The sequence below is a fragment of the Heloderma suspectum genome, chromosome 2 (genome assembly GCF_057233095.1).
Source record: "Heloderma suspectum isolate Gila_16-S chromosome 2, 16-S_ref, whole genome shotgun sequence".
Taxonomy (NCBI): domain Eukaryota; kingdom Metazoa; phylum Chordata; class Lepidosauria; order Squamata; family Helodermatidae; genus Heloderma; species Heloderma suspectum.
Window position 1 is genome coordinate 255,691,821 of NC_139459.1, and position 61,506 is coordinate 255,753,326.

The 61,506-nt window shown below is 44.7% G+C and overlaps 1 protein-coding gene across 2 annotated transcripts; it reads right to left on the reverse strand.

Moving 5' to 3' along the window:
* Positions 1 to 9,745: 9,745 nt before the first annotated feature.
* LOC146354427 (organic cation/carnitine transporter 2-like) lies at positions 9,746 to 59,378 on the reverse strand. Of its 2 annotated transcripts, XM_084838835.1 has the most exons (11): positions 58,784 to 59,375; positions 47,239 to 47,304; positions 27,804 to 27,907; positions 25,222 to 25,376; positions 22,264 to 22,435; positions 20,599 to 20,725; positions 16,765 to 16,865; positions 15,155 to 15,369; positions 14,181 to 14,363; positions 12,836 to 12,971; positions 9,746 to 11,551 (listed from the first exon to the last, which is right to left on the reverse strand). In XM_084838835.1, exons 1-11 carry the CDS (start codon positions 59,174 to 59,176, stop codon positions 11,464 to 11,466), a joined length of 1,740 nt encoding a protein of 579 aa, XP_084694961.1. In that variant the 5' UTR covers positions 59,177 to 59,375; the 3' UTR covers positions 9,746 to 11,463. The 2 variants fall into 2 exon arrangements, with proteins under 2 accessions (XP_084694961.1, XP_084694962.1); XM_084838836.1 differs by lacking the exon at positions 47,239 to 47,304 and having other exon boundaries at positions 58,784 to 59,378.
* Between the last annotated feature and the right edge of the window lie 2,128 nt (positions 59,379 to 61,506).

The following is a 61,506-nucleotide window of genomic DNA, read 5'->3' on the forward strand; positions in this document are numbered from 1 at the left end:
CCTAGATTTTAATAGGCAAACATTAACAGGATTTAAATCTTGCCTTTTATTTCAGATGTGCAGTTCAGGGAAGTTTTATTTCAGCTTTATGGTTAGCCTCTATGGGTTGTATCAATGGTAGTCTAACTTAAGTCCCATTCATTTCAATTGGTCTACTCTACATAGGACTAACATTGGATACAACCCACATTAAAAACAATAGTTTCTTCCGGCTCAGTTCTGAACAACTGTATAATTTCTTGTGGAATTAGTAGTTTAACACCCCAAATCTGACATAAAGTGCCTGGCTAATTAGCCCTATCACACAGATTAGTGTGCCAAAACCCGAGAGATGAGACAAACCAGGGTAGCTATGCCCTCGTATGTGTACTGTCACATCTGTATTTATTTATAATTTTATTTATTTTATTTGTGGCATTTATATACCGCTGTAGGTTTGGCATGCAATCATGGATTCTGTTGCCTAGAAAACAATTCAGCATCTTCTAATCCATCACTTTCTGTTTTAATTTTGGGGTGCAGTGTCACCAATATGCGGATGACATGCAACTCTACCTCTCATGTAAATCCTTGCCAAGGGTGGCTGTAGAAACCCTGTCCAAGTGTCTGGAGTCGGTGAGTGGCTGGATGGGGAGGAACAAGCTGAAACTGAACCCCAACAAAACCGAAGTACTTTAGGTGGGACACAAGTGGAGGTTGGGGGATGTTGACCTGGCAGGGGTGCAGCTGCCCCTGAAGGACCTGGTCCGCAGCCTGGGGGTCATTTTAGACTCCATGTGTCCCCAGCTGTCCCCGGAGGCTCAGGTGTCGGCCAACTCCATCTGATACGGCGGCTGTGCCCCTACCTCCCTAACCACCTGCTCCCATCTGTGGTTCATGCCCTGGTCTCCTCTTGCCTAGACTACTGTAATACACTCTATGTGGGGTTACCCTTGAAGACTGCTTGGAAGTTGCAGCTGGTGCAGAATGTGGCGGCCCGCCTGATTAAAGGCAGTTGTCAGTGAGATCACATCACTCCAGGGCTGAAGGAGTTGTACTGGTTACCAGTTATTTTCTGGGCCCAATTCAAGGCGTTGGTATTGACCTTTAAAGCCCTATATGGTTCTGGCCTAGTCTATCTTAAGGAGCACCTCCAGCAACACCAGGGATGCTGCTCAATGAGATTGGCCTTGGAAGGCCTTCTGTCTGTCCCATCAGCCAGGACAGCTAGGCTGGTGAGGACTAGGAAGAGGGCCTTTTCTGTGGTGGCCTCCACTCTATGGAATTCCCTCCCTAGTGATTTATGCAATGCCCCTCTTTGATGAGCTTCCGCTGGGCTTTAAAAACCTGGCTGTTCAGGTTTTTAGGGTTGTTGTTTTTTTTTAGAGCAATGTTGTTTTGTTCAGTTGATTATGTTGTATTCTGTGTTGTTATTCATATTGTATGCTGCCTACAGTGGCCGGGTAGGCAGTCAGATGGGTGGCAAATAAATAAATAAATAAATAGTGGGGGCAGGGGGAGAACAAGTTTCAAGCTATTATGAACTTTAGCAGGCTGGGAAAGGTGGCAATTGTAATCTAGCCCTCACATTAAGATCTGTTAAATCCATTGATATGAGATAGAAGGAAGAGCAACAGAAGGATTTCAAGTAAAGTTAAGTATAAATGTTTGAGGCACGAACAGAAATGAAATCTGCTCGGTACTTTGGTGGTCTTTATACCTTCTCTTAGGAAGGAGTTGTTCAGTAACAACAACATCTAGTAATACCTCAGATTCCCTCCACCCTTGGGGTGGGGGTGGCATTGTTTCAGAGCATCTTTTATTCACTTCGCCACCGACACCCCCAGTTGCCCACCACCTTGGTCAGGTTTCTCCTCAGACCCACACTGGTCTATGTTTCATGGGCTGCGAGGTATTGCGTGTGGCTCCTTATCTGCAGGAAGGACTAACTTTGGCCACCCAGTTAAGCACTTTTTCTTGTCCACTAAGTGTTATACAATTCCTTTCTGGTTCTCCTGCAAATTTGCTGGCCATTTTTGAAAAAACTGATATTTTAAAAATGTGGTATTAAATTATGATGATACAGTTACTTTGCAAAGTATAATTTCCCGACACAGATATCACTTCCTCATAGGAAAACTGCTCACATGTGTCTCTTCTTTAGCCACAACTGCATGCTGCACCAACCATAGCCTCCTACTGCACCTAGACACATCAGAAAAAAATATAAGATGTGCCTTCACAACATATAGATTTACTGTGAAATGGAGGGGCTATTTGTGTTGCATGCAGCAGCATTTAGTCTCACCATGCTGTGGACTCTCCGAACATTAGAACACTGGCAGTGTTTACTTTCTCCCTCCTTCCTGTTTACTTTAGCTTGCATGAAGCAAGGACTATTGTTAAGCATTTGGAAAACAGCAACTTGCCCCAGTTGGACAATTCAGCTAAACTATATTTTTAGGTGGGGGGAAAAAAACCTCTCCATATTCAACATATCACAGAATCATAGACTTGGAAGGGGTCACTTAGGCCATCGAGCCCAACCCCTTGCCCAGTGCAGGAATTCAGTTTAAAAAAGCATCCTGTACAGATGGCTGTCCAGTCTTTGCTTGAATAGCTCCAGCGACAGAGATCCCACCACCTTCCTAGGCAGTTGATTCCACTGTCTGACTGCTCTGACCATTAGGAAAGTGTCCATAAAGTCCTGGTTAAGGCTGGGGCTTTTCGCACCTGGCACAAAAAATCTCACACGCATTTTCCTCCTTCCTGGTAGTAAAATACAATAAAGTTAAATTAACTAGGTAACAATTTGCTGTTCTTTCATGACACTTAAAATAAGCTGGCTGAGGTGGCTGCCTCACTCTGCCTAATAGTAGGGCTGGGCCTGTGGTTCTTGGTGTGAAGTATGCATATACTATACTCCTGTATGCAGAAGAACTGAGGTCTACCCCTCTACCCATAAAAAGAGGGCAGTGCACAATTCTCAAATGTGTAATACCTTCTTGCCTAGCAGAAATGGTGGGTGACTGAAGCATTTCAGGGGTGATGTCCTGAGCACAAAGATGCTGTTAGGTATTGATAATCATATCCTTCATGAATGTAGTTGTTCCCGCTTTTTAAACCCAGCTATAATACTGACTCTCAGAAGTGATATGACTGTCCACAGATCATTTGTGCACCCAATAAACTAAGGATTTAAAGGACAGCAGAAAAAAAGGGAAGAACAATTATTTGCTATCTCCACTATGCCTATGACAAGAAACAGTGGCTCAGTTTAGACATTGCAGACCATGGTTAGGAAAGCACAACTGTGGTTTGGAATAATGTCTGAATTGACAAACCATGGTTTGCAATCATCCAGAAAAGCAGAATCAGAAATCATGGTTTGCAGTGGGTTTCCAACTATGGGTTGCGCTAACTATAGCCTTTCATAAGGAAGCCTCCATTCATAGACTAAATGTATGGAGTGGGGAACAGTACCATACCTGCAGGACTGCTCCTGATGTCATACACATGGTGCCCCTATGTCTTCAGTGTGACAACTGACAAGGGGAACCTCCACTTCTACAGCTTTCCCCATCCATCTGCTATGCCTTTAGTCTACATGTGGAGGAGATTGTTTGGAAAGGGTTGTAGTCTGGCTTGATTTCTGAATGGGCAAACCACGATCTACTATCGGTTGGCAAGTCAGAATTTGAAACCATAGTTTGATGTGGGTTTTCAACTATGATTTGTGCTAAATACGGTATTGCGTGATATCTGAATTGACAGATATCTCAATCATCCCAGAGTGCAGGACACGGAATGATGGGCTCAAGTTACAGGAAGCCAGACTCCGGCTGAACATCAGGAAAAAACTTCCTGACTGTTAGAACAATACGACAATGGAACCAATGACCCAGGGAGGTGGTGGACTCTCCCACACTGGAGGCGTTCAAGACGAGGCTGGACAGCCATCTGTCAGGGATGCTCTGACTTGGATTCCTGCATTGAGCAGGGGGTTGGACTCGATGGCCTTGTAGGCCCCTTCCAACCCTACTATTCTATGATTCTAAGATCATAGTTATAATTATAGCCCTGCCACTGGAATTAGATGCATGACAGAGATGGGAGTAAACCTGTGAACACTACAAACTCCAGCAAACAGAGCTACACTTATTATAAGCAAACATCTGGTGGATGCCAGGTTGGGGGAGGCTGGCAGAAAACGTTGTTAACTGTCCCCCCAGAAAAGCTCTTCCTCCACAGCCAGTACAGAAGCTGAGTGATGGCCTCATCACCATCCCACTCAATCATCTGGAGGGAATTCCTTGTTATTAACTGCAACTAGGTAAGTGGTTAAATATAAGACTGGCTTAAAGCATTGGTGACAACATAGCAAAATAAATAAATAAATTAGCACACAGTGTTAAATACATGACACCCCACCCCACCCATCACATTCAGGCCTAGTGAAACAAAGCCCTGGCAGTTTTTGCAAACAAAAGCGGGGGGGGGGGGGGTTGGTTGGTTAATATTTATAGAAAGAAGCGGGGTGAGGTGTTGGTTAACCCTTTCCAAACCTGCCAGTTAATTATAATTTTTTTTTGCACAACTAGGCAATTTTCCTCTGCCAAGCTCCCACACCTCCACTCCCCAAATGGCTTCTTCCAGTGAAGGTCTCACTCTTTCAAACACATGTCTGCAACCCACAGGAGAGATTCATTCTGAAACAGTAGGCACTTCTGCAGAAATCCAGAGCAAGCAACAAATTCCAGTTATAAACCACAGAGAGAAAGAAGCAGGATGAGTCATGACCCAATAATTTCATGCGTGCGTGCGTGTGTTTTACAAAAAAAATAAAAATAAAACACCAATGTTGCTTTATTAGACAAGCTACACAAATCACTTTACAAAGGCTACAAATAACTCCCCCCTTCCCCAAGTTACACATGATAAAAGCCTGACTAAAGAATAACTGGACCATTCCTCTAAACACACTCTCACACACACACACACACACACGCACGCACAACAATCACACAAAAGCACTTCAGGGACAAGGGCAAACAAACTCATCCTGAACAAGTATCTGAACTGCTTAGGCCCTGGAGAACAGAAGGTGGCCATAAAGTCAGAAAACTGATAGTTGACAATCACAATGATTCCCAGAAAAACAGAATGATAGGGGCAAATAGCTTTCTGGCTACTCTATGCTTTCTTCCTTTGTACACCTTATAATTTGTGTTTTAATTATAAGAAAGAATACAATGAGGGAAAGTATCATAATACTGTGACTAGGACCAACAAAAAAACCCAGAAAGCAATAAGCTAGCTTTTGGATTTCACAGAACTCTTCATCAGGGTCAAACAAAATGGTGGTGGTGGTGGTGGTGGTGGTGGTGGGGAGCATGAAAAGAAGCCCACCCCTCTCCTTCCTCAAGGCTAGGGCTCTAACTCAACTAAGCAGGACCAGGCCCTTAGGCTCCCCCCACCCTGCTTTTTCTGAATCTATCAGCTACTTATCTTTCCAGAGCTCCTTCTGTTCTGATAGGCTTTTAAAGATGGTCTCCAACTCCAGAATAATCCTCATATACTTTTGCCTTCTTAGTGCCATATGAAACCATCACATCACCGGCTAATGCATTATTTCTTCTCTTCAGTGGTCCTCAGAGATCCTTTAGCTGGTCAGGCAGAGGAGAAAGGAGCTGCTAGCAAACCTAATCCAGGCAGAACTATCAGGTCTGGCTATTTCTAGATGTTTAAAGGAGCCCATTTTCCATTACGCTCCGATCTTCCATATCAAATGCAGTCGACTGAAAACCTCACATTACCAGGTGAAAACAGAAAGCATATTACTATCACTTTCACTTTTCTTTCTGCACTGCTTTGTGCCATTCTTCAGAGCAAGGGGGGAAAGGTTGTGCTAATGGAGGAAGAAAGGAGTTGTCTGAGAAAGCCAAAGTGCAATGTGTCTTAATTTAGGGCAGGAACCAGGATTTATTTTTTAACATTAAGGCAGAGCCATTGCCAGCAAGGGCACCACATTCACAGAACTAACTCATGGTGGGGGCAAGGCTACCGATTGTAACTACGCGTGGTCTATAGTCTGACTCTTTGCAGCCTACACCATTGAAATCCTGGCCCCTGCACCATTACATGGCACTAAAGAAAAGCAAAGAGGGCCACAGGGGACGGCACTCCGCAGTATTATACGTTTCAGAACTAACCTGAAACAAAGAGCTTTAATTTGTCCATTTCATAATCATACCCCGAAACTCTCTAGGCAGGTAAGTCATCCGAAAGCCAGTTTGACTTCTTTATTAACGTCTGTCTCTCAGTCTACATAGCTTAAAAGGGAAACGTAGCACATTGTGGATCATTCTTTGTCCAAGAACTGGATACTGTGAGGATCTACACCCCCTTTCTAGACTTCCTGCTAGTGGGAGGTGCTAGAGCCCCATAGTTTGACTAGGTGCTGTGTGAAGAAATACTTCCTTTTCTCTGTCCTGAATCTCCCACCAAACAGCTTCATGGGATGACCCTGGGTTCTAGTATTGAGAGGCCCTATCCACTTTCTTCACACAATGTGTAATTTTATACACCTGTATTATGACTGTATTTTATTGTTAGATGCCTTGTGCACCCTTTTTTGGGCAGAGTTTGGAGATAGGCTTTTGGAATTCTTTGCTGGCTCTTTTTGTTTTAGCCACCCTAAATAATTTAGGCTGCAATTCTATGTACACTTACCTGAGAGTAAATCCCATTTAACTGAGTGGGGTTTATTTCTGAGTAGACTTGTATAGGAATGCAGTGTTAGTGTCATCATTAAACTTAGTCACCTCACTGCTCATCCATAATTCCAAGTCATTTATGAACAAGTTAAAAAGCACTATACAGATGACTGCGGGACCCCACTGTTTACATCCCTCTATTGTGAGAATTTACCATTTATTCCTACTCTCTGTTTTCTGTATTTTAACCAGTTACTGATCCATAAGAGGACCTCTCTTATGCCATGACTGCTAAACTTGTCTGGGAGTCTTTGGTGAGGGACTTTATCAAAAGCTTTCAAGTAAACAGGGTCTACTGGATTACCTCTGACCATGTTTATTGACACTCAAAAGAACTCTTAAAAGGTTAGTGAGACAGGACTTAACTTTGCAGACTACATGCTGATTCTTTTAAAGCATGACTTTTCTTTCTATATGTTTGAGAATTTTATCTTTAATAACACTTTCTACCAATTTACCAGGAACAGACATTAAGCTAACCAGCCTGTAATTTCCTTGATCCCTTCTTATAATTTGGTGTTACATTGGCCACTCTCCAGTACAGAGGCTAATCTTAGAGATATGCTGCATATTTTTGTTAGAAGATCAGCAATTTCACATCTGAGTTTTTGGATCTATACCATCCAGACCCGGTGATTTGTTGTTACTGTGTGAACCTAGCTGTGCTAACAAACCATGGTTTGTTAACTACAAACATCATAGATCTCATAGAATCATAGGGTTGGAAGGGGCCTACAAGATCATCGAGTCCAACTCCTGGTCAATGCAGGAAACCTGTGGTCTCCCATCCAAGTACTAACCAGGGCTGACCCTCCTTAGCTTACGAGATCAGACAAGATCAGGAGCATCCAGCCCTTTGCTCACACAAAGAGAACTTATGGTTTGTTTTTGGGTTGTGGACTGTAGGTTGTTCGTGGTTAACAAACCATGGTTTATTCATGCAGCTGGATTTACAGAACACAACCATGCACGGTCCAACAACCCAACTCAACCCTTACTCGGCCTTAAGTATGGTTCGTTGGGTTGTGTGAACCCAGTCATTAGCTTCCTTTACATTAAAGAAAACCCCTGCAGTCCTCCCATTGTGGAGCCTTTCTGCGTTTACAGCAGCGACCATGAGATTGCTGAGAAGAGAAGCATTTAATTTTCAAAGTTCCATAGAACTCAACGAAACTATGCCATCTAGTGGCTGTTTTGATAGCACAACATCCCAACTTAAATAGCTAGTTCATTATTTCTGGATCTTTTTGAGGTGGAATAACCAGGAAATACCTCTGGATGTGCCCTGGAGGTTCATGACGTCATCTAAAGGACCCTCAAACTTCTGTGAGTGAGCAATCTCAATTGCAGGATAAAAGCTCCATATGACGAAGCCCATTGTCTCCTTGCATTTCTTTTGTTGCCTTTATTTGAGCACTTCCATTTTCTGAAGGAAGCCTCCGTTGTCCAATAGCTCCTTTGACACTACTTGCTAACAATATCCAATGACGGATATGTGCTTTGTAACCTAGCTCCAAATATACCATATATCAAATTATGCTTCCTTCTTATGGCTCTCCTGTCCTTTTGCCAAGAACTTGAAAAAAAACCCTGTCGTAATATGTGTAACTAGCTAATACGCTGAATAAATCAACTGAAACTATTGTTGTGGTTTTATGGTGACTTCGGTTTGAAAATAGTATATTCTGAAGATGTGCAGATGGCATCTCCTAATTTGAAATGTGTTTCTATGCTCTTCCTATTTGTAGCAGCTAGAATCCATCTGGTGTTCCACTGAGAGAAGCCACCTCTTTGTAATATCTCTGGGCCGTTAAAAGACCAGATAATCCATAGAGGACAAGTAAGTGAAAGGGAATAACAAGAGGGATTAGATACAAAAATATAGTGATTATAGTGCAAAAAGGACTGAAACAATGAGCCAGAAGAGGGACCTATGGGATTTTTTAAAAAGGTAAAACCTGATGCAAGTGAAATAAGAAGCCTGGGATTTTTAAAAGCACCCTAGGTAGTCTAAGATTCATTTAAGAAGAATTTTGATTTGTTTTATTTGGAATGAAGATTGTATCCCATCAATATGGAAATATTTCATGAACAAACTATTTCAAAATCAACCCTGAATATTTGAACAGAAATCTTTGGAGAAAATACGACTTTCATATAGAGAGGCCACAATCTCAAGAACACTTTTTAGGCACACAACCTCTGAGCCCATCTAGCTTCCTTACTTCTTGGTGGATGGGGACGGTGACAGATGCTCATGGATTGAGCGGATCCTCCCCTCCCCTCCCCTCCACGCCTAATCGCCCTCTCTCTTTTCTCCCTCCTTGACCCTCTTCGAGGTCACAACAGGAAACTCTGAAAAGGAGCTGCCACAGAGCTTTCTATGGCGGCTGCAAGAGGTTGGTGGGAAATCCCTGCTTGGATTATCCTCTCCAGAGGTCATAGCTGCGTACAATCTATGGGAGGAATCCACAATATCCTATGGCCCTTAGGATGCACTCACACAGACCATAGGATTGCTCTGTTAAACCTTCAAGATAGTGCAGGTAAGTGAAAGACTTCCCATATGCTATGCAGTGATGCCATGCACACCATCTAGGAGATGCTTTTAACACTAGTGCAAAGGCTATTACCACAGTAACCCATAGATAGATAAGTTACTCTGGCTGGGACAAGAGTATCAGTTTCTAAGAAACTGGATTTAGAAACTTGAGTGCCAGGAAATCTACAGTCCTGCCCACTCCCACCATTTATTTTAAATATGTAAACCCCAATTTTCTGAAGGTACCAACAAGTGTTTACTGGACTGATATCTTTTACTATCATTTGGACAACTCTACAGTAGGGATCAGTAAAAACCAGGAGGCAGCAGCAGTCAGCAGGGAAATAAGAAGGAGCACTAGGTTTATATGATGATGATTTTCATATAATATCATGATTTCTGGAATGTTTGCAAACAACTGTGTCAACAAAAGGGCCCTCTAGCAACTCTGGTTATAAAACAAAGGTATTTTATTTATTTTAAGATATTTATGTATCACCTGTAATTAAAACCTCCAAGGCAGCTAGCAAATTACTAAAACAAAAATACAATCTGATGTTACTTTACATTTTTTTAAGTATTGAAAATGCACCCCATTATGGATCACAAAAATATAATTTTTAACTCTGTCACAATGTAATTAAATGTGCAAATTAGAGTCTTGGTTTAAAGAAAAGAGTAACAAATGCGATCAAGATTGCTCCCAGCATCAGTGGACAATGTTTCTTCGTAGATTTGTTACAACTGCTAAGGCATGAGACTTGTTTTTATAATTCCATGATAACTCCTTTAAAATAATGAACTCTGTGCTTACTCAAAATGCAACAGGACTTTTGGCAAGTTGAAGGAACCACATTTAGGCCGCAATCCTATTGGCTGCGTAAGCCTCCGAACTCGGAGGCTTACACGCATCCAATGCAGAGTGGGAGGCGCGTTGCACCTCCCCCTCTGCAATTTAGCCAGATGGATGGTTTCACTTGCCTAGTGGAGGCTTCAGGGAGGGGGAAGAAAGGAGGCTGGGGACAGCACGGGATACCTCGTATCTCCATATCCCCAGTCTCCTCCCCTCCCCACCCCTGGGAACGCCCCCTTTCACCTCCTATGAACTCGCATTTATGAGGTCATAGCAGCAGCCAGCGTGGTTCTCTCTATGCTGGCTGTGAGGGAGGAGGCAGGGAGCGTGGTTTCCTGGGCTCCCAGGAACAATCCTGTGTTCCCCAGATGCTGTCTAGAGGGCCTAGGATTGCTCTCCCCATTAACAGAACAAGCTCTGCATTCTGAACTAGCTTTATTAGATACCTTAGTATGTAATTCAAAATATTTCAGGGCGAGTTTGGTAAAGACTACAGAATTTGGAAAAACAGCTGTGTATTAGCTTCCACTGCATTTCAGAGTTAGAGGCAACTTAGCGGAAACTTAACTTATGGAATATTGAAAGGAAAGAGAAGAGTTTCAGATGCAACCTAATCTTACTGTTTTTTTTTTAAATAAATATATGCCTAAATAAGGCAAAACATCATTCCCAGATGTAATGATGTACCTAGTGGTGACTATTTAAAACTACATCTGAAATAAGTAAAGTAGTTTTGCAAACAAAACTAGACTGCCAATGTTTTGCATATGAAAACTGTCTCTCCGTTTCTACATCAAATGTTGATTTAAAAAATTCAGCATCAATTTCTTCTGATTGTATTGCATAAAATCGTTTGTATAGTATTTATTTCATGTCTGCTAATCTTGATGTTATCCGCATCATTTCAAGCTTAAGGTTTTCTGAGCAAACAGAAGCAGCATCCCAAGTTGGGTGATGACACGTGACAGACAATACTTGAACTTCAGAACATTTTCACCTTTTGCCAGTATGCACTGCGTAGTGATTTGCATCTTCAAGCATCTTTAAAACAATTTGATTGTACAAGAGGGATATTTGTCAACAGTCCTAAAGACAAGCACCCCCCCCGACATTGTTCCATGTAACTTACACAGTTGCTCGCAGAGATCCCACAGTGGGATAGACAGTATCTACATTCACAAAATGGAATGTATTTTTAATAAATAAGTTCATCATTATAGGAAAAAGTGTTTCCATCAGTCCTTTATGGAAGTAAATTAAAGGATCCATTTGGGTACTTTTCAGTTCATACTATAGTATGCAATATAGTTTCATCAGAAAGATGTGGTTTTTAGAATCACTGAATTTTCTTCTTCATCTGTTGCGCTTGTTCGGCTTTTAGATGTATTTCTGTACTTAATTCTGTAAATATATGAATAGAAAAAAGGAAATTGTAAAAGGAAAATACTTCAAAATGCTGTGGCATATTTCAGTTCCACATTCAAGAAAATGGCTCATCATCAATTCAAGAGGCAGATTTGGCAACTAAATTTCAAATGTAAAACCAACGTCTGACTTTTTTTGTTAGACCTAAGGCCCCAAAACATAAGTTATGTTAAAAACACAATTTTTTTAACATAAATGTGGCCTGGCCACTCTTATTTTCAAGGAAAGGCAGCTGCATGGAGTACTGGTCTGGATTGTGCTCCCAATCTGGATCAACCCCTGTGGTAGTTTCCTGGCAAAAACCATCCCCTCAGCTGCTATTTACCCTTAAAGCCGCTGTTTACTGCAAATAGCCCTTTTGTGGTCAAATAGCAGCCAGGGAGATTTTCACTGGGAAATTGGTGCAGAGTGCCAATTCGGATTGGGAGTATGATCCAGTCTCGAGCCTCACATGTTTGTTTTGCCTTCAAAATAAAGTGGCCAGCTTGAACATGCTTTTTAAAAAGAGTATTTAGCAAACAGCCACAACAGAAACAAGCAATCTAGTTTGTATACCATCAGTCTGTTCCTTGGGACTTAAGCCTTTTATAGTTTCTCTCTTTTTATTATTTTTCATGCAATTCACTTCAGTTTGCCACAATATTTTTTCTAGGAATATTGTTTGTTTCTTTATTAATTGAATTTATTTATCGCCCATCTGGCTCGTCACCCAGCCACTCTGGGCGATGTACAATAATAAAAACAGTTTAAAATAATAAAATTCTACATTAAAAACATCATATTTCTAAAATTACCCTAACCCACCCCAAATGCCTGCCTGAACAACCACATTTTTAATGCGTGGCAGAAGCTCATTAAAGAGGGGGCATGGTAGAGTTCCCTAGGGAGGGAGTTCCACAGAGTGGAGGCCACCACAGAGAAGACCCTCTCCCTCGTCCTCACCAGTCTAGCTGTCCTGGCTGATGGGACAGAGAGAAGGCCATCCAAGGCTGATCTTGTTAAGTGGCCTGTCTGGTGTTGCTGGAGGCGCTCCTTAAGATAGGCTGGGCCGGCACTATATAGGGTTTTAAAGGTCAAAACCAACACCTTCAATTTGGCCGGAAAACAATTGGTAACCAGTGCAAAATATACTATTTTCTTCTAATTTCTTCTATAATCTTAGTTCCCAATTGGTTCCCAATGTTTTTACAACAAGACCCACACCAATACAGCCTGGACTCTGTGTTTACTTTGATCGTGCAATTACATATTCAGTCTTACCCTTTAACCCTTAGCATCTGCTCAATGGTGTCTGGGAGAGGTGTGCCATACGTTTCTGGGAGAAATAGGGTCAGGATTCCTGTAAGCACTGTCAAGCTTCCCATTAAAATGTAGGGAAGAAATCTATCATAGGCACCTAACAGAAAGTACAAGAGGGCAACAAAATTGATTAACTGACTGATTCATTTTATTTGTACCCTGCCTTTCTACCAAGAAAATGGCACTAAAATGGTTTACAGTCACAGGAATTAAAAATAAAATAAAAAATTGATTAAAACAATAATAAAAACAAATACATTAAAAACACAACAATAATAGAATAAACAGCACTCAGCCCAACAGATTAGCTAAGGATGCAATCCTATCAATTGCATCCTTGCTGCTCGGAAGCCTCTGAACTTGGAGGCTTCCAGGATTCCCATGCCCAGCCAAGCTAAAGACAGCAGGATAGGAGGCATGGTGGAGGCAATTTTGTCTCCCTGTCCTCTGTCTTTGGCAATTTTTGCTAGATGGGCTTCTCAGCTCATCTAACGAGGGTGCTTTGAAGAGGGACAGAAGAAGATTGGAGAAGGCTCAGAATATCTCGTATCCTGGCCTCTCTGGTCTCCTCCCCATTCCACCCATGGGAACATCTCGTTTCCTCCTCCTCTGAGATCGCTTTTCCAACCTCGGAAGGCAGCTGGCAGAGTCTTTCCGCGATGGCTGCAAGGTGTCAGGGGTCTGGATCTCCAACTCCCATTTCTGAGGTTGGAGCACATCTCTGACCCCAGAAGGGTTTTCCACAGCAATCCTATGGTCCCTGGGACGCTCCCCCAGGGACCATAGGATTGCTCTCTTCTAAGTTAAAGGCCTGCTTGAATAAAAATGTCTTTGCCTGCTGGTGGCAGGACAACATTAAGGGAGCCAACCTAGTCTCCTTTGGCAGGGAGTTCCATAGCCTGGGAGCAGCCACCAAGAAGGCCTTCTCTCATGTTTCCACCAAACATGCCTCTGAAGGTGGCAGAACCGAAAGAAGGGCCTCTCCTGAAGATCCTAAAACCTGGGCAGACCCGTAATGAGTGGTTAACGGCAAGATGCTTTACATAGACCAATTGTTTTCAAACTGAGAACCCCTGGGATTCCTTGGAAGCTTATCAGGGGTTCTTCAACAGAAAGATCATTAATGGTAGATCAGCTTCCCCACCTCTGCTGAACTTCTCATGCAGTGGAAGAGATGGGACTTCTCAGGTGTGATGAAGAACTAAGTATCAGAAGGTGGCTTTATAAAGGGAAAAGTTCATTGTAACACTAGAAAGTAGGGCACTGGTACTTGACCTGGGAGGAAATAAGATGGTTGGTAACTTACCAAGATATACAAAATAAGGCGAGAGGATACTGCCCAATCTGGAGGCCATTGAACAAGCACCAACTCCCATGTTCCTTACAACTGTTGGGTAGAGCTCAGCAGTGTACACATAAACCATTGAGAAGGAGGATGTGATCCCAAACTTTCCAGTCATCACCAGGGTAATGGACATGACACTGAGGTCTACAAGTGAGAGAAAAGCTATGTGACATGAAACCTACTACCAAGTCAGTAACATTTATCTGTTTCCTGCCTCTACTGCTGTTGCTTTATTCTAGCCTTTATAAATTTTCAGTTGTAAATCCAGACATACTAGCCATGTTAGTTAATTTCAACAAAATACAACCAAGAGTCTTGTGACACCTTAAAGCCTATTCATTGTAAGATAAGCTTTATAGCACAACAGTTTACTTCATCAGATGCATCTTAAGAACTAGGCTCTTTTCTATTGTGAGCCAGTGTGGTGTAGTGGCAAGAGTGTTGGACTAGGAGCTGGGAGATCCGGGTTCTAGTCCCCACTCGGCCATGGAAGCTCACTGGGTGACTTTGGGCCAGTCACAGACTCTCAGCCCAACCCACCTCACAGGGTTGTTGTTGTGAGGATAAGATGGAGAGGAGGAGGAGAATGTAAGCCGCCTTGGGTTCCTTGCAAGAGGAAGAAAGGCGGGGTATAAATGCAATAAATAAATAAAATAATTCATTTTATGATGAAGTGGCAAACAAAACAAAACAATAGACCAACATATTCATGTTCAAATTGCTGGTATGCCAGGGACACCTTAATATCAAGAGAGCTGACAGCACATTCGCAGCACTGCGAGCTCCCTTTCTATTTTATTTCAGTCTTCAGACATAACTACAAAATGGAATAGGCCTACATTTTCCTTTATGTTTTAATTGGGCTATCACTAGCTCACTGTACTACTTATGATCACGACCCTTTTCCCCCCAGAGTTCAAGCTGGATGTTCTTACATGTAGGCACCAACTGAATGAAGAGAAGGACACAGCCTCCTAAGAACAAGACTCCTGCCATTGAATATCGCCGGGGCAGATGTTGGAGGAGCAGCCAAGACATGGTGTAAGCTGGGACTTCGATTACTGCCGAAAGGAAGCAATTGACATAGATGTTTCCATGCAAGTTAGGAGTGTCCAGAGAGAGGCCAAAGTAGCCTATGGAAATGACCATCCTGAAAGATAGATCTATATTGTAATAAATGTGTGGGGTTCTCAAAACAGTGCTGCATTGGACTAGAGGTGCATTTTATTTAAATGTGGCAAAACATGCGGCAGCAAGTATTCCCAAGCATCAAGAAAACCATCTGCCTTGGCTGTTGCTGCTTGTATGAGATACCTTTTCAGAGCATCATTTGGTTCACATGGAGGTGTAAGCATGCACCCTTCCCCTCCTCTCCACCACACTCCTAAAATAACATGAAAGGTGGGCATAGAACACAGAAGTCTGGACATGTGGTGGCCTGATCATGTAGTTTTTCCCTCCTTTTCTGAAGAGGAAGAACTACATGAATTCGGGCAACTGTGCGTACAGGCCCTCTGTGCAGAGCATTCACCTAAATTGTTACTTTAGGTCAGGCCTATGGGCTGCATGCGGCTCCCCAGCCTTAAGTACCCCCCCCCCCGATCATGCTGATATGGTGGAAGCAGTGACCTAACAACTGGCGGTTTGCTGCCAAATTTCAGTGGCCAACCATGATGGTGGCCTAAAAAGGCCATATTTAGTTTTAAAACAAGACATGCACCTTGTTTGCCACTGAAATTCGGTGGCAAATCACCTATTTTTCACTGCTGCTGCCGACACCAAAATGCTGGTGCCGCGGGCCCCAGGGGATTGAAATTTGATCCTAGAGCACTGAAGCTGCCCACCCCTGCTTTAGGTGCATGGTGGAGGGCAAGAGCGCATATCAGTTCTACCACTATGTGAACAGATCACCATTCTGGTAGGGAATTGGAACTAAGGTGGTTCCCAGAGCTCACACATGGTCAGCAGCCTCACATGTTAATAGACAACAACACTTCAGGATGCAGGTGGGGGGATAAATGTCTGAATGCTCCCTCAGGTACAAATCTTTCTGTACATTCAAAATTAGCAAATTAAGGAGCTGTATCCTAAAAATGTCTCCCTGCCATGGCAATTTTGTATGTGGAGTGAGATTCTTTTTTTATGTGGAGAAGAGTTTAAATTTGCTACTAGAAGCAATAGTCTGGCAATAGCCAAATCACATGAGGATACTGATCATGTTGCTTCACATTCCGAGAGACAGCAGGATGAATCTGTTATAGCAAACACACACACACACGCAGCCCTTTCCTCATGACATATCAAGGGTGAGTGAAACTTTGAAATGAATTCCCAAAGAAAATACTAGCTGGAATAATAAATGTTTGTGATTTAGACTGAGGCACTGATATTTGCGTATGCTACTCCACAAAGTGCCATGTACAATTATTTATGAGTAAGTAAAGAAAATGATTTTATGAAATTGGAGTTTCAGGCCTTCAGAAATGTGGTTCCTAGACCAGGGACATCTGGGTGTGTTCTAGGAGGCTGTTCATCAGTTGCTTACCATAAAATTATACACATGATAGTGACAGAACGTATATTTCGGGTCTTCACTATGTCCAAAATGCTGTATGTCTTCTGGTCCTGGGAATTCAAATCTTGTAGCTATGGATGGTAAAATAACACATTTATGTGAAAATCTGTTTCTTTCCCCCCAAACCACATATCATTAGAATACCGTTTTTTAAAAAGTAGTTGGGCATGCAGCAGGAAATATCAGTTGTATGTCTAATGGAAAGAATGTATTCTTACATATCAAGCAGTGTTGTTGTTGCTGTTGTTGTTTAAAATGGTTTATGATCAATGCGGGAAAAGGCCATGTTTAATTTAAATGATAATTCCTAGAAATGTTGGCATTTAATCAAAATGATCTGATGGACACATTTTCTGGATTACTGTGAATAGATGTTATCTTAACATTTCCATGGCTGCACTGAAAAGGCTTCCTAATGTTCTCATTAAATCCCATATTTCTTCCCACATCCAATGTTCTCTATATAACAATATCGCAAATTAGATCTCATTCACCTTCAGGTTAGGTAAAGTTACATACACCTCAACTGAGGGTTGCATTTGTGTCTTTGAGTCCAATCCTAAGCATGTCTACTCAGAAATAAGTCCCAGCGAGTTAAATGGAAAATGTGTATTGGATTACAATCTCAGATCCTCTGAATCGTATTGCTCAGCTGTTTAGTGGGAAGGGAACATGTGTGCTACTAAATCCAGCCATCTGTTTCCTATCTGTAACAGATTGCCATCGTGTGTGTGTGTGTGTGTGTGTGTGTGTGTGAGAGAGAGAGAGAGAGAGAATCAGACAGAGTGAGTTTATGGGGGTGGTGGTGATCCTGAAAAATAAGAGAAATGAATTATCAGGGTGAGTGGATAGACAGGTTTCTACCTGTAACTGTGGTTCTTCAAGTGGTCATCTATGCATTCACATGCATAGATTCGGGAAGCTCCTATACCTGAGATTTTTGGTAGAAACCCCTCCCCCGCTGTCCAGTGCGCACATCCCTAGCGGGTTCCTGCTTATTCCCTCAGTTCTCTTTCGACCGCCATTGCGTGCACCTCATAGGGAATGTTCTCTTGTTGCTTTGCTTTTCAAAGCATTTGTTTTGACAAAAAGTTGAGGTTTTTTCACCTTTCTTTCCTTCTTACTATAAAGTACTTCTTTCTGCCTCTTTATAACTTTAGTTTATTTAATTTTCGTGACTCTCGAGATGGCCCTCATGGGTGTATGGCCCTCAGGGTGCCTTTCCGAACGTGCACCTCCTTTATTTATTTATACGGGCAGAGCCCATATGTGTGATGCATAGAGACCGCGAAGAAGAATTTGTGTGCCTTGGGTGTGGGATGAGAGAGAGTGTTCGGGTGCGGTATGTGATCCATCTTTTATTGTGTTGGTCTGTGAAATGGTGGTTTCAGGAGCCATTCTATGGATGGCACCCCTGCAGGGCAGTCTTTTTGTGATGGCGCCCACTGAACTCAAAAGGTTGGAGAACTTATTCTACTCAATAGGGGATTATGTTGGGCATTGCACATGCGTATAAGTGCACATGGTTCTTCATCTAAGTAGGGATATATCAGGGAGCCTTTATTTTAGCTCTCATGTGCAAGCTTTGCCATGATTCAAGCTGTCTCCTGAGGATCAATACTTCTTTGTTGCAGTCAGGTAACTTTTCAAACAAGTAATTCAGTTTAACTGTATCCACTGTGTAGAAGTTGTCTGCAAGATTAATGCATAGAATTTGAACCAAAAAAATAAATAAATGGAGTGTGCAAGATTTTAAGCTGCCATATTCATGGCTGCTAAGAACATGTGGAACAGCAGGAAGTTCCATAAAAATGTGTAACATGTATAAGGCCAATTTATATCAGTTTACAGGACATTTATATCAATGTGCAGGACATCCCAATATACAGGACATTATATCAATACACAGGACAATATATAGGAGAACCACCTTGAGTGCCATTTTAGCCACCTTGAGTGCCATTTTTCTTGGTAGAAAGGCAGGGTACAAATAAAAGCAAATAAAAAATAAATCCTGGAGTGCTATGTAGTAGTTGTTTTGTAATTTAGAGTTCAATCACCGCTCCACGTCTGCCAGCCAACATGTAAAGGACTTGATTCGGGGTCAAAGCACACAAAGTTGGATCTCCCAACATTTCTATTTTTACTTGAAAGCCAATCTGAGGTGCTCTGGTTTGATTGGAGGGGCAGTGCTGGCTGGAGGGGATTGCTATCCTACCAAACTGCTCTTTGCCCTGCTGGGGAAGATATGCAAATTCATATGTATTTACTAGAAAGAAACATGTATGTACAAGTCCAGTGTATGCCGAGTAAAACCACAACTGGAAAAAGATAAACAGCGGTGGAAGTAAAATCATATCAAATGCTCAACTAAAAATGCCTGCCAGAACAAAATAGTCTTAAGAGCCCACTCGAAAGCAGACAATGAATCTCTCTTAGGAGGCTACTCCACAGTTTAGGTGCCACCAACTGAAAAGGCCCTCTTTTCCTGTCCTCACCAGCCACATTTCTGCTGGCAAAGGATCAATGATATAATAAGTCCACTGGGTGACTCCAAAGAAAATGTATAAGGTAAAAATATTTTCAACTTACACTTGTTTTAAGATGAAGCCATGGACATATATTTGTTTACACATTGTTGCCTTCTCTTGTATTGCTGCAATGAATCTTCAGATCTATGCTTCTGACATTTATTTTTTACTCAAAAATAAATCAGTTAGTTCTCATCTAAGCCAAGGATCCAAAGTATTCACAGGCAGGAGCCAGCTGAAGAGTAAGTGTGACTTCTCAGGTGCGTGCCTTATTAAATAGCAGCTGCCATGTTTGGCTTGGAAGGTTTACTGCCAATCATGAATTGCTTAGGGGTTGATCCTGAGGGTCAGTTTAAACCATGACCTCAACTGCAATTTTAGCCGTTGCAAAACAGTTTTGCAGTTCTGATTAAAAGCTGGAAGCACAATATCCTGTGGGAGGTGTAGCCTTGCTGCTCTGTGTGCTTGGGTATGTGGATAGCTCTACTGTGTCACCACCCCCCCCTTTTAACACCCCCGCTGGTTGTTGTATGTTCTGGCACAGGAGGAGAGGACTTGGCCTGCAAAAAAGGCACACATAAGGGGCCTGAAACTGTCTAGTCACAAGGTAAAATATGGAGTTTCACCTCAGCACTGAGTCTGAAGAAGCATCGAGTCAGTATGGCATGGACATTGTGGAACTGTGTTGTTATTTATTAGTGATGTCAAGAGCACTATCCAGTTTATTCCTGAGACACTTGCACAGCCTCATTTTAGTCAGCACACCAAACCATAACGGTCTCTTAGCTGGGAAAGATCTTCCCCATAATCAGGATTATTGTGGTCTATGTGTTGGGAAAATGAAATATTCCTGAAATATGGAATCATAGAATAGTAGGGTTGGAAGGGGCCTACAAGACCATTGAGATGTCTATAAACCTGAGCAACTGACAAGCAACACCTGCATGCCTGTTGCACTATAAACAGATCGTCCGGAAAGAGCCTAACATCATACACCACCTTAACACAAAGAATGTGGGAATGGTACTGCATTTTTCAGGAAGGTGGCTTTAGAAATCCAGGCTGTGGCCCGATCACAAGATACAGTACAGACTACCTTCTTTAAAGCTGCAACACAGGAAGGGATGGAAGTAACTGGTTATCCAGCAGTTTCATGTAAGGGGGTTGGAAGGTTTTCTCACATGGTGCAGAGTAGTTTGATAGGTATTACCATACCTAAACAGAGGAATCAGGAAAGAAATGGTCAACATGTGCAATACATGTGCAAGTTTACCTCAACTGGATCAAATATTACTGCTGGAGCTGTCACATGGTTCTTTGCTGCAGCCCTGCGAACAATGTCCTCTGCTTCCTGAATCCTTCCCTGGGAGAGCAGCCACCGAGGTGATTCTGGAATGAACCTGCAGTGTTTCAATGCAACTTCAATAGAACAGCCAAGGTTGTAAAGCCTCCATCCCATACACACAACCATCATAATAAAGACTTTAAGTGCAGTGCTACACCTTGCTCCCTTCCTATGCTTTCGAGCAAACTCTGCTGTGGAAAAAAGAGGTTCCTATCAAGGAAGCCGCTAATCAACAATGTGTGACTGGATCTCAAAAAGTATGAAAAGAGTTAAGACTACAATTCTAATCTGTTCTGTATAAAGTATAAAAGGGAATGTTCCTTGAATTAAAACCAAAACCTCATGAATGAAAACCAAAGTGTCATGAAAGGGCACCAACAAAGAGTACCAGTATGGGTGGAAACTAAGTCATGGCTCCACAGGATATGACCCAAGGACAAAATGCAGCAGCATCTATCTGCATTGTGTGGATCTCAACAACAGGACATCATGCTTGCGAGTCTGAGTCTTTCTGCTCATTTCACTGAGAATTTTTTTCTCCATGCTTCAAACTTGCGAAGAACTGAAAATGCCCCCAGGTGACCTGAAAAAGCCACAAAAGTGCATGGTGGAAATAAGATACACAGTATTACCAGACTCAGATTAGAGACACTAAAGATGAGAAACAGGAGCCAGAAGAAGACTTTTATCTTGGGAATTTTGGAAAGGATGGGTGGACCTTTTGTATGGGAGATGGACATAAGATTCAGAGAGGGAAGGAAAACCTAGGAGGTCATCATTATATTGGTGATCATTCACACAGCTAGCTGGCAAACGAGAAATAAACGCAGTTTATTTGACAAGAAGTGTGACACAGAGCATATGACAAGAAGCGTGACACAGGTGATATACACCCAACTCCTGCAATTCTTTCCTTCCAAAAAACAGATAAAAGAATTGGACAAATGAGGCTGTGTGCACGGACATGCATGCATACCCACCGTATCATGTGTTATAAATGTACAAAGGTCCATGACCTTCCGTACATACGTTACTTCTAGCTTAATGGCTTTATTGTCATAATAAAGCCAGGAAAAAAAACCCGGTGAAATTTGGATGAGGGCTGGGCTACACCTTGATGTGAAGGTGCACATTTTTCAGTTCTACCGTTGGTTCTGTCTTGCTGGTCTTTTTCCTTTCCAAACCTTTGTGGTTTGGGTCAGAATTTCTCTTTTAATTTAATGTGTCTGCATTCACACTCTTCATAGTATGTTTGTGGTTAGTTTGCTTTGCACGCAAATCCTAGCACATATTTATGGCTATATATCCTTAAGAGAACTCCCCCCACCACCCCATCCTCATTCCCTTGAGAATCCAGTCCACTTCAGCCATTTTGGGGGAACAGAGTCATCTATGGTGGCAAGTGAATAATAAGTTAACCCGACGCAACCTTCTATTTAAATTAAAAACCCCTGATAAGGATTATTAAGGATTATGAGGTACAACTTTAATCCTCATTAAGTCAGCTAGGGCTTCCCTACTAAGGGCATTAGCTGATGTTAGTTTTGGTGGGGCTTTCAGAATGTAAACACAGTCTTTGTGAAGTACACTCACCACCACAGTGGAACGTAGAGCAGCCCAGGTACACTGAGAGCCGCTAGCAGCATCCGCCAGTCTCTGATGAAGTAAGCACACAGTGGCAGCAACATGTAGCCAAATGCATAAAATATGCAAACGCCTAACGTGCAGTATATAATACGGATGGATTTGCCGAGAATTTCTGTGCCTGTTCAAAATAAGTGAGCGGTGATGAGCACTGTAACTTAAAAAACAACAACACTATCTAGGAGTCCTTGAGACAACCCCTCCCAAGCTCTGGGTTGTTGCATCTTCCTTGGATTTAAGAGATTTGCCTTCACTTCTATACCTGATCCTGCATCAAGGGGAGTATTTAGGTTTACAGTGAATTAGGTTATTGTGACTGGGCCCTTAAATTCTTTGGCTACAGGGGTGTGTCTGTGAGATTTCTCTGTGTTAAATAAGCTGCTCCTTCCCTGATAAAATGCTTCCTGTAACAGTAAATAACATCTTGGGGTGGGAGACTGCAGTATATCTACGTACTGGTCACAGAGATGGTCTAATCTTCATATGTGATATTGGTGAACTTTGTAATGGCCATTGGCTGGCTACACAATGAAAAGACTGATTGAACGGCAATCAATTTGCAAAGAACTCACAGCCTAATAATTGCGGACACTTTACACCGCTATCTTTGTACAGTGTGAAACAAGCGAGACAAGATGCAGGAGACGTGTGAATGCATCCCTGACATCTTTTAGAGCAAAATTTAAAATAAAGAAGGTGTTGGGAGAAGCATTCACACATCTCCTACATTAAGTTTAGTCTGGTCGTTACGCTGTTTAAATCCCATTCAATTCAACTGAAGTCAAACAGCCTGTGTTGAAGACTGCAGCCACAGGGCACGATGAATGCACAAAGCTTATGGAGAGACTGTCATAGGGTTAATAAAGCTGAATAGCTTACAGAGAGGGCAGGGTGGGACTAAGAGGAAACATGTACAGCCTCTGGACTCCTGTGATGGCACAGCACACACCAGGGGAGGGGAGGGGGGCAGGGGCAGAACCAGGGCTCCATTGAGCCCTGCAAGACCTCTGGTAATCCTAGCATATGTGGCTGCTGTGTGCATGAGGGACTGGGTGGGACCTTAGCACAGCCTTTCCCACCCTGGTGCCCTCCAGATGTTTTGGACTACAACTCCCAGCATTCCTGACCATTGGCAATTCTGGCTGGGGCTAATGGGAGCTGAAGTCCAAAACGTCTGGAGGGCTGGGAAAGGCTGCCTTAGCATACAGTGGACAGCAATGACAGAACACACTAGAAACCCTAGAACAGTTTAAGAATATCTTATACAGTATGCTTATTTCAGTCTTATATACAAAGGGTGTGGTCCCATGACAAGGCAACCCATCATATGAGCCACGCTACGCACTGTGGGTTGTTTTGTGAACAACCCAGTGTGTGGTTTGTGTACTTGACAAGCAACTGGGGTTCCTGCAGCTTGTTTTCCCCCTCCTTCCATCTCGGTCCTCCACCCAGTATCCCAGGGTCCTGTCTGCCTGTCCTGATCCCCTCCCTGCTCCAATCGCTATGCCTTTTCAGTCACTGGCTGTTTTTTTTCTCTCTTCTTTTTTTGGTTGGTTTTTCGCAACAGCAGTATAGCACCATGAGGAAATTTTAAAAAGGTGGGAGGAAGCAGCCTATCAGAGTGGGAATGAAACTGACCAAGAAATTGACAGAATGGAGAAAGTAGTGAAAACATCAGGTAGGAGCAGTATAGTGTGGGGGGAATCAAAGAGGAACACAATGTCCCCACCAGCTGTTAGTCGCTCCATCGGAATAGCCCTATAGCACCTTTTTTTAATTGTTAAAAATTAAAAGAAATATTTAAAAAAGAAGGGGAAAGTACTTCACATTACTGACTTTGCAAGGGGATGGCCAGGATTTTAAGGTGGACCAGACACCAGGGTGTGTGTGTGTCTCCCTCCTTGTAGTCCACCCCTCGCTGAGTCAGCAGCCCCTCTTTTTCATAGAAAAGTGCGCCCCTCCCTTTTTTCTCCAAATAGGGGGCGGGGAAGTTGGATGATGCACACTTTTCTATAAAAAAGAGGTGATGCTGACTCAAGGAGGAGTGGTTTACAAGGACATCCTCCCCTGGGGTTGGGCCCACCTTTTAAATCCTGGGCATTCCCTTGTGAAGTCAGTAGAAAAAAATCTTCATGGTGCTATAGTGCTATTCCGATGGCGCGACTGATAGTTCCCAGGAACACTGTATTCCTCTTTGATTCCCCCCACACTGTACTGCCCCTACCTGATGTTTTCACTACTTTCCCCATTCTGTCAGCATCTTAGTCAGTTTTATCCCCGCTCTGGTTGGCTGCTTTTCTCCCTTTTAACAAATTTCTTCGTGGTCCTATAGTGCCATTCCACTATAGTTAAAGATCGACAAAAGAAAAAAAAACTAAAAAGTCAATTTGCGCAAATGTCTGGAACACAAAAAATTCCCGCAATTGGGAAGAGCAGCAGAGGTTTTTGGTGCTCTTGCTGAGTGACTCACTTGGTGCTCCCCTCAGCCCATGATGGACTGAGTGCGCCGGGTTTGGGTGACATGCCAACCCATCATGGGTAAAACAACCCCTAGAACAAACCTTTGGTTGTTGCCATGGCTTGTTTAAAAAAATTAACCCACCCCGTGGGAAGCTGTCTTGTGTTCAGACAACATGCTAACCCATCATGGTTTGAGCCACACAACAACCCATGATGAGTTGGCGTGTCATGCAAACCTAGTCAAAATCTGCATGTTAAATAAGGTTACTTTTACAACAACCCATCAGTTTTTACTTTTATTTGAGAAAATGTTTTAAAATTAAACCTATGTTCTGCTTAGCAAAGTTGGCAATGCTATTTGGAGGAGGGGACATAAAAAGAGAGCCATTCATTGAGAAATGAGTAACGACATTGAGAAGATCTGCTTCACTTAAGATGGCCACATACCAAGTACAAATGCTGCCACGTAGTTTGATATCTGCCCCAATCCAACGATGAGAAAGAGGATGGAAAACATCTCCCAGCTTGTTGAGAAGACCTGGAGGAAGCTAAAGCCAGTCTGGACCCCCATTGTTATAAATAGCACGTTCTTCCTACCAAACCTACCATGGGACAAAGACAAAAAAAATAAAATTTAAAAAAGTCAGAGCGACTTTATGAAGACATTAACATGGCAGGGACCAACTAATGAATGTACCCATTTTCTTCAGACTTTCAAACATGTTTCAAACAGTCTTTCAAACATCTGGAATAACATCCCCACTTTACATACACAAGGAATGGATAGCAATGGACCATCCTCTTTGGAAGTGAGAGGTTTGAGTGTGGGCTTTTGCTGAGCTGCAGGAACATAATGGCTGGTAGGCCACTTGCAACCTTTCAGCCTCTCAGAGTTCCACTCTGGCCAGCCAAGGGCTTGCACCTGCCCACTGGTCTATCCTGCCAGGTATTTTTACTGGTAGCAATAGCCAACAAAACATGCAGAGTCCTCAACCTACACCTATTTTTGTAGTCCTGTGGGGCAAAGAAAAGGGAGGTCTCAGTTTCCTGCCAACTACGCTCTTAGATACGGGCTATAAATAGAAGATATTTTTCTCCCAAGCAGCTACAACAGCTTGGTACTACACATAGAACCAGACACGGGCCAGGTTTTGATGAACATTGGCGAAAAAGAACCCACTGTCGCGTCTTCTCCCAGCCCCACGCAAGCTGCTCGCGCGCCCACCATTTTCATACTTACCTGTGCTGCGGCATGGGTTGTCGTGTCCTCTGAACCCGGCGAGGTGTGGGGTGGGAGAGGCTTCCAAACCACCCTGTAGCCCCTACAAGCCGTGGGTTGTGGGGTGGTTTGGAAACCACCCCCACTATGCACCTCACCAGGTTTGGTCAACATATCAACCTGTGCTGCAGTGTGGGTAATAAGGGAAATGACAGGCACACGAGCAGCACACACAGGGCAGGGAAAAGAAGCATGATGGCTTCTGCTAGTTGTCCGAACCCGGCCATGGTCATGGCCTATCGACTTAAAAGTCTACAGTAGACATGACAACATGTAAGGAAAGTAAGGGAGACTTAAGGTGTGGGGGAAAACACAGTTCAGTTACATGTGAGAGTCCCAGGTTTAAATCCCTGGTCACTCACAAAGCCCAGTGGATTGGCTTGGGCAGAGATGGGCAAGTCCCCATCTCTCAGCCTAACCTTACCTTACATGATCATTCTCTGGATACAAAGCTTTGTCCTCACTACTTTTACTTTGTTTGAACTAATACTTTTGAAAGTTTTTGTTGAAGAGAAGCAGTCAAAAACAGGTTTGAAAGTTGCTCTTCAGATTATCAGGTGGCTGCTGGGCACCACCGAAAAGATGTCTGCTATGCCAGATTGTACACTGTACAGCACACATCATTGCAGTAAACCCGGCCAAGGATCCCCACCCAAAAGTCAATTTCCCAGAAAGAAAGAAAAATATGCTTGGATTCAGACTTCTTCTGTTTGTAGGGAAGAACAATTTTTGCCAGTTGCTATTTGCCCCTGCAGCCCCCAGCGGCAGCCTCATGACCATCCAGAGTAGTTTTTCAGGAGCTCCAGGGGGAAGATGAAATCAGTGAAAATCACCTTGCGTCTTCCCCCATTGGGGGCATCTCACAAGTGGAGCTCCACTTATGGGTAGTATGAAGTAGATCTACCCCATTGAAAATACATTCAGATGACAAATCTTACTGAAAACTCTTCCTTATTATTGGGTAGCTCCTTATGCTGGGAAGAGGGGAAAATGTAGGATGCAGAGGTGGAAATAAAGTCCTATTGTGTATTAGGCCACATTAGGCAGACAGCAAGGCTTTTATCGACTAGTGCGATGATGAAAATACCAATTGAGAAATAGTCTGGCAGAAGAGTAAAAGCTCAAGAAGTGTGGTCCGCCCAATACATTTCAATGCTCAAAGATGAAATGTACAATTGTATCCTGAATATGTGCACCACATTTCATTCCAATCAATGAAGAAAATGCATTACATATGTACAGACTGCTAAGTAAGTTAAACTATATAGCCAACAACACATCACAATGGCCCTTTATTTTAATTTCTCCATAACAAAACGGCCTCATTCATATTTGCGATCAGCTCATCTGATATATAAAGAAAAATATCAAAATATATTGGTTTTTGTTTTGCAGGCAGCCTAATTCGGCAGCTAATTTGATTATTTGCTCAAAGGTGAAAAGATGGCATCATTCAAATGACTATTTCACATAATGTTGTGACACAATACTTATCAACAATTGGGCAGATCATATTTCCATAACTAAAAACAAAAACAAAAACAAAACACAATTCTAGAACCAGAGTAAAGCTCTGTTATGCTCTCATTGTCGTGATAGTTGGAATTATGGCAAGAAAAGTCACAGGAACATTGGTGTTGCCAAATTAGAGATCAATTCACTACTGTTTAAAAACAAACCCAGTGCAAGTGAGAAACTTTAACTCTGACTGAATGTTAACAGTTGTGTATAAAATGTATATACACTTTACTTGTCTGAGAGCTGTCCAGATATAAAGGATCCCATCAGCACACCCACAAAGAACAACGAGGTAGTTAGGGGTGATTTCCAGTCGTTGTCACAGACAAGATCCCACTGCAAGAGAAAGGAGAGTTTTAGCATTTTTATAACTTGTGTGTAATACAGGTGACTCATTTTCTCAAATGACCAAACAATAATTTATTAGAAAGCGCTCTTTGTGAGGAAAATGTTTAAAAAGATGTACAGTTATCTACAAATCAAAATTCAATGTTTTCATATAAAAACGCTTTCCCTAAATTCCTGTTTAGTCTATCTGTTGAGGCCTCACATTACCCCTTTACCAAACAGAGCTCTAAAGAGAATATAATTTGGAGAACTGAATACCAGAGTAAAATTCTTCAACATGATGATGATTCAGATAAAAATAGTCTGCAAATAACCAATTGCTTCGGCATCTGGGTGGCTGTACCACAAAGAGGTATTAACAAATCTAAGTAATTTAAAGAATAAGTCATTTGTTTTATGTTGGTTTCAACTGACAGATTCAAAATCCTCTTCTAAACCAGCTTTATCGATGAGAAAAAGAAAACTCGACTAATATCCATACTAGAAGGAAATAGGGAGGATCTACAATGCAAACATGGCTTACATCCTTTTGCAAAAAGAAAAAAGGGCCTCTGTTCAGGACATCTAATATTCTGCTTAACAATGCAAATTTCGCTTTGCACATGTATTTTACTATAATTTCCTCTAATAGTCTCCACCCCAATGTCCCCATCTCCTTCTGTTCCACCCCAACCTTCCCACATTGAGTGGGAAGGTCTGAAGAGGACTTCTGTAGAGGCTCATTTTAGACCTTCCCAGGGTTCCTGATTCAGCGGGGGCCTCTACACGCATTCAAGCGATTGTGCATAGAAGCCCCACTTTGGACCATCCCAGTCAACATGGAACAGGCGGAAACTGAAGGGGTGGGGCTGGCATGTATGGCCCCATATCCCCTACATGAGTTTCAATTCCCTGTTTCAGGCATAATGCTTGAGTGAATCTACTAATGCTTGAGTGAATCTACAAATCAAATTTACGGCTGAGAGCAGTTTGAGATGCAGAATGTTCGTGTGCCAGTTAAACCACCTCCTCATAAAAAGTACAATGGAGAGCAGAGGAACAGGGATAATTGACCTGCTCATGCCCACCCTAACTTTATAGTAAATAAGAGAGGTTCACATGGCACCCACGTTATGGTCTTCTTGGCACCAGCTGAAGACCTTTTTATTCATGTTAAGCATGTTAAGAACTATTTTGGTGCTTTTAGTCCACATTTTTTTTTCCTGATGGTCTTACTTTGGTAATTACGTGTTACACTGTTTTTACTCCTTGTTGCTGATTTTACTTTGTGTTATTTTATCTTGTGCTATTTTATTTTAGTTTTTTAAGTTTACTTGTACACTACCCAGCTTTGGTTATTGGGTAGTCTAAAAGTGTAATAAATAAATACCCTGGAAGGGGAAAATCAGGGTGGAGAGGATGGCTTTCCCATCTCCAGAACTGCATGCTCCTGCCTCCTTGCTTATATAGCTATCAAAATACTCAGGTTTGGAGCTGGCAGCCCTTTAGCTCTATATAGTACATCAGGGGACAGTCCCGGGTGGAGGAGAGAAAGTATGGTTATTCCTTTCCTGCTCCTGACACTCACCCCACTGAAGAGATCTGAACAGCCCTACAATGCCAGGCTGTTGGAGACATGAACAGGAACATACTTCTTAGGGAGTGGGGGTATACTGCAACATTTTGTTGCACATTTCACATGTACTAATTTTTAATGAAGACTTAATACAACCCTTTAGAAACCGGAGTGTCAACTCTTCCCAATATAATAAAACATATGCCCAGGCTTAATACTTAAAACACTTGCAATTTCCGGTTAAACGTATAAGAGAAAATCCGGGCCCCCCTCCCCCCGATTTAGAAATCACACTTGTGAAATCTGTATAGAGGATAAATGTATATGTCAAGTTGCTATATAGGAATATGTATGCATATTCTGTTGTGGTTTCCGTTGCCATCATCACTATCACCAGATTTATTTATTTATTTATTTTATTAAATTTATTAATCGCCCATCTGGCTGGTTACCCAGTGTCAGGGTGGAAACTGAGCCAATAGAGCCCCAGAGCAGTTCTGATTCTGAGGAGGAACAGCAATCTGTGGGAGAGGAGCTCGCTCATCTCTCACAAGCACAGCAGCTGGCAGAGATTCCTCCTGCCAGCATTCCTGGGATAGATAGTGACCCTGGCAGCGAGAGAGTGCTGGAGGGGGGCTTGCTGGATGCTCGGCGCAGACGCAGGGAGTGATGACGGAGGGCACGGAAAGGAGGCGTAGCGCTCGTTTGGCGTGCAAACAACGGTTGCGTCCCGAGGACCCAAGGGAAAGAGGGAGGATCTCTCCCTAGCCCATAAGTTCAGGGTCTTCCCATGATTCTCCTTCAAACAGGGACCAACTGCCTTACCTGGAGCTTAGGCTACTCAGCTATCTTTCCCCAGTGCTGTTCCTTGCTTTGGCGCTAGCTACTAGTATTCTCAAAGAGTCATAAAGTGATAAAGGAATAAAGTCTCGGAAAGAATTCCTCATCGTCTGTCCTGAGTTGGCTATTGGTGGGGGCTGCAAGAGGCAGCTAGGGTGCTCCTGACAGCTTGGTCCCCGTTCCTCTTTTTTTTTCTCTCTGCTCCTACTGCTTCTGGAGGCTGCCATGGACCCGGCGGTGCAAGCTCTCGCGCAAGAGAACCAGGCTCTTCGTAATCAAGTGGCGCAACTGACGACTGCCGTACAGAGTCTTCAAGCTGCGGTTCAACCCCCACCACCTCCGATTCCCCCCTGCCGCAAGCGCCCGGTGGCTCTGCCAGAGTTTTCTGGTGAGAAAGGGCTTTTTCAGATTTTCCAGGCCCAATCAGAGCTGTACATGCGCCTACGACCTGAGGATTTCCTGACAGAACAGGTTCGTGTGGGCTTCATCATTAACTAGGGATGTCAGAGAATTCTGCCACGGATCTCGATGCGGCCGAATGCCAGTGCATTTGGCCCCCCGAAATCCATGGCAGAACGGCCTGCCACCCCCCCACAGATCCCCCCTGGGACGAGACTTACCTGGGGTGGATGTTCCGGACGGCGGCGGCTCCAGCGGCGGCGGCTGGTCTTCCAACCGGCTGCCACTGCTGCCATTTGCAGCCTGGTCGCTTCTTTTTTTTTTTTACATAGATGTGATAGGCTACGTAAAGACTTACGTAGCCTATCACGTCTGGGTTTTAAAAAGAACAAACGCGTATGCAAATGGCGGTGGATATGGCTGCCGCCATTTGCATTCCTTATTTTTGGCCGTCTTAAGTCTACGTAAATATTTACTTAGACTAAGACGGTGAAAATAAAGGGGAACGCAAATAGCGCGCTACGCTATTTGCGTTCCCCCTTATTTTCGCCGTTTTAAAATTTGCGTACGCGTTTTTGTTTTTTTTAAACCCAGAGGTGATAGGCTACGTAAGTCTTTACGTAGCCAATCATGGCTGAATACAGGGTCGCAAACGGCGGCGGCTACGGCAGCCACCATTTGCTTCCCTGCTAGCCAGTGGCCGGATGTCCGGCTGCTGGCGGAGCTGGCTGGTGGCTCTGTGGAATCCCTGCGGAGCGGAGCCAGCCATCGAGGATTCCTGGGGGGAGGGACGGAGCACCTCTCCCCCCTTCGCGAAAGATTCCGCAAAACGGTAAGTGACTTTTGTACATCCCTATTATTAACCTACTTTCAGGCATGGCAGCTAAATGGGTTTTGGGACTTCTTCTCGCTAATGACCCCCTGCTCGGGGACTATCAAGGTTTCATGACAGCGATGGCCTGTTTTTTCCACCCCCTGCACACGCAGACGGCTTCTTGGGAGATTCACCGCCTCAGGCAGGGCAAGGACTCAGTTTCCAGCTGCGCAACAACTTTTCATTTGCTAATGCAGGCTTTACAGTGGAATGATGCCGCGCTGGTGGCTCAGTTTTTGGACAGTTTGAATGATGAGATCTTGGATGAGTTGGCACGCACGCCTAGCCCGCCTACTTTGGAGGACCTCATCCAGACCTGCCTCCAGATAGATAGTTGGCTGGAGGGGCACTGGCAGACCCAGCGGGGCGCCAAGATTTCCCTCCTCCCATTCCCCTGCATTTCCTGCCCCCTCCCCCACCCCTGCGGTGGGGGCGGAGGAGACCCCGATGTAGCTGGGAGCTACCCGAGCCCCGCTGCCGCCGGAGGAACTAGAGCGGCAGCACATGGAGCACCGATGCTTTTGGTGTGGAAAGCTGGGACATTTCGCCAAAACCTGCTGTGCTAGACCTGCAGCCCCACTGCCTCCCCCTTCTCTCCTCTCCTGTCCTTCCTCCTCCTCGTCCCCAGGCCTGACTAGGCTGCCCCCCAAGCCTGTTGGGGGTCTCCAGTGTGGGGGTCGGTTCCCCACCAGGTGGGTGCCTCCCGCAAGCCCCCCATCTGCTATTGCATGTTCACCTCCGCTCCTCCCAGTGGGGTGGGGTGGGGTGGAGACCCTGGCTTTAGTGGACTCTGGGGCTACGACCAGTTTCATGGATGAAACGTTTGCTCTCTTCCACAAGATTTCTATCCTGCCTCTTCTTGCCCCCTTGGCAGTGGAGACCATCGATGGGCGTCCTCTTTCTTCAGGCGCGGTGACCCAGATTACAGCTCCGCTCACTCTGCGTACCCAGTCCCACGTTGAGCAGATTCAGTTTCACTTGGCCAAGGTTCCCCAATACCCAATCGTGCTAGGTGTTTCCTGGCTCTCTAAGCATAATCCTCAGATTTCTTGGGGGCTTCAGCAAGTGGAGTTTGCGTCTCCCTACTGCTGGGAGCACTGCCTCCCGACTGAGGCGCCAGTCCCAGTCGAGGCCTTAACCCTTTCCTCCCCCTCCTCGTCTGCTTCTGGCAATTCTTCAGCTACCGTGATCCTCCCAGAGAAGTATGCGGCTTTTCGGGATGTTTTCGACAAGAAGGAGGCCGACCAGCTCCCCCCCCCCCGCCCTTTTGACTGTGCCATTAACTTCATTCCTGGGGCGACCATCCCCACTGGCTGGCTGTATTTGATGTTGGAGCCGGAGCTTCGAGCTCTGAGGGAGTTTTTGGACACAACCCTCAGACATGGCTTCATTCGCCCCTCCTCCTCCCCTGCCTGCACCCCTACCATGTTTGTGCACAAGAAATCGGGCAAACTCCACCCGGTGCACGATTTCAGAGCTTTGAATTTGGTCTCGATCCCCGACAAGTACCTCCTCCCCCTCATACTGGAGATGCTGGAGTGCCTGGGGCGAGCCAAGATTTTCACAAAGTTGGACCTGCGTGGCGCCTACAATCTGATTCGCATCCGGGAGGGGGATGAGTGGAAGACCTGTTTCGGCACCCGGTACGGAGCGTATGAATATGCAGTGATGCCGTTTGGGCTCGCCTGCGACCCCCCCCCCACGTTTTCGCGTTTTATGAATGCCATCTTCCGGGACTATTTGGACACTTTCCTCATTGTGTATCTTGATGATTTACTTATATTTTCTGAGTACCCCCACGCCCATCAGCACCATGTCTCCGCCATCCTCCAGCGCCTCCGCAAGAACCATCTGTATGCCAAGCTGGAGAAATGTGCATTTGACCTAACCTCTTGGCTACATTATCTCAGCTGATGGTATCAGGATGGAGACTGTCCTCTCCTTGCAGGCTCCATCCACCAAGAAGGACTTGCAACGTTTTCTGGGATTTGCTAATTTTTACAGCAAGTTCCTGCCCAGCTTTGCTTGGCTGACATCTCCTCTCATGGACCTCCTTAAGGGCAGGAAATCTCCTTTTCATTGGACGGCATCTGCCCAACAGGCTTTCCAGGCATTTAAGAAGCTTTTTAGTTCTGAGCTGACCCTGTTACATCCCGACCCGAGGAAGCCTTTTGTAGTGCAAACTGATGCCTCTGACTTTGTGGTGGGGGCGGTGCTTTTTCAGCCAGATCGGGCGGGCGGCAGGTTGCAACCCTGCGCCTACCACTCCAGGAAGCTGAACATGTCTGAGAGGAATTATACCATCTGGGAGAAGGAACTGTTGGCCATCAAGTCCACTTTGGAGACCTGGCGTCATCTTCTGGAGGGGGCACAGCACCTAGTCGAAGTTAGAACTGACCATCGCAACCTGGAACATCTTCAGACAGCCCGTGCCTTAAATCAGCGGCAGATTAGGTGGTCGCTTTTTTCCCCCCGGTTCCACCTTAAGATTTGCCATGTGAAGGCCTCCGACAACCTACAAGCAGATGCTCTTTCTTGTAAGCTGGACCTCCAGCCAGGGGGTGAGGGAAATCCCCCTGCTCTGATTCGTCCCCCCCAGAGCCTGGTGGCAGCTGCGGTACCTTACTCTTGGGAGGAACTTATTCATTCTGAACAGGCTCAGGATGCTTTTGTCCGCACAAAGGTGGAGGAATTGGGGCTAGCCTCTGGCCTTCCCCACTCTACCCCCTTCTCTTTGCGAGGTGGCCTGCTCTACCATTCCAGCTGCGTCTATGTGCCTTCTAGACCCCTCCACGAGAAAGTCCTCCATCAGTGCCACGACTCCCCCACCGCTGGGCATTTTGGCTTCGCCAAGACCCTGCACGGAGTGACACGGGATTTTTGGTGGCCTTGTGTGTGTCGGGACGTCAAGACCTATGTCGCCTCCTGCCCAACCTGCCAGCAGGTGAAGGCCCCCTCAGGCAAGCCCACAGGCTTGCTTCACTCCCTGCCTACCCCCTCAGGACCTTGGAAACTGCTCTCCCTTGACTTCATCACTGACTTGCCTCGCTCACATGGTAAGACCACTATTCTGGTGGTGGTGGATTTGTTTTCTAAGATGGCCCATTTCATCCCTTGCTCTGGGTTGCTCACAGCCAGGGAGACGGCACAGCTTTTTTTGGAGCATGTTTTCCGGGTCCACGGATGGCCCGAGGGTCTCATTTCGGATAGAGGGGCCCAATTCACTGCCCATTTCTGGAGGGAGCTACTTGGGCTTCTCCATGTGACGCTCCGTCTTTCCTCTGCCCACCATCCACAGACGGATGGTCAGACCGAGCGCACCAATGCGACTCTGGAGGAATATTTGCGCTGTTATGTCAATTACCAGCAAGATGACTGGTTTTCCTTGCTGCCTCTTGCAGAATTTGCTTATAACAATGCCTGCCATGCTTCCACCCGGCAAACTCCATTTTTTGCCAATTTTGGTTACCACCCCAAGGCTTTCCCGTCCACTCTAGCTCCCTCTTTGGTGCCAGCGGCCCATGACTTTTTAGAGGAGTTGCGAGCGGTACACCACCTCTTACGGGACTCCCTCGAGCAAGCCAAGACAGCCTACAAGGCCTCTGCAGACTGACGGCGCCAGCCGGGTCCGTCTCTGAAACTGGGGGACTGGGTTTGGTTGTCCACCCAATACCTCCCCTCTCACTCGCCCGCAAGGAAGCTCGCGCATCGCCGCACAGGGCCTTTCCAGATTACGGCCCAGATTAACCCTGTTGCTTTTCGCCTGGCTCTCCTCCGCTCCATGAAGATCCATCCTGTTTTTCATCGGTCCTTGCTGTCCCCCCTGGTTTCTGGCGACCCTCATCACTTGGCTGGCTTCCCCCCCACCAGTGCTGGTGGAGGGGGAGGAGGAGTTTAAGATCACAGAGATTCTGGACTCCCGCCTTTCTCGTGGCCGCTTGCAATATCTGGTGGACTGGAAGGGGTACGGGCCTATTGAGCGATCCTGGGAACCCGCAGAAAATGTGCATGCTCTGTTGCTGCTGAGTCGCTTCCACCAGCTGTACCCCCACAAGCCTGGAGCCCCAGGGGAGGAGCAGGAGGGAGGGCCTCATGGGAGCGGGGATGATGTCAGGGTGGACACTGAGCCCATAGAATCCCAGAGTAGTTCTGATTCTGAGGAAGAGCAGTCGCTCCTGGGAGAGGAGCACGCTCCTCTTTCCCAGGGCCCACAGCTGACGGAGATTCCTCCCACCAGCATTCCTAGATTAGAAAGCGGTCCAGGGAGTGACACAGCAGAGATAGCAGACTTGGTGGATGCGCGACGCAGAGAGCGGCGCCAGATGGAGGGCGCGGAAAGGAGGCGCAGTGCCCTGTTGGCGCGCAAACAACAGCTGCACCCCGAGGATCCAAGGGAAAAGGGGAGGGACTCTCCCTAGTCCTTAAGTTCAGGGGTCTGCCAGTAATTCCCTTTCAAACAGGGACCAACTGTTTCAACTTAGGGCATAGGTACTCTGCTACTCAGATCTAGTTGCTACCTGTAGAGTTGTTAAGTTGTAAAAGAAGAATAAAGCTTTGAAAGGAATCCCTTTGTCTGTGTCTGGACTTGGCTACTGGATTAGACTGACAGAAGCCTCCAAGGAGCCCTTGACAGGGCCTCATGGGAGCGGGGATGATGTCAGGGTGGAAACTGAGCCAATAGAGCCCCAGAGCAGTTCTGATTCTGAGGAGGAACAGCAATCTGTGGGAGAGGAGCTCGCTCATCTCTCACAAGCACAGCAGCTGGCAGAGATTCCTCCTGCCAGCATTCCTGGGATAGATAGTGACCCTGGCAGTGAGAGAGCGCTGGAGGGGGGCTTGCTGGATGCTCGGTGCAGACACAGGGAGCAGCGACAGATGGAGGGCGCCGAAAGGAGGCGCTCCGCTCGTTTGGCGCTCAAACAACGGTTGCGTCCCGAGGACCCACAGGAAAGAGGGATGATATCTCCATAGCCCATAAGTTTAGGGTCTTCCCATGATTCTCCTTCAAATGGGGACCAACTGCCTTACCTGGAGCTTAGGCTACTCAGCTATCTTTCCCCAGTGCTGTTCCTTGCTTTGGCGCTAGCTACTAGTATTCTGAAAGAGTCATAAAGTAATAAAGGAATAAAGTCTCGGAAAGAATTCCTCGTCATCTGTGTCCTGAGTTGGCTATTGGTGGGGACTGCAAGAGGCAGCTAGGGTGCTCTTGACACCCAGCCACTCCGGGCGATGTACAGAGTGTACAATAGAACAGTTTAAAACAATAAAATGTGATATGACTTGCATTTAAAAACTCAAAGTGAGTCTTAATTCTTTCACTCAGTTCTTTTAGATATGTCAGTGTGGGCCACTTCGAGGTGCTAGAGAGCAAAAAAAAAATCAAGTAGGGGGTAGGGATGTACGAAAGTCACTTACCTTTTCGCAGATGTGATTCGTGAGGGGGGGGGAATCCCTCCCCCCGAATCCTCCCTGGCCGGCTCTGCTCCATGGCAGCTCCATGGAGCCGCCAGTCAGGGCTGTCCGCAGCCAGAGTTCCGGCCACGGACGGGCTTCTGTGGATGCAAATGGCCATTTGTGTCCTACGAAGCTGCCATGATGGGCTACGTAAGTATTTACGTAGCCTATCACGGCAAGCCCCCAACAAAAAAACAGCGTACGCAAATGGCGGTGGCTACGGTGGCCGCCATTTGCGGTCCCTATTTTTAGCCGTTTTAGCCTACGTAAATATTTACATCCCCTTCATGGATCACTGCCTTGTTGTGGCGAAGGGGCTTGCGTAACTCAGTGAAGCCATAAGCTATGCTGTGCACGGCCACCCAAGACGGACAGGTCATGGTGGAGAGTTCTGACAAAATGTGGTCCACTGGAGAAGGAAATGGCAACCCACTGCAGTATTCTTGCCAAGAAAACCCCATGGAACGTTTCACAAGGCTAAAAGATATGACGCCGGAAGATGAGCCCCTCAGGTCGGAAGGTGTCCAATATACTACTGGGGAAGAGCAGAGGGAATTTCCAAGTAGCGCAAGAAAGAGGGAAGCGGCTGGGCCAAAGCCAAAAGGACACTGAGCTGTGGATGTGTCTGGTGGTGAAAAGAAAGTCTGATGCTGTAAAGAACAATATTGTTTAGGAACCTGGAATGTAAGATCAATGAATCAAGGTAAGCTGGAGGTGGTGAAACATGAGATGGCAGGACTGAACATCGACATCTTGGGAAGCAGCAAACGAAAATGGACAAGCATGGGCAAATTTAATTCAGGTGACCATCATATCTACTACTGTGGGCAAGAATCCCTTAGAAGAAATGGAGTAGCACTCATAGTCAACAAAAGGGTGGGAAAAGCAGTACTGGGGTACAATCTCAAAAACGACAGAATGATCTCAGTACGAATCCAAGACAAACCATTAAGCATCACAGTAATTCAAGTCTATGCCCCAACCACTGAGGCCGAAGAAGCTGAGGTTGATTGGTTCTATGAAGACCTACAACACCTTCTAGAACTAACACCAAAAAAAGATGTCCTCTTCATCATAGGGGATTGGAATGCTAAAGTAGGAAGGCAAGAAATCACCGGGATAACAGGCAAGCATGGCCTTGGTGTACAAAATGAAGCAGGACAAAGGCTAATAGAGTCGGACACGACTGAACGACAACAAAATATTTACGTAGGCTATTACGGCGAAAAAAAGGGGAATGCAAATAGTGTAGTGGGCGCCATTTGCTCCCCCGCCCCCCGTTTAGCCTACGTAAATATTTACGTAGGCTATTACGGCAAGAAAAAAAAAAGGAACGCAAATAGCGCCCGCTACGCTATTTGCATTCCCATTTTTTCACCCTAATAGCCTAAGGAAATATTTACGTAAGCTAGAACGGCTAAAAATAGGGAATGCAAATGGCAGCCGCCGTAGCCGCCACCATTTGCGTACACTGTTTTTTTTTTTTTGGCTTGCCGTGATAGGCTACGTAAATACTTATGTAGCCTATCACGGCAGCCTCGCAGGATGCAAATGGTGGCAGTGGCAGCCGGTCAAAAGACCAGCCGCCGCTGCCACCGGAGCCCCAGGTAAGTTTCATTCTGGGGCAATTCTGCGAGGTGGCGGGGGGTGGGAGGCCATTCCACCATGGGTTTCAGGGGGCCAAATGCCAGTGCATTCAGCCTCACTGAAATCCATGGTGGAATTCTCCGCCATCCCTAGTAGTGGGAAAGGCCTATTGCCCATTTTGTGTAACCAAAAACTAACCATCCTATAGAGAGACCTTCAGTTTTCCAGAATCTGAAGCATTCTCAGAAACAACAGCACAAGTACTTTGCACTGATTTAGAACCAACTGTGTTCTATGTATTGTGCAAAGTGCAGAAGTGACATGGCTCTAGCCAAGAGAGATTAAAAGCTCCATTAAACAGAGGAGAAGGAGAAGACTAGGGAATGGTACTGTGGAAGGAGATTGGAGTTCAAGTCTTCTGCAGTCCAAGTGCCTGCCATTTCCCCCATGGGCTGCATGGCTCACCCACTAAAGCACATGGTTGAGTTGCATGGCAAACCCTGTTTTTTCCTCCCTCCACTGAACAATCAGCAGACTGGCTTAGACACTAACTAGAAGCCGTAGCAGCTGAGTGGGTCCCACTGAGAGCCCATTTCCTCCTCCTCCTTTCCCCAATACTCCTTTGCTGCCCTCTGGCTGCTGCTTTTGGTATACAGTCACTGAATCATTGCATTCAAAATGATGAGACATGCACTGGGCAACGATTGGAAGGCTTCTTTGTCACACACAGGCAACACACTGTCCCCTCATTTGCTTGCAAGTCATTGGCATTGGTCAAGACTAAGGAGACATGGTAGTTTCTTGTGCCAGAGAGTCCCTCACTCCACATTCATCTTCTTAGGGAGAGACTATAGCTCAGCAGTAGTTAATGGACATGCTTTGCATGTAGAAGGTCCCAGGTCCAATCACTGGCATCTTCAGTTAAAAGGATCTAGTACCAGGTGATGTGAACGGATCTCTGCCTGAGATCCTGGAGAGTCATTGCCAATCAGAGCAGGCATCACTGGGTAAGCTGAACAAATAGTCTGACCTGGGGGGGATCTTCACGAGAATGGGATGAGAAGCGCATTGGAGTATTACCCGGATTTGCATGGAATCAGCTTTGGTCCATCAGGGACACATGTGGCAAGATCAAACCAGTCCATACTCCAGGAAATAAAGCCAGACTGCTCACTTGAGGGAATGATATTAAAGGCAAAACTGAAGTACTTTGGCCACATAATGAAAAGACAGGATACCCTGGAGAAGATGCTGATGCTAGGGAAAGTGGAAGGCAAAAGGAAGAGGGGCCGACCAAGGGCCAGATGGATGGATGATATTCTGGAGGTGACGGACTCGACCTTGGGGGAGCTGGGGGTGGCCACGGCCGACAGGAAGCTCTGGTGTGGGCTGGTCCATGAAGTCACGAAGAGTCGGAAGTGACTGAACGAATAAACAACAACAAAGTGTACCTTTAAAATCTGGTTTTCAGCGCTTGAAAGGAACATATGTCCTGGTGGGGTAGGGGAGAGTAGAACTGAATGTCATCAAACTGGCAGGGGTTGCTCAACCAATGAGAGAGGCTTGTTTCCTGCCCCTGTCCGGGCTCCCTGCTGGTACTACATTATTATGAATGGAGAGAAACTAATTTTCCCTGGATTTGCAGATTTCTCTGAAGAAACCAAAATCCCCAGTTCTCTAGTGCAGCACCTGAAGGCTCTGAGAGCTCCCTGCCCCCCCCCCGCCTTCACCGCATCCCAGCAATTTGCTGCGGAGTTATTGCTCCCACCCCATTTTTTCCCCATGTGTGCACTTTTGCCTATTGCTTCCAACCCCCCTTTCTCCCTTTGTCCTTCTCCCTCCTCACAATGAGAAGCTCCAGTAAAATAGAAAGAGAAGGGACATTACATAACAACAGAGAAACTACAGAACATCAAAGAAGCACAACATTTGGATTTAAGAGAGCAGTGGAGAAGAATGCTTTAGGGCAAGTTACTAGTTAGCCTTTAAGCCTTTCATTGCAAGCAAGCGAAATTTATTTCTTACTTCTGAGTAAACATGCACAGGGGGGGGGATCTGTTCAAGATTAAAAGCAGACTAGCTAAGGTGAATGCTAGTCAAGAGGGAATGGGGCATCCCACCCCCTTGACCACAACACTGCCAGGTCATAGAGGAATGCCCTGGATTTAATGCGGGGTGGGGGGAAGGACATGGCGCACTGTGGTAAAACTGCCAGGGAGCTGCTTTCAGTAAAAAAAAGTCAGAGCAAAAGGAGTTTCAGAAAATGCAGCTTTTCAAGAGGGAAGTGGCTGGTTGGCGGCAGATCGGTGATGATGTCATCTGTTGTGAAGGAACTCAAGACTGCTCTAACTTAACTTAGCACTAAATCGCTTGTAAAGACAGCCCCCTGGTGTAAGGCAGTTTTCTATGCTCATCTTGAAAATGCCAATGAGAAGTGGATTTAACTAATTTCCCATTGCACAACGACTACAGAGCACAACTTACAGAAGGAGCAGATGGCACTTCCACTATGATTAACATTTTCAAGAACGAAAGGAAAATACTAGGGTTTTTCTGCTTGCAGTCTTTGTAACCATGCATCCAAGAAGCCCAAGGCAGAACAGCAGATTAAGAAATAGCAACATAGGAAGCTGCCTTATACCGAGTCAGATTTTTGTCCCATCCAACTCTACACCAAGGATAGGGCCTGTGGGCTGGATCAGGTCCATGAGGCTTTCCCATCCAGCCTGCTCGGGCCCCGGTAGAGGCCCTGACACTCAGAGAGGCGGGTTCCAATCTGGCCATGGAAGGTGTGGGTGGTCGTTGAACTGTGGGATGTCATTGAACCATAGGTTGTTGCTGAATCATGGGTTGTTGTGCTGTGTGAACCCAGCTGCGCTAAAACAACCTACAGTTCACAACCCAGCAACAAACCATGGGTTCTCTTCGTGGGCTATTCATGGTTAACAAACCATGGTTTGTTAGTGGGGGCGGATTCACATAACACAACAACCCACACTCAACCCATACTGAACCCTGAGTGCGGCTTGTCATGCTGTATGAACCCAGCCACTGGGTCTCTTCCTCCATAGCCAGATCACTCTGTTTTCTTTGTGCATGGAGTAAGGAGCTTCCCTCTTCTTCATGCACAGAGAGGTACGTGTATGAATGGGGTGTGTGTATATATGAATGATGGGTGTGTATGACAAGAGTATAGGAGTGGTGCCACTCACTGCTCCCCCCCCCCCAAAAAATGCTTCCAATGTGCCAGTGTTGTCTTCAGAGCAAAAAACGTTCTCCACCCTGGTCTGAACTGAAAGGTAGCATTCTCCACAGTTTCAGACAGGAACATTTTCCAACCCTAACTGGAGAGGCCAGGGATTGAACCTGAGAGATTTGCATGCAAAGCAAGTGCTGTTACCACTGAGCTAAGGCCCTTTCCCATGAATTAAAATGCAAAAGGTTTGACAGAACCATTTGTAAACAGTGACAACTTGTTCTATCGACACTGCAGAACACAGGAGGTGTGCCCAGTTCTCTGTTGATGGTGACTGGATTCCCAGCACTGCAAACAGAACTCCAGGGCAACATCTAGATCCAACAGTTACAAGATATCCCATAAGATTTGGAATGGCTCCATATATTAATGGTAAGCAGTAGTTCACCAGCAAGGTTGACTGATTCCATAAGTGGAACTCTTTAATAGTTGCCTAGGAAGCAGAATTTTAGCAAGTCCAGTGTAACACTATGGTAGGAGAACATGGTACTGCCAAAAAAAATCCCACCTACTCAACCATTAAAGACAGAGACATACTATATGGAACCTGGCGACACAAATGGGTGGATACAGCCCTAAGACACAGGCTGTCAACAAAAACATTTTCAGTTTCTCTGTGATAATTACTGACTGATTTCTATCCTACTTTTAAATTCAAAAGGATCAATGCAGTTTGTATAAAATAAAGAAATACAATTACACTGAGGCTACTTCTATCCTTTTACACTTCGTGCTTGGGCATGAAGAAGCTCAATTCCTCAGATCCTTATCAAATAGATATCAAGCTATTGCAGCCAGTGCACTTTCTAAAGATTTTAACTCTTGATTTTTTTCGAAGATTAGATAAAAATGTTCTCAGTTGATTAAAATATAACAATTTTATAAGAGTTTCGGACTAAAATGTGGATTACGTTATTTATAGTTACATCAACTACTACTCTGCCTAACAGATGCCTTATTGAATGGGGTTTCTGACACCAGCTTACACATTCTTAAAATGTGCAGATTTGTTGCACCAGTAACTGTAACATGCCATTTTCTCTGTGTAACAAAAAGGGCGACTTACTGTGCTTGCTTCCGTGCCAATTATGCATATACAACAAGTGGGACCTGCAACAAAATGTGCAGCGTAGAGTGCTTGTTCACTCTTCCAGTCAGCCAGCCATGCCCTCCTCCACAACCAATTCCATCCCCCACCCCCGATTTCCGCCCCCTCCCAACAATCAGACAGCATTCTGCTGCCAATGAGCACACGAGGGGAGTATTTAATGCTGCCCCCAAACTGACAGGGCTCACTGGTGGTGTAATGGGAAGCTAGTGGATCCTTAAGAAAACAGACACAAGCAGAAATGCTTGTTTCTGGAATGGGGCAGGTCAGTGGAACTCACAGAAGTGTTTCTGCTTGTTTTCAGGGTTGCTTTAGGAAGCACTAGCTTCTTCCAGTGCTAAATGTGAGTCCCGGTGGTGCAATGGAAGCAGTGGGAACACAGCAGCAGTGTAGGATAGTGCCCTCAGTCTTCACTGGGCTGTCCCCCCCCCCCGCTCCAAGTATTTCTTGTGCTTCTGCAAACTGTGGGGGTCCTCTGAGCCTGCTGATACCTCCTTCTTGTTGATGGGCGGTGCCATTTTGGCTCCGCAAGGGCTGACTCTTGGGGAAGTCTTTCAGTTTCTGTTTTAAATCTGTTACGGTATTTTAAATCTTTGCATTGCTGCTAGGTTTTATCGTGATTTTTGCTTTTTATACGGTAGTTTTAAACTTTTAAATTGTATATTATTTTGTATTTTATGTATTCCATTGTGAACCGCCCAGAGAACTTCAGCTATTGTGTGGTTAGAAATGTAATACGTAAATAAATGAGATTGCCAATAGTGGATGATGATAACGCACACAAAAATTCTATGATCTGCTTGTCTGGGTGAATAAAGATGAATTCTCTCAACACACTTTGGAAATAATCACTAAATGGCCAGTGCCAATCTTAAATGCCTTGTTATTTTTACAGGGGTATCAGTCAAACCACCCTACAAATTCTTAATTACCACGTATAATTACTTGGTATACAAGAATGCTCATGGCAGCAGAAATCTGCACTAAAAAACTCTAATCTTTACTTCACCTCTTCAAGCAGCTGCTAACAGAACTGGACATATGTTTAAACATATTACACCTATTATGGGGCAAAGATTAGGCTGACCATACATACCGTTTTAAACAGGACAGTACCGTTTTTTCATATTTCCCGACCGTCCCATCGTTTTAATATAAATGTCAATTTTGTCCCATTTTAATTTTTTTGTAAAAAACTGAACGCGTTTATCATAAGGCTCTATGCTAATCAATGCGTGCAGTAAAATGACTAGTGTGACGAAAGAGGAAGTTGCATTTACTTTGTCCAGTCAGGGCCAGGCTTCTTGAGCAAGCGACGATCAGACGCCGCCCCCTTGCTTGTCTGCAGTGGCGGGGAATTCGAGAGGCGGTCGCTAAGGCCCATTCAGTGTGTGGGAGCCAGGAGGGTGAGTCTTACTGTTATTTCTACCATCATTCCGCCCATAGAGGTTCTTTCTACCCTACATTCATAACCCTGTCCCATTTTTGTCATCCCAATATCCTGTTTTTGTCTCAAGGAAATATGGTCAGCCTAGCAAAGCTCCAACTGGCTAAAGGCGCAATCCAAGCCAATTATAGTGTCTTTGGCACAAGCTGTAGGTGAACAAACTCAGCGGCTGATATTGTACACATGAATGAGTTATTTAATGTATATTTAAAATCGTTGTTTTTAGGGACCTTGCACAAAAACAGAGAATTGATCAGACAGCTTATTCATGTTTGGTAACAGTCTAAAAGTTTCAGCTATTGGGTGGTATGGAAATGTAATAAATAAATAAAATATTGAGAGTACCTCTGTAGGACTAACATTTTCTTCGTTGATCCAGATAAGGTTTGGTGTGTGAGTGACAAGAGGAAGAAACAGAATTACTGAATGTAGAACTCTGTACGTTCTAGTGCAGCCTTCCCCAATTTGGTGCCTATTTTGGACTAGAACTCCCAGCATTCCTGACCATTAGCCATATTGTCTGAGGCTGATGGGAGTTGAAGTCCAAAACATCCAGAGGACACCAGGTTGGGGAAGGCTGTATCTAGTCCATAATAGAAGAAGAGATAACAGATAACCCTTACAACATTGAGAATTAAATGCCAATATTGCTGTATCCAGATACAAGCAAGCACAGTGGCTTGGATTGTACATTGCTCCTCCATTCATGTAAGGGAGAGACTGATTTCTACCAACTCCCCCTCCTTCTGCAGACCCCAATGCCCCCCCCACTGCAGGAACAGATTTGGTTGGGGGGGATGCAGAGGAAAGCGGGAGGTGGGACAGCCCTATCCTATGATCACAAACTCTGTTCTGTTCATGGAAAGTTAGTCTCCAAGCCAAGATGTTTTTGGAGTCATGTGCATATTTTTCTACCAAGATTTTTAAAAAGACATCTATCAGAACAGCAGACTCTGAGATTCATGTTTATCATGTGAGAGAGTAGAAATCGGAGAAGAGAAAAATGTGGACCTCAGGTGGTTTCCACCCATTGCCTAACTGCTCAATAAGTTGGCACTCTCAGCTAAAAATGAATACTAGTTCTTCACCTTTTTCTGAGGCATGTAGAAATGCTTCTTGAATTGTAGCTCACAAACCATCCTTTGTTACAAACCCAAATAGCATTCTTATGGTTTGTCTAAACTGACTGCCACTAAAAGCTGTGTTTGCACAAGTGAAATTGTGCCACTGCCATGTAAACAAAGTGTTCTTTAGTTCTGTAGCAGTTAGAATTGTAGTATAGCCTAGTAATGTTGCTTGGGACTGTTTCAGGACTGAATATAACTAACTAACTCAGGCGAGAGCTGTTTTCATTCTCCAGTACCATCTAAGCAAGGTTACTGAAGTTCACTGGGCTAGGCTTAAGGCCACCTATAATGCTAAATTCAATGCTATTTCTCAGGCAGAACACATAAAACACTGGAAGCAGTAAGGAAAAGCAATATGGCTGCAGTTCACAGCCCTTCACTGAACATGAAGAAAATCATTTCAGCGCTCGCTCTCTCTCTCTCACACACACACACACACTCACTCATTCTTCCCCGCCAGCATGACCATTCAGCTGATGGCATCTGCCCAGAGTTGTAAAAGGCAAATCAGATCCTGACAGTCACGAGCTGCTACTTCTGCATAAAGTCACAGATATTAGAAGCATACTGCATTGAGTATGGTAATGCATGATAATAACAGCTTATCAAACAAGGTGTGATATAGATGGCTATTCAGGATGTGGCTTCCACTTAACCTTCATGGAACAAAACCAAAGAGATCATAAATGTTTATTTGGGTATTTTACTAACCCAAGCCACATTTGAATGGCGTAAAATGTCCCCCAAGGAAAGGCTTGTGTGTGGTTACATAGGTGTTACATGGGACTTTTTTTTACCCCAATACTTTCGATTGGCTGGGGGGGGAACTCCAGTGACAAAAATCAATAGACACCTTGAGATTTTATTTTTTTGTCCCAGGCTCTTTTTGCTTCCAGAAAGAAAACTCTGTATGGACACTTAAATCTGCTTCCTTGGATCAGTTTTTGTTGTAAAAATGTTACTCCAACATGTCACACTGGTTCAGACAAAGTAATAATAATCCTAAAACCAAGTATTCAGTTGGTCTTTTGGGGACATCTTTTGTCCCTGGTGTTTTAGTGGCTGAAATTTGGGAGAATTATGCAGGTGATGATCTTCTCAGAGGACTACATTATAGGTCTACTTCTGTGTAAATTCTGCAATGAAAAGTGCACCCGGGATAATCCCTCCTCATGTTGTTGGATGAACATTTTTAATATCTTACTGTGGGACACTCAGCTAAAGTTGAAACATAAATGCGTTGTAGACTGAAAATGTAAGACAGTGGGATATGGTAAAATTTGCCACATTATGTGACTCAGATACAGGCTACCACCTCCTTATATAGTTGCATAGAAACAGCACATTCAAGTTAACTCTACATACATATTCAGGATGATATAAACAGTCTTTTGTATTCACTGAAGGAGGTACATAAAGAGCCACTCTTGGGTGTGAACCCTACTTTTTCCTGTACACAATATTTTCATCTGCGCAAGGCGTCACACGCAGAAATAGCAGCATTTTGCAGCTGCCATGGTCACAGGTATGGTGTTTCAATCCTACATACAGACCTGTGTAATGGTGAGAGTGTTGGACTGGGAGCTGGGAGATCTGGGGTTCTAGTCCCCACTCGGCCATGGAAGCTCACTGGGTGACTTTGGGCCAATCACAGGTTCTCAGCCCAACCTACCTCACATGGTTGTTGCTGTGAGGATAAAATGGAGAGGAGGAGGATCATGTAAGCCACCTTGGGTTCCTTGAAAGAGGAAAAAGGCAGGATATAAATGCAATAAATAAATAAATTAACCAAATAACCCTCTACCCTGGAGGGATTGCATGGAGAATAAAAGCAAGTGCTTTGCAGGTGTGTAACCCAACCCCCAAAGAATCCCACATCAATTTCAAGATTTTTAAACAAGGTTTTCATATGAAAGACTAACAATTCCAGAATGGACAAGTAATTGCAACGTGTCTGCCTTCTTTAGCCTGGCACCTGGCACATTAACAGGGTGGGGGGTTGCAAAGAAAAAGCAACCCGTGCTCTACTCTCTACTCATCCATGAAGCTCACTAGGTGACTTTGGGCCAGTCACTGACTCTCAGTCTAACCTACCTCACAGGGTTGTGAGGATCATCTATACCACCTTGGGCTCCTTGGAAGAAAGGCAGGATATAAATGTAACAAATAAATAAGTAATAAATAAAATCTGCAAAGTGCCCTCTTGTTCAGGTGGCTCTTAGTATGTACCCACCCAATGTGGGTCCTGGTGATGAACAGGCTGGCCACCAGTGCTCTACCTCTCTGAGCCAGAAATAGATCTGATCTCTTTAATCAGAATACACTACATACTTTTTTAAAAACATGGCAGAAGACTGATTTGGCCAAAATATTATTTTTCATATTATAAGGCATCACGGCAGCAGCCCTGGAAAAATCAACAGTTGTGAAGCTAAATGAGATTCAACTTACAACAAGCCAACGGCCTTTTAATATAGACTGAATCTCCAGAATGTTTCAATGAATTCATGCGCAGCTTGCAACGCGAGTTACACAGACACAGGTTTTCCACAGAGACTATAGTCAAATTTATCTCATTGTATAAGATAACAGAGTGGGATGCTTCACATTGCCTTGGACTGGAAAGTTACAGAAGCAGTATGTCACACTAATAGTCATGCCGGGATTCTCATGAAGCGGCCATATTTCTCAGATTAAAGGCACTGCAATTACCAGCACAGGAGAATATTGAATATTAATATTTGTCCTGATATTAACAAAAATTCCCATACTGCAGCTTTTACAAAGATAACCCATTACAAGATTCAATTATGGCCTCCCTCTAAGAGAATACACAGTTTCATTCCATTTTTAATTTCACTGCTAGATGCTGCTCAATAAAGGACCTAACTCTGTCAAATGTGCTACTTTTTTGTTGCTGGGGTTGAGCTGAGGGGGATTCCTTCCCCACATCCCGGTCCACTCTAACTCCACCTGGCCTCAGGGCAAGCCCCTGCAGGGTTGGGGAATCAAGACTGTTGCTACCAGAGCTCCAGGCCTGTGGCCCCTCTGTTCTCTGAGGCTGCCCAGTCAGGCTCCGTGGAAAGGACTGCAGCTGGGATCTCTTTGTTTGCCCCATCTGGTTTCCACTTTAGTCCCACCTCAGTTGTCAAAACTTGGTAAAATCTTCTGGAGGATTTGGACCCTTGGGAAAAGGAGCAAATAAGAGAGCACACAAGGCGCTACACATTAGAATGAGTGCCCCTCTTCAGACGCACAATGGGGAAGGGTGGTCAGGCTAACCATGGTGCATGATGGTTGCCGCTAACCACTACGTGTGCTACTGCCACACGTGCAGGTAACCATGTTCCACAATGTGGTTAGACTAACCATTCTCTAGCCTCCCTCAGGAACCCGCAGTCCTCTGGATGGGCGGCCATGCATTCCAGTGACCTTTGCACAGTTGGCCATTTTGGTACTTGGTGCTGCCGGCCATTTTGATGCTCAGCAGCTCCTCCTCCTTTGGCTGCTCTTGCTGCAGAACGCTATGGCAGCGGTCAATTAACCACAGAGGCTGTTCAGATATCACGCTAATGGTAGAGCCCACTAACCATCTTGCAGCAAGTGGTTAATGAACGTGGTTAGTCCATGGTTAATAAACCATCATGGTTGGGACAGACACCTGTTCAGACATCACACTAGGCCAAAATAGTTAGGTCAAAACTCCTAACCATCATGGCTTAGCGTGATGTCTGAATGGGGTCAGTGTGTTCTGAGCTCTAGGTGAGCTCTAGGTAACTTCCCTTTCCATGTCAAAAATAGCAGAATTTTGGGGTGTCTGGCAACAACCTCCTCCTCCATCCCCTTTTGTTACTATGACTATGCATGAAGATTAGCTTGAGTGCACTGCCTTTCATTAGGACAAACCTCCTCAAATCCCCCCCCCCCGTTCCAACACTCACTCCAAAGCTTTTTTACCGTCTCAAGACTGTTAGGGACTCTGATTTAGTTCATCTTCACCTTTTCAACCTCTTCACACTCACAAGTTCAACCCAGATCAGGCTGACCTGTTTATGTGTGTCCATGGCCTAGCCTTAAGCACCGGAGCCCTCGGATTCAGCCGTCGAGAGGACTAAGCTAATTTCCCCATAATCCGGTTCTTTCCACATCCGCTGAAAGTTTCTTGCATGTTTGTGTATGTGTTGCTTGCTTTGACTGATGAATGCTCTACTGAGTTAATTTCCCTGATTGAGTGTACATTTTAAATTCTTGCTTGTGTTTAATAAATTCCACTGTTCTTGAAGAAGCCAGTGTCATTGGGTTTCTCCTGCCAGATGCTCTATTGTAAAACTCAAAAAGTACCTTAACAAATACATATCTTGACAACATGTGCAAGTTTGTACACATGTTTAGAAGAGCACATTTGGTAACAAATTAGTGGAACTGATAGACTATTGGACCCTCTTTTTTTAAAAAAAATAGCTCCAATGCAAAGTCCACAAGCCACCCCATACCCACTAAAGCTCCATGCCCCTCAGCTCCCAAGCCACATAGTTTGTTTGTGCTGACTTGTATACAGGCTGGTGAGTACAAGCTTCTCCACAACAAATGGCTTGTAGGTTACATTCATCTTGTATTACCAAACCCCTGGCCTCATAAAGCATTCTTCTACTAATTTAAGTGAAAAAAAGGTTTTAAAAAATGGGGAAAGCATGGGGCAGGTACAAGAGCTGAAGACACTTTTATAGTATTGAGGGCAAAGGATAGCCATGGACACTGGGGTGGAAAAAAGCCAGAAGGTGGCTGTATGGGGGCTTGTGAGTTGAAACGTTCTACTGGAGCACTGGATAGCACGGCATGGTAACTAGTAAAATGGGGATAGCTAACATTTCATCAGTTTGGCATAGTTTGTCTAGCTGTCTTTCACCTTAGCCATAATTCTGCAAGCAAAACTTAACCTTAAAAACAACCAACCAACATTTTATTCAGCACACAAAACCAACATTGTACTGATACATATTGACAAAAGACTTGGACTTTTTGTTGACATTGCTGTTATCTGAAAACTGCTAATTTAAGATGACACACTATATATTCATATTTATCCCTATGCTATGCAAAGATCTGCATTTGTTTTTAAATGCAAGCCTTCGCATGACATTAGTGTAAGCCTCACTGTAAGAAGAAAGGTTAATACAAAGTTGACTTGGGTTTACTTTTGTACTTAAGCATTTCCCCTCATTAATTATTGAATGATAAGAGATTAGGTTTGTTTTTCTCTGATTTGCTCAAGCAACATTATTGTTTTGTTATGGCATATATAAGGACTAAGATGAGATACAAGGAGTATTCCTTTCAGAAAAGGGGGTATTCACTCAATTCTTCCCCAGATGCCTTTGGCAATGCAGAGCCTTTAGTACCTGCAGGCAGGAGGGGAAAGCAGCTTCAGTCTGGATTCCAGATGACAGTCCAATCAAACCGCATTCCTCACTCCCTGTAGAAAAGGAGGCATGGAAATACAATTCTAGTATTCCCAGATTTCCCACAGAAAACAGCTGGAGCAGAGGGTGGGTGTTGATGAATATGGATAACAGGACTCAACCTGTATCAAACCCAAACATTTTTTCCTAGATGTTACATCAGGCTGGTTCTCAGGCAAAGGTCACCCTGGAAATGGCAAGTGAAGGTAAGACAGGCAGCCAAGCAAGATTAGAGAGCTGAACAAGTTTAAAATTGAAAGTTGGAAAGTAGGTGAAAGGCTACAGTACTTACACAATGACTCCAGAAAACATAAACAGATTACATTTTAGAAGTATTCAGGTGCCCCAAATCTTTGTTATCAAGTGCCAACTATAACAAGTTTTGGGAGGTTGGGCTGGAGCCAAGCAAAATTCTGCCAAACCTGCAACTCCAAGAGGTTTTCATGAAATCCACCTCTAGGTCACCCAGCTGCTATCTTTCTGCCAGTTACTTTGATTTGCACTGGCTCAGGTTAGGTGATGTATGTTTCTTATCGAGCTTTTTTTTATTCTTTATTTTATACCTACCATTTAATGTGAGGTTAGGAGCAGGTAAATGGATTAAAAAAAAAAAACTGGGGCAAAGAGTATGTTACGTAAGGACAGAGTCACTTAAGTATGTATGTTACTTAAGAGTATATTACTTAAGGATAAAGTTGTGTTTTAACCTGCCCATAAGGGCGGGGTAAGACATGGCTTTAAATAGGAAGCCTTCCCTGGTTAACCAGGTTCAGTTTTACTGGCACTCTGTTTTTTTTAAAGAATAATCTTAATATCATGTTTCTTCTTTTTGTATTTTGTTCATTTTACGTCTTCTTCACCACTCCGGAATCTGTTTAGATGTGGAGCGGTATACAAATGTCGTAAATAAATACATAAATAAATGAACTGAATTGATTTATTTGTAAATATGATACAATCTTTAATTCTGAGGTAGGGGTGTGTGTGTGTGTGTGTGTGTGAGAGAGAGAGAGAGAGAGAGAGACTGACTCTATACTGATTACTTAAGATTGTGAACCATTCATATTTGACTTCGTCCTATTTGACAAAACTGGTTTCTAAATCCTGATCCTATGAGTTATGGCAAGCTATACAAAACAAACAAGTAGGATGAACAGATCTTCTACCTCTAATATATTACTGGAACAAGGCAATACGGGAGATCACACAGCCTAACAGCATAATACTATGCCTATTTACTCTGAAATAAGTCCCACTGTGCTCAGTAGTGCTTAGTCCCATAAGGATTGCAGCCTAAGAACTCTACTCTGATAAGGGAAGGCAGAGAATCTAAAGCTGCAATTCTGTACACACCTGGAAGTAACTCCCACTAAACTTAATCAGGATTTACTTTTGAGTAGACATACATAGGATTGTGCTCTTAAAGCGGGGCAGTTGGCAGCACCATGCCTGAGGGTTCCCCTTGAACTCTGCTGCCAGCCTACAATAGGTTGGCACAAACAATGGGATTTCATGTTGTTGTTGTTCAGTCGTGTCCGACTCTTCGTGACCCCATGGACCATAGCACGCCAGGCCTTCCTGTCCTGTACAAACAATGTAGCTAAATACTGGCTGTTGCCACCTGAGATTTGGTTAAGAGGTTTTAATCTTAAAACTTAATTACTGAATTGCTCTAGTAAACTTTGATTCAAAGCCAGCTTGGCTGTTCTTAAAGTGTCAGGCTTGCTTTTCATCTCAATGAAATGCATCAGTATGAACTGCCTCCTAGAACTAACATGGTCCCTTACAATGAATGGTAAGAAGGATTAGGTTGCAAACACAATAGTTCCTGAGTCAGGTTCCAGCCAGGGAATTTGAGATCTTGCTGTGCTCAATGTGAGTATTGCACATACTTGCCTGAAACCAGGGTGGAGGGTGGGCAGCAATTTTCAAGCTTTTGATTATGTGATCTTTTTTGGAGACTTACTAACAATTCATAGATCTCAGGGAGCAATAAAGCCTCTGAATGTTATCTGGACTGCAGATGCACCTCATCTTGCAGTATTACACCATAATACATTTGTTCGTCTTTAAGGTGCCAGAAGGCTCTTTGTTGTTTTTGCTGCGATAGACCACCCCTCTGGAAATAATCATTTAGAGGCATGATGATCCACAGTTTGAAAAGCACATAAAGAAAACTGTATAGCAACAGACCGTGTTTGATAAGTACAGACCTCCTCTGCGCATGTCATTCCCCCAGAAATATATGGTATAGATTTTTGGAATCTGAATTAATGGTGTTATAAAGAGTTTGCCGGTGCATGTGGAAATGCACAGAGGAAAGATGCAGGTATGGAAGGAAGTAGATTTCACAGGACTAAAAGCAGGATATGAAAAATGTCCTATGCAGGCCTCAACATCAAAATAGTTTTAAAGGGGTTTTTAGAGTAGGATGTCTAAAAAGACAAGACTTGTTGACCTTCATAACTTCAGGACTCCGGTTTGGAATTTCTAATGTTCTATTCTGAACATAATTTAAAAGGTTCTGAATCTGACAACATGAAAATGCCCTGGCAGAGTACCAGCAAATGTATACTGTTAATGTGCTCAGGTTCATAAACATTTGTACTTAATAAACTGTGTATAAATAATCATAGTATATGAGACTAGTGTTAAGATAAATAGCTTTGGCTATTGGGTGGTATAAAAATAAAGAGAGGGGTTGGCAACACGGCAACCACCATGACCCCCTCTTCTCACCTCCTTTCTTCTATCTGGTGGCAGCGGCAGTAGTGGGAAAGGGTCCCCCACCAAAAGAGCAGTAACAGCAGGAAAAGACTGTGGCGGCAGGAAAGACATTTCAGGCAGGGGAGGAAGGAGGAGGTCTAGGTGAGTGCAGCGGGAAAGGAAAGCAGGGGTAGGCAGCAGCAGGGAAGGGAGAAAGAAGAAGAAAGGGGAGGTGGCAGTGGGGGGAAACGAATCCCAGAGGAGGGGGAGCAAGGAAAGAGTGAATGCAACAAAGGAGTGGGGCAAGAAAAGAGAGATCCGAATAAAAGGAGGAGCAAGAAAATACAATATCCAACACATGGGGAACAAGAAAAGAGATAATCCAGCAAAGGGGGGGGGGGCAAGAAAAGACAGAATCTTCAAAATAAATGGGCTCAGACCCAAATGCCTGTGGGACAAATGCACCCTTGGACCCCCAAAAAAGACAAATTGCCCATGAGGCCAAAAAGGTCATGTACCTCTGGATTAGAAGTTATGCCACAAATGGAGAGGAATGTTCTGAATGACACAACTTTGTAAACTAGATTGAAAAATGTATAAATCCTCATGTACCAGATATCATCTCCCACCAAATGCCTCTATAAACATCCCACTGAACTTTGTGCACTCTGCTCCACCCCAATCCTACAGTCTACCCCACAAGTACAACCCCTCAAATACTTTTCTGCACCGTACTCTTGCTCTTTATATATAGCCTATCACATATGCTGCAATGGCACTTTTGTTATATTATAACCCTGTTGCCTGTAGCTTGTTTAGACTTCCTGCTCTTACGCATTTCTTCCTCTATTCTTCATTACCCATTCTTGCCTCAACTCTTCACTACTTTCCATGGTTCATTGTTTTTTGTACCTCCTACAAAAAATGATGATACACCTTCATGTTTCAACTCTGATTTGAAAATCACACTAATCTGAACTCTCATTTATCAGTGTTGTTCCCAATACTCAGTTCCAGTAGTTTAGCAATCAGCTGCAACGCCACTGTGATCAACGTCTGACAACTGCAGAACACCATGACCAGGTTTGGATGACAAGAGAGTTGAATTTCAAAAATATCTGGAGGGCACCAAGTTGGAGAAGGCTGGTCTATCACTTAGGGAACACAGCCTAGGATCCCTAAGTGATAAAAACCTCACTCTCTTAGCTGTGGTAAGAGAGTGAGGTTTAAACAACTAAGAGAGTGAGGTTTAAACAAATAAGCAAGCAATTCTCAAGATTCCAATTACTCTAGTCACCTAGAACAAACTCAGGTTTGCATGACTATCTGAACTGAAACATCTTTCTTCCTTCTGAAGAGCACTTGCTTTCTGCTTGTAGCACACTGTATGCAGAGTTATGTAGGTAGGAAGGGAGTGGGAGGAAGAAGGCTGGTGAATAAATGATTCTGCCTTGCAGCAGGGAGCTGAACTAGGGAGTGGACCTTCGGCCCATTCCAATTCTTACGATTCTGCAAAACAAAGTTGGCATACAGCATCAATCAAGAGCACTTTTAGACCTAAATGACCCACTGTGAATTCTAATCACTTAGATCTGATACGCTCAGGCAGTACTCTGACTTACGTAAGTTGTTGGTATGTGCTAAATAAATATTGCAGTAAGTTACTAAGTATACAAAACCACCAACTCAAAAAATGCTTCATAAATGTATACCGCTATCCTGACTTAGCATACTTTGAAGTAAGCTCCACTGAAACTGATGGAGCTTACTTTCAAATAGGCTTAGGAGAGGGTGCCTGAACAGATTCATCTTGGTCTGGGATAATTAGACCCAAACCAGAGAAATACTTAACTACTACAGGGAAGGCTGAAATGTTTAAAAAAATCCCTTTCAACCCTATTGATGGCGAAATATGCCGCAGGATAATTATGACAATTATGTAATGGAAGTGCTACACAATTACTTGATAATAAAAAGAAGGTAAGGCATATGAAGTGCAGGGAGGTAATCTCTCAGTTCCACTGTCCCTGCTCCTTATATGCAGTTTTCCATAAAGAGGTAGAGGAGTGCAGTGACATTCTCTAATAGTCTATTGATTATTTTATTTATTTACTGCATTTTAATCATACTTTTCAGACAATTATTGTTTCCCAAATCATCCCAAATCAATAAAGAAAATAGACAGGTCCTGCCATCAGGTTTACAAGCTAAAATGACAAGGCACACAGCTATTTTTTTTTTAAGGTCCCGGTATTTTATTGTAACTGTTTTTTACCTGTTTTTAATTGTTTTCAAATGTTCGTATATTAAAGATGTTATATTCTGTTTTTATTATATATTTTTGTGAACTGACCAGACAGCTTTGGCTGGGGTGGTAGTGACATAGAAATGAAATAAATGAAATGAAATGGAAAGGGTGGAGAGGGAAAAGGAAGAGGAGGGAGATCAATTTTTCAAGTCCAGAACAAGGTAGTGAGTTATAAGCAGGCATTTAAATGCATTTTGGGTCACACTGATCCTCCCTTGTTGGTGTTCTTGCCTGAATGACGCTCTTCTCCCTTTGGACAATGGATGGGGCAAGAGCATTCTTTCCCTTTACTCCAGCAGTCCCAGGGGCAACTGTCAGTTGGAGCCAAGTGTTCCCACTGCTCCTATTTTAGCCAATAGATATACTTGCCCCATTCTAGAAGCACTAATTTGTGCTGGTTTCCAGGGTTGCGATACCAAGTACTAGCAGTTGTTTCTGCTACTACTGTGACAGTGTTGGATACTCCCCCTTGGTGCCCCACTGAACACAGTGGACCTTTCCTCAAAAATTCTTAGGATCAAGCAGCATACTTTTCTTTTTTAACCTGAACATGCCTCCAGTTATAGAACAAGCCCAGGGATGAATCATCAGCTCACCTTAGCAGAGAACTTTGAAATTCTAGAATACAGGCTCTCTTAAATTCAATGGAAGAAAGGCAGTACATAAATTAATAGAATACATACATACACCTATTAGAAATATTATACATACAAACAATTTACACATGTGTACTACTGCAGGATAATTAAAATACTTAAAATATTTAAGTTGAATAGCAAGTATGGCAAGCTCAGTGGATTGCTTCACTAGTTAATGAATGAAAACAGTAGGGATTAAATTCTATGCATGTTTAGACAGAAAAAAGGTCTAAGGGTGGCTGGTTGGGGAATGCTGGGAGTTGTAGAACTTTTTTCTGCCCAACATAGGATTGTGCCATTGATGAATTAAAATAAAGGATTGTCTTGGACTCTAGGCTCGTGACAGGCCCAGGCAAAAAAAAAGTTCATCCTCTGTGAATTCTTCTGCTACAATTCAGTAGCAACCTGCCCACAATTGCATGAGAGGCCAGTTCATTAGTGCACAACAATGATAAAAACATAACGTACAAAAACTTATCAAAGGCAGCGTGCCTTGGCATACCAATTACTGGGGAACACAAGTGGGAAGGTGCTATTGGACTCTGGTCCTACTTGTGGGCTTTCCACAGACATCTGGTTGGCCACTGTAGTAACAGAATGCTGAACTAGATAGGCCTTTAGTCTGATCCAGCACACTCTTTGAATGTTCTTATGCTAACTGGAATAATTAAACTAGCACTCATTTGTTTGCCAGTGAGAAAAGGAAAGCATTCTACATACAAATGCATTGCCTAGATTGACCTATAACTTTATAATAACAACGCTGTCCCAGAGAGATGATATTGCCATTATTCCACAAACCCCAGAAAATTTTGCTTCCACAATCCTCTCTCTCCCCCTTTCCTCTAAAATTCACAAGTCTATAAAAACAACTTCCAGGGCCCCCGCAGCAAAGCAAGTTAACAGAGGAATGAAAGGAAAATGGAGGAAATCTACTTTTAAAGATAACATTGGACCATGTCAACTTGTCATTTTATCCTCTGTATGAGGTCTAGGCTATGCCTCCTCCTGCTGCACATACTGGAGGTGTTCGGACAATCATGTCGGTAAAAGAAGCCATCATGGCTTCTCCCCCTGCCCCCATGCGTGGTGCGTATGCAACCGTCATTTGGATAATTCCCCAGGATGTAGTGCGGATTGGTGTGTCCCACCCTACAACCTCTACTGCAAGTTGTGGTGTATCATGGGGAATTATGCAACTGATGATTGCGCAGCAGCACATGTGGGGGTAGGGGGAAAGGCCACGATGGCTTCTTTTACCTTTACGACATGATCGTCCGAACTCAGTCACCGGGTATAAAAACCAAGAACCACCTGTCATAAGTGACAACACCTAAGAAGATAAAGAGAAAAGTGCTCAGGAAGATGTCAGATGCTGAAGAAGGTCTGGGAGTTTTATAAATGTTGGGGGAAGAATAGAGAGCCAACTTGTAAAGTAAATGTTCTCTGATAAATATGTTATTTAAAAACAATGGGGGGGGGGGAATCAATCCGACTCAAGAATGTGGGCAGCAGCAGGAAAGATACCAAAGACCAGTCGGATCTGTAGTTGATAACAGAATAAGAATCAGATACAGTTGGTGCAATGAAGCAACATGGTGTGATACAATGAACGAACAACTTTTCTCACAAGAGTAGCTATCCCTAGATAAGAGATCACATGAATCTATCATATTTTTCATAGAATCATAGAATGGTAGGGTTGGATGGGGCCTATAAGGCCACCGAGTCCAACCACTCAATGCAGGAATCAAAGTCCAGCCATCTGTCGGAAAGGATTTTATCCCATCCTTCCTTAATTTGATGCCTTCCAGATGTTTTTGACTTCAGCTCCCATCTGTCCCAGCCAGCATGGTTCATGGTCAGGATTCTGGGAGTTGTCACCCAAAACATCTGGAGGGCGCCAGGATGGGGAAGGCTGTGCTCTAAGAAGTCCAAATTTGCCTCCCTTAAAATAGACAAACCTGTGAGGTAGGCTCGCTTCAAAGACTGCGATTGGCCCAACGAGGGGTGTGAGCGGGGATTTGAGCCTGGGTCTACAACCTCAGCCTCGCTAGACCTCTCGGAAGCAGCAACACTGCTAGCCGCCCTCCCACCCCTCCCTACCTCGCTGACGATGGTGGAGAGGTAGGGGTCTCGGCTGTACTCCCAGCCGTCCAGGCACTTCTCCTGCTCCACCTGGCTGAGGTTGACGTCGCGGCCGGGCTCCAGGCTCGCGGCGGAGAAGTTGAGCAGGGCCTCGAGGCGGTAGCGGCGGCAGCGGCTGGGCACCTGCCGCCCGTCGCGCACCTCCAGGGGGATGCTGGCGTTGAGCCACTCGGCGCTCAGGTTGGCGCCGCCGGGCACCCGGCAACGGTGCTCGGGGGTGCCGGCCAAGAAGACGGCGGAAAGCCCACTGAAGCCGTTTGGGATGATGCTGGCGCTGAGCAGGAAGAAGATGAGGCGCTGGAAAGGGCCCCACTCGCCCAGGAAGGCGGTGACCTGGTCGTAGTCAAACATAGTGGGTGGGCGCAGTGCAAAGCGCGGACACGCGCCAGGCGAATGGAGCGCTGGCCCGGCTGGGCGGCCGGCCGCGAACGACCAACCAAGGACGAAGCAGCTGCTCCTCCAAGGACATGCAGCAGCCCCTCCTGGCCTGGGCAAGAAACAACCTCCTTCCTGCTGCTGCGGCCGCCGCTACGCGTAAAAGCACAACCCCGGCAGCAAGTGCTCTGCACGGGCTGGTTAAGAGGCGTGTGGGTGTGGTTTGTACACAAAGGCCTAGAGCCCCGCTGGGCCCAGCGCCAACGCTCAGGCCGCGTCTGCGCGCGTTCGGCGGCCAAAGCCTGGCCATGAGGGCCGTTTCCCCCTCCGACATTTCTCGGTCACTTTGAACGCGTCTCGCCCTCCTGGTTCATTATCATGAAACGGAGTCCTGGAGCGGAGGGCTCTCGCCAACAACCCGGGGCTGGGCTGGCGCCCCGGGACTAAGCGCTTGGCGGAACTTCGCTTAACAAATGGACACCGCCGCATCGCCTAGGCAACACCGGGGCTTTGCGCGCAATGACCGCGACAACTCCGCCCGCCGTCAGTATAATGCAAAGCTAATGCTCAACTTTCATAGCAGTTCAAAGCTCAGTAAGCGTAGGTATGTGTGCCAAAGGTCACTCCGAACGACCAGCATGGATGTGTTTAGCAGACTCTACCGACGGGTGCATCGAGAGGGGTTTCATATGTGAACTACACCGGGATTCTGAATTTAGAAAACAAACACGCAGCCACTGCCTGCCGTTAACAGCGGTGCTGGTAGCTAATTTGACACTGGACCGGGATGGGGAACGTGTTGCCATCCAGACGCTTTGGACTACAACTCCCATCAGCCCTAGCCAGCACAGACAGTGGTGATGGATGATGGGAGTTGGAGGCTAAAAAGTGGGGACGATCACCCAGCTTCCAATCCCTGTGACGTAATGTCCCCCCCCCCCCAGTTTAGGTAGCAGTATTTAGATAGTAATGACTCCACGTACTTCAAATTCTGGTAGGGCAGCTCTGCGGCCTTTACCGCCCCCCCTCCCCCCCGCTCGTTCTGTTGAGTGCGGCCCTGGGCTTCTGACCCAAAGTCTTGCTGTAATAGTCCCACTGGATGTTAAGACTATCCATTCACCCACCCCGCTTCAGGGCAAAAGCAGACATCATATCTAGCAGCTACATTTTTTCTCTTCCTTTTTGCCCTAGAGTAGGTGCAGGATGCTGGATTCGGATTGGGACCCTAGCATGGGGAGAAAGGTTTAAAGACCCCCGCTCCCATGCAGCATCCCAATCCGGATTGGGGCGCCTGCGCCGGCTCTGGAGTAAAAATGAAAAAAACAAAAGCCCCCCCCCCCCGTAGCTGCTAAATATGGATTTAAAAGCAATGTCTGTTTTGGCTCTCATATGCTCTTATCATAGAAAAAGGATTCATGAGCGACTTGCTTTTTTGGCAATATATGTGAAGCACTTTGAACACTGATTGGCGGTGGGGGACCTTTCGTGGCCAGTGTGCTTGTTGTTGTTGTTCAGTCGTTCAGTTGTGTCCGACTCTTCGTGACCCCATGGACCATAGCACGCCAGGCCTTCCTGTCCTGCGCTCTCTCCCGGAGTGTGCTCAAGTTCATATTCATTGCATCGGTGATGCTATCTAGCCATCTCATCCTCTGCCGTCCCCTTCTCCTTTTGCCTTCAGTCTTTCCCAGCATCAGGGTCTTTTCCAGAGAGTTTTCTCTTCGCATTAGGTGGCCAAAATATTGGAGCTTCAGCTTCATTATCTGTCCTTCCAATGAGCACTCAGGGTTGATTTCCTTTAGGATGGACTGATTTGACCTCCTTGCAGTCCAGGGGACTCGTAAGAGTCTTCTCCAGCACCACAGTTCGAAAGCATCGATTCTTCGGCGCTCAGCCTTCCTTATAGTCCAGCTCTCACAGCCATACATTACTACTGGGAAAACCACAGCTTTGATTAGACGGACCTTTGTCGGCAAGGTGATGTCTCTGCTTCTTACTATGCTGTCTAGGTTGGCCATAGCTTTCCTCCCAAGGAGCAAGCGTCTTTTAATTTCATGGCTACAGTCACCGTCTGCGGTGATCTTGGAGCCCAAGAAAGTAAAATCTGTCACTGCTTCCATTTCTTCCCCTTCTATATGCCAGGAAGTGATGGGGCCAGATGCCATGATCTTCGTTTTTGTAATGTTGACTTTCAAACCAGCTTTTGCACTCTCCTCTTTCACCCTCAACAAGAGGCTCTTGAGATCCTCTTCACTTTCTGCCATTAGGGTGGTATCGTCTGCATATCGGAGGTTGTTGATAATTCTCCC

What these genes read in the sequence shown, in the direction of transcription:
- LOC146354427 (XM_084838835.1), bottom strand. Translation starts at nt 59,176, where the DNA reads ATGTTTGACTACGACCAGGTCACCGCCTTCCTGGGCGAGTGGGGCCCT. An exon ending in CACAGCAACAACCATGTGAG is followed by an intron (nt 27,908 to 47,238) that starts GTAGGTTGGGCT and finishes TTTCTCTTGCAG; the next exon opens with TGGGATCTTGTCTGTGACAA. An exon ending in ATCATGTGTATAATTTTATG is followed by an intron (nt 15,370 to 16,764) that starts GTAAGCAACTGA and finishes TCTATCTTTCAG; the next exon opens with GATGGTCATTTCCATAGGCT.